This window comes from Numida meleagris, chromosome 4, assembly GCF_002078875.1.
Source record: "Numida meleagris isolate 19003 breed g44 Domestic line chromosome 4, NumMel1.0, whole genome shotgun sequence".
Lineage (NCBI taxonomy): Eukaryota > Metazoa > Chordata > Aves > Galliformes > Numididae > Numida > Numida meleagris.
In genome coordinates this window covers 32654601-32726689 of record NC_034412.1, presented here as the reverse complement: position 1 = coordinate 32726689, position 72089 = coordinate 32654601, and the positions used below count along the sequence as shown (strand labels likewise).

The 72089-nt window shown below is 39.2% G+C and overlaps 2 long non-coding RNA genes across 7 annotated transcripts in view; one reads left to right on the top strand and one right to left on the bottom strand.

Annotated features, from left to right (window-relative positions):
• LOC110397708 overlaps positions 1 to 25161 on the top strand; it is a 55214-nt gene extending 30053 nt beyond the window's left edge. Inside the window, exons 3-8 of one of the 2 annotated variants that reach the window (XR_002437937.1) lie at positions 1555 to 1671; positions 3404 to 3456; positions 15934 to 16076; positions 18263 to 18431; positions 18852 to 19025; positions 23514 to 25161. This is a non-coding gene — a long non-coding RNA (uncharacterized LOC110397708). The remainder of the gene's footprint in view (positions 1 to 1554; positions 1672 to 3403; positions 3457 to 15933; positions 16077 to 18262; positions 18432 to 18851; positions 19026 to 23513) is intronic. The other variant, XR_002437936.1, reaches the window with a different exon arrangement.
• LOC110397707 lies at positions 41767 to 68289 on the bottom strand. Of its 5 annotated transcripts, none has more exons than XR_002437933.1 (7): positions 67934 to 68289; positions 67724 to 67817; positions 66042 to 66187; positions 62840 to 62962; positions 56691 to 56888; positions 43316 to 46095; positions 41767 to 42766 (listed from the first exon to the last, which is right to left on the bottom strand). It is a non-coding gene; the product is annotated as an uncharacterized LOC110397707 (long non-coding RNA). The 5 variants fall into 5 exon arrangements; XR_002437932.1 differs by lacking the exon at positions 66042 to 66187 and having other exon boundaries at positions 43316 to 44125; positions 46029 to 46095; positions 67934 to 68279; XR_002437935.1 differs by lacking the exon at positions 66042 to 66187 and having other exon boundaries at positions 43316 to 43441; positions 46029 to 46095; positions 67934 to 68266.

Below are 72089 nucleotides of genomic sequence, written 5' to 3'. Positions count from 1 at the left end.
AAAAAATGAAGTAAAAGTTTTAATGTTCATGCTAATGAAACAAGTTTATTATTTCTTCCCATAAGAACTCCAAGTTATTTATGTGGTATTCAAGTAAATTGCCTTTGAAGGTTGAAAGCGACAGTGGGGTTTGTCTAAATGAGGTTCCGGAGTTCCAGAGAGTCTGGAAATAAGATGTAGTGTTCAGTTGTATGGATGCAATTTTACTGCATTAAATTAACATTTTTCTGTATTCATATTAATGTAAGAAAAATATCATTCTTGAAATGTTATCAATCCTAGTTCTTTTAAGCTAGCTGTTTAATTCTCTGACTCCTCATTCCTGTTTCTTATATTGTCAGTTCCAGTTCTGTGGAGTTGTGTGTAAGTTTTAAGAGACTTGGTTAAGGTTGCTATGTCCTAATTCGCAGAAACAGCTGTGCATAATAAGTGTCCAATATTGATAAACTTTTAAGTTATTGTATTAGTGTATTATCAGTATGCATTATACTACTTACATTATTACTGTAGATATTAAGTGAGTGCTAAATAGTGAGATTTGTGAGTTAGAAGGCCAGAAATTCAAATCTGACACTGGGACATCATATTTGCATAAACATCGAGTGCTGAAAAAAGGTGAAAATAAGCGGAGTACTAAGGGCTAAATTTAATTGCTTTTCAGGTATTGTTGTGAATTTAATTCATTTCTAGAATTAAAGTCACACAACTTTTAACTACATTACACTCAAATCTTTGGATGTTTAACTGTGTCTCTGGCAGTTCCTTCACTGAAGCCAAAAAATAACCCTACAGCATTATAGAGAGCATTTTAAACAATCTTTGTCCTAGCATTTAGGCACAATAATACACAGCTTTAAAAGCATATAATTATGCTACTTTTGCTGAATTACATAGTGAGCAATGAGTTTTTTTTTTTCAAACATAACACATGAAATTGGATGCTACAAGTGAAAAAATGAAAATATTTAGAGTCATAACAAAGTCAGTCTTCCTCTGCTAATCCACAAAATGTATGGCTTGAGATACTCATTTTAGAAATCAGTTTTAGAATCCCGGGCTTCATGTTTCCCGCAAACCAAAGCCAGCATTATGACCATAGTTCAATGAATTGCCTCTAATTCAAATTTTCTGTGTCCAGATTACCAAAATGGGGATGGTAAAATTGGTACACAGGCTTGATCGGGACAGAAGCCGGTGAAACCACTGACAAATATGAAAATGTCTGCAGATAGATCAGCCTCAAACTCATAGTTGATGCAGATGATAGATACAAATTCTTTGTTATGCCGGATATAAGGAAAATATTATTTTACTGTAGGAGAGTGATACAGTCCTCCAAAAGCTGTGGAGACCACATTGCTGAAGACAGTTTGGGATTTTGTATCCCTGGAGTTTTCCAATTCTGAGCTAGCTGGAGCTACAGTTGACCTGACCTACTGTTCCTTCCAACCTCTCTATCATTCTTTGAAATCTACATTAGACTGAACATGATTTTACTGCAGCACGTCTTGGCTATGATCCTAAATCTCACATGTAGCTCTTCTTATCATGTAGATAACCCTTCCCAATGCCAATGACTGCAGAAGAAACTCATGTCCCCAGGCAATTCCTCAGATGACTGCTTCCAACAGAAGACAAAGAAGAGGATGAAAAGAATCAAGTCAAGTTTTGGTAAGTGGAGATCTAAAATGTACAGCATTGATCTGTTTATCCCACCTTGCCAAGAGTTACTTTGAAGTGCTAAAGTTAAGCAACCAGCCAGCCTGTCCTCTCTTCTGGATGATGACAGAATGACATCCAGGAGCATTACGAGATCTGTCCGCTTTTAAAATCACTTTTTGCAAATCTTGAAGAAGAGGAAAATTAGCTCTTATTAAAGTTCAGATTATTAAAAAAAAAAGGACTATTTGCAAGCAGCTACTGATTGTCAGTGTTGACCACACAGTACAGTGAGCTCTTTGATAATTACGGCACAGTGTTTTCCTTTCTATTTGATATAACTTTAAAGCAAATTAACCCGAGTGATAAATTTTGTATTTTTAATGGACCATGTTGTCAGAGATACCTGCAAGTAAGAGTCACTTGCTGGTGAGATTATGAAGTTATGGAACAGTCGTATGCTAATACATACAACACAATACAATAGCTAAATCACCAATTTCATAATGAGTCAAGAGCTCTGAAGCATGGGTCAGACTGAGGAAGATCATCCTTCAACTTCATCTCTGCAATGTTGCCCAGCAGTGAGGCTCTGAACTTTCTTATAGATATTGAATTTTAAAGAAATAAACTTTTGTTGTTGTTGCTGAGAAAAAATGAAAATAATGTTGCGAAATCAGTGAGGTTGGATTAAGAAAATAAAAAGGAGTAACACTGATTTGTTCATTAATTATCAGAAGGAAACAAGATTTTCATGCCCATTTTACAGTAAGACAGTAAGAGCCTGCTAAAACCTTCAGACAAAGCACACAAATTCTGGATTTGCAATTCCATGATATACGTGATAAGACTCTGCCCACATTATTTTGTTGCCAGCTATACAGATCTCTGCATTTTACATCTCCAAGATTCTGTCAATCCACAGAACAACTATTTTAAAAAGTGCTTGGTTGCAAGCTCTGCTGTAGATTTAACCTCTGTAGTTTAGATGGACAAAAAGTCCGACTCTCACAGCCAAAACAAAACATGGGAATATTTTAGCCCTTTACAGAAAGCACTAAACCATTTTACTAAAATTGATACTACAGAGGATACGGTTTCAAGTTTTTGTTTTTTTCTCTCTTCCCTCCCCCATTCCCCTGAGAGTACTATACTGAATAGTTTACTGTCTTGCTGTAGTACAATACTGTAATAGTAAGTAATATGTCAAAGCTATGTTTGGAACATAGTAACGCCGGGATTTTATATCAGACCACAGGTTTCAGACTAATCAATGTATATTTATAGTGACTTAATTACAGTGATGAGGTATGTTTCTGCTGCCATGAGGAAAACTGAAAGGAAATATATAGTTTCAATTATATATAGCACAACTCAGTGCAGTTTTGCAAAGTTTGCTATTAAGAAAAAACATTTTACCTCAGTGAAAATGGATTTTTCAATAAGAGGCTTTGGAGACATACTGTGCATTACAACAGGCGTAGAAACCAAACCTGTTGAAGCAAGCAGCGAGGCTTTAACTGACTGATATCGGGTTGAAACTCACTTGGACTCGGGCAAATCTTTCTGATATGCTGAGTCTCATGCCAGACCTGAAAAAAAGAGATAGTAAAGTTCTAGTTTCAGACTGTAATATTGATACCGCTTCTGAAATACGTTAGGGTTGTTTTTTGAAGTTGAAAATTCAACAATTCTCACACTTGAGAAGTGTCTTCGTTGTTTTCTTTTCTTAATTTGTTAACAGCAGACCACAGCAAGAGAGCCAAGAAAACTAAAAGAATGTTGTCGTTCACTCAGGTAATAGTAACTTTGAGGTCCGTAACTTTTCTTTTTGATAAGTTGTATTTTGGTAGCAGAGAAAGCGTACAGACTCAGATATTCATGTCATTCAGCTGCCTTTATCTATTTAGAAGCGAATGGAACTGATAACAGAAAGATAAAGGTGTGCTTTTAATTCTTCTTGATGGTTATTCCCTAAGAAATGAGTTTCAAATTTTCCTTGCTGTCTTAATTTGTCACTTGTGTCTGTTATCCAGTTCTGTGTTAGGAATTTTGGCTTGTGCATGACGCAGATTAGAGACCTGTAGAAAGAATCCTCTTAAGAACAGAATAAAAAAAAAGAAACAGCAACAAATGCTTCCTACGTTTTCTATAGCACAGTTACTCTATACAACACTGCACTGAACAGTGAGCACAAGGCAGGTGAGTCAAGTATTCATCTCCTTCTTGATACCACTTTTCTTATGTGGCCAGAAAGAGAAATCTATACTCAAATGACAGTGGCAAAGAACGCTTCCCTTCACTATGAGAGATACAGTTTCAAAGCAGTCTACCTGATTGATGGGTAGCAGGGACCTGAACATCATTTTCCAATATCCCTAAGGAGTGATTTGCACAATAGTGGGTATCCTGGAGGGTTTCTCTAACATTTTTAAAATTAAGTTTTATTAATTGATTATAAAATCTGACAAGATTATGTTGACCTTGGAGACTGCCTTTCTATGTTAAATTTTTTATGGAAGTTCCCTCGTAGATAATTTCAGCAGAAGACAGTAAAGTGAGTATCTTTTGATGTAAATGATTATATATTCATTGAGCAAGAATTTGGGGAGAGACGCTTCAGAGAGCAGCCAATAAGGCACCTTAGCAAGAGTCAAGTACCATTACCAAATTGCCAATTTTTTAAAAAATCAATCCGTTTTTTTTTTTCTAAGACTGTTGAGATGGTTTTGTATTGTTCTTTTATTTATTTTCAGGGGGAGGGGGGTAAAAAACACACAACATAAATATGCTAGTAAGCTATCTTACTCACAGAACCTTTCACTTCTTTCTTCTTAAAGATATGCTCTTAAACCCGAGAACAGAACATAAAAAAATAATATCAAAAGACTATAAATCATAGCAATTTGAATTAACATAATGTTAAGAAATTCACTGAAACATGAACATCAATAAACTGTAGTAGTGAGCTAAACGTGTAAAGCAAACATTTTGCCTTGATGTGCAAATGTGACTGTCAAATTAAAAAATGATTGTCAAAGTTCTGACAAAAAAGGAGGCTCAGAATGAAACTGACTCTGAATCTGGCCTCCAAACATCTGCAGTGATTTTCTCTTCTTTTTGCTTCTCCTTTTCCCCTCTCTGATGCTGCAGCCATCCCAGAGTTTGAAAGAGAACCGTGCATTTTATCCATCCTCTTCCCATATTTCCAGCTTAGCAATCTTCTGTTATTTCAGTAACAGCTCTCATGCTAAAGGAAGAAACCATGTTCTCCCACTAAAACTGCTTGTCCCATTCCCTTTCTATTTATAAAGCTATCTGTTGGAAATGAGCTCTGAAATGTTCTGTTCCTTATATTTTAGAGTGAGGAAAAGAAATTTTACCCAGTTTTATGAAATGGTCCACTCTTGCAGACTTTTGAAATATTCCTAAAGTTTGTTTAAAAAAAAAAAAAGTTTTATTTTTTTTTTAAAAACCAAAGGTATTAATGGTATTAAGTGAAATTGAGTTGGATAATCAACATTATCACCTTTACGTTATAATAATAACTTGAAGTTTTATCTCTTTTCTCTTTAAACAAGAGAGGAACAAAACAGAATTGTTAATAAAAATCATGTAAGATTCTTCTTTTTCCTTCTGTTTTTCCTACCTTAATATCACATATGTATAACTCTGACAAAGCGCTGTTTTAAATATGTGAAAATATTACGCCTTACAGTTTCCACTTATCATGCAGGTAAGTAATGTAACAACGGTCCTACTTGCTTTCAAATTTGCAGTAGCTTATCATCACTTCTCTGTTCAGGATGCTGAAGGTTTTTTAGAAGGAGATGAATATTTAGTCCAGTAGTCGTACTGCTAGCCTGAAGCTTTGAAAACTCAGGTAATTCTTTACTTTGCTGAAGACTTGCCATGTTTTTTTCTTGTTGTTTTCATCATTTATATTTTTTATATGGGAGGAAAAAAAAACTCTAGTACCTGTCTAATTTGTTTCATATTTGATACTCCTAAAGCTTCAGAAATATACTCAGGAAAATTGTATGGTAGGCATAACATTATATGCAAGCACAGTGTTATATACAGATTTGAAATGTGTTCTTTAGGTGTCTTTTTTTTTTTTCCTTTAAGGTGTTGTGTCACTTCTCTATTTAGGATGCAGTGTGTTCTTGAAAAGAATACAAATGTTTGATCAAGTAGTTATAGTGCTAGCACAAAGCTTTGAAATGTCTGGTAATTCCATTGTTTGCTATAGACTTACTGCACAATCCTGGAGAAGTCATTTTATCTGTCTGTTGTGATGCCATATTTGTAAAATCAAAATAGTAGTGTTCCTCTCTGTCAGAGGGGTGTTGTAAGGGTTGCAGTTTTCACAGGGATGAAAATTGCATCAGTGTCTTAAGTACACGAAGAATGATAGATGATTTTTAATTAGCAAAGACATTTTGTGCATCCACAGAAAAAGAAGAGTGACTCTATCATTGCTGATTTTGTCAGCCTTGAATGGAGGCAGCACAAGTCCAGCTAACACTCTGGCACCTGAAAAATGAAAGGAGGAACGTGATTCATGGAAGCCCTAAAATGATGCATGCATATTGACGTACAATGCAAATCACGGGGCAGTAAATACTGGTGTTGCAAAAAGAACACCAGAACAAACAAACAATAGACCAATAACGTAGCTTCAATATTATGGAACCTTATCACAACTCTCTTTTCTCATGTTAATGCATTTTGCACACTGCAGAAATTATACTTCTGAGGAGAGCCACTTTTCTGTGTTCTCTAAAGATTATTCCTTTACTCAGTGTTGAATCATGCATATCCCTTCCTGAAATCATTTTAATCTTCCCTCTCAAGCTCAGCTGCATTGAAATGTATATTCTTTACAAATGCTGCCTTCGTGGAACAATTACTCCATTTTGATTAGAGAAGCGCTCATGAGATCTCCACAAACTAAAGTCCATTTTAAATAGAATTACTTTTGATGCAGACCTGTCTCTTCCTGGGAGATAAAGGTCTCCTGAGATTTCTGACATCTTTTACCGCTTATGAGCAGCTTATTTTTTGATTCTCAATCTGACTTCTGGACTGGGGTGGGGGGAGGATATTCCAAAGTGTTTTCATCTGCATTAAGGGTAGGGGAGTTAAGATTTACTCTGGGACTATTTCCCCTAATGAACACAATTAGAAATGTTGAATATGAATTCTGTTTGGGGAATATCATGAAATAAAGATAGTACATCAGTATGCAAGACCCTGTTGAATGAAAGGTCCTGCAATAAATATGGAAAAGGATTGGTTCAGGTAAGGCGCAGAAAGTAGAGGGAAATCTTCTGCCAGAATTTGCCTGATGATCAAGTTCACTTTCCCGGCATTGCAGGAAAATTCCTTGTGTTAATGTACCTGTCTAAATAACAAATAAGAACACAGTTTTGTTTAGTCTGTCTTTCTTCTTATATTTTTGGTAATAAGCGAGAAGCATGGGATTTATAAGATGAAATGAGAGGGAATCCTACTCTTTAGGAAAAAAAAAAGCAACACAAGGAGACAAGGATTGAACAATAGAGGAACAGCAGAAAGATGATATGGAGATTTTTACTGCTTCTGTGTTTCTTTATAGTCTCTCTCTGTTGAAAAAAAATTTGGAAAGACAATCCTCTTGGCATTGGGAAGGAAGGAATAAACCAAAAAAGGGCATGCTTTTTTAATGTATCCTTTAATTTTTCTCTTTGCTTATGTTGTCAGGTAGTATCCGGCAAGCTGACAGATCTGAAAGATACTGATAGAAGCAAAATAGATATCTGAATTAGAATTACATAAATGAAGTGTAATGTTATTTTATATGTTCTTGCAAAGAAAATGTGCTTTGGCTGCAGTGTTTGCTGTGATCAGTGACCTTTCTCTACCGTCCAGTCATAAAGCATTTGAAAGATAGGTTTCATTTGCAAGAATGTTCTCGTAGAAGCAAGGAAGTTGAGCATTTCTCCAAGCAAACAGTGTCTCAAATAAAAATCAATTACAAACAAATGCATGTGAAAAATCAAAACCAATTCACAAATAATTTACAGGCAGTCAAAACGACTAAATTCATGGAATAAACTGATCACTAGTGATAGCCTATTTCTAATTTGGAATGACACCAAATGTCAGCAATTTACTGAGAATTCAAATTTTGGTATAGAAACTCTTTTCACTTCATCCATCATAGTCTGACACTACTGGGTTGGAAGATAAAGGAACCAAAAGTAAATAAATTCTGCTGGTTGCCTAAGGCAAGATTTAGTTTGTTACTCAGCTTGTCGCAGTATGCTTCACTTTTAATGAACTTTTTAATGAAATTCACTTATTTGAATGATCTGTTTAAAGTATTATTCTGTGAAAGAATAAAACATGTTTGTATGCCTATACGTTCAAAAAGAATGAGACTGCCATAGTTGTTGAGATCTTCCAATATATTAGTGGAACAGACTGCCCAGGGAAGTGGAGAAGTCACTGACCCTGGGAATTTTTCAAGAAATGCGCGGATGTGGCACTGAGGGACACGGGTTAGTGGGCATGTGGTGGTGATGGGTTGATGGATGGACTAGATGATCTTAAAGGTCTTTTGCAACCTTAAAGATTCTGTATTGCTAATTCAGAGGCTAAGGTAGCTCTTGGCATACAATTAGTATTCTCCTGATTATCAGTAAATGAAACCAAATTAACTACTGTGCAAAGACTAAACTAAATAAAAATTGCCTTTTTTTTTTTTTTAAAGGTAGCAGTGGGGACAAGAATAAGTTAATACATCACTGTGCGAAAGAAAGAGTGGAAAAACAGCGCAGAGCACTCGTGACACAGGGAGAACAAATGGAGCGTGAGGTTTCAGGGATATCTCTACCTCCTGTCAATAACCCCATCACTCCTCCTTGGTTAAGTGCTAAGATAAGATTAGGTAATAAATCTGTGGAGAATATTTTTGCCAGTGAAGTTGGGAAAGGTGGCAACAAGCAACCTTCAAAAAAAAATTGCTTCCATTTGTTCAGTCATCCTGATGGTGGCACTCTTCACTTTTAGATCCAGTCACACCTGCCACAGAAAGAGCAATAAATACAGTTGATTTAATGTTCAGGAATAGATAATTCAAAGACAACCTTCCCCCATTTTTTACATGCTTGACTCAAGAAACAGCTGTATAAATGTGCTACTTTAAAAATAATGAATTTTAATAATGACAGAAGGAAATCATGTCATTCCAATCTCAAACATTCTCTAGTCTTCTCTTTCTCTATATTTTTCTCCTCCCACTGTGCATGGCTTAGAGGACTGTTTTTCCTACTCTATGCTTTTATTTGATCCGTTCCTTCTCTTTTTTTATCAGGATAAAACGTTTCCGCAATATTCATGAATTCAGCAGCAGCGCAGGAGTGGGAGTAGGGTGTTGTTTTGGCACTGTTCCTCCTGCTGAGCCCCCTGCTCAAATAGAGAGTATAATCACATTTTAGAATTTAATGGGCTCTAAGTTGTAGAGGTTCTTTCAGTTTTTGTTGTTGTTAGTTCTTGTGGGTGGAACATGCTGGTAATTTTACTGTACTTCATACCTATGCCTCAAAGCAAAAATGTTCTGAACATGATAGGATTTTTTCTGATTCTTGCATTTCTGCATTGCTACCTTCCCATGTTGGGTCAAAACTACTTTTAATATATATACGGGTCTGGAAGTAATGTCAAAACTCTGGGATCAGTTTGAAGGACAGCCCCAAATTACTGTCAGAAGATTAGAAATTGCATGTTTCTATGTACATGTTCCCATTTACATGTTGGAAATGACTGTGTTGAAATTTGCATATATATTGGAAATTCTCAGATAAATTAATCCTGTTCTCGGACAGCAGTTCAGTTCATCCCTCTACAAACCCTCGTGCAGATCACCCAAACAATTTGTCTTGTCAAGTGATTCAGACTAAAGAGATACACAACCAACCCAAATACAAACTAAAGGTGTGTTTTATCCTACAATAAAACTGGTAAGTCCTCCTCTTTTCTTGCCCTTCAATTCCCTCCCATAGTCTTAAAAAAAACGGGGGGGAAAGCAGAGTAGTTGTTAGCCTAATTGACAACAGGGAACTACTGAAAAGATGTTGCCTCTATATGATAGCGGCATTCAACAGCCTCCCTCAGATTTAGATAACAATTGCGATAGCTGCGCAAACAAGCAGGGAAAAAACAACGTTTGGTCCAGCATATTTTGAGTCTTAGAAGGTGCAAAAGACGGATTGGTGAGAAATACAGAAACAATGTTGAAATGCGTAAGGGAAGAACTGAAATAACCATCAGTTATGTGATGTTAGGATTTTTTTTTTTTCATTTAAAGCTAGAAAGAGGGCAATGGGGAGTTTAATTAGGAAAAAAAAAAGAGAAATAAGAAAGGCAATTAATGTTACAGTCCATCACTGCCCTCAACGTAGTTAACAAGTAGCATTTTGTAGGCTGTAAAGCAGAGGTAATTTTTGAGGAAGTATTTGAAAGATATATCATGTCTATAAATCACATCGGGAAAACAAAAAATAAACCACATTTTTTAAGTCATATTCTACAAAAATAATATAGCCAAAGGAAAGTGCCAGAGATATTTATCAGTTTGGACAGTATTATATTTGTGAATAATATTACCAGTAAATTTGGTATCAGCTGTCTTAAGAAATATATGATAAAATCTGGTGATAGGCAAAGGAAGCTGACTATTAGCAAGGGCAGGTAAATATCATCTTACAATGTTTTTTGAAGATGAGCCACTTGCACGGGAACAAAACAAGGCAATTACGCAAGACGTTTTTAAGAAAAAATAAAAACAGTTTGCTAGATTAAGACTTACAGAAAAGTTAACTTCATAAATACTAAGGGAAATGAGAACATATAGTTTTATTGGGAAGCAGCCATTAAAGCGAGAGACGTAAAATCTGGTTTGGAGAAAGGAACACATAAGGGACAAATTCAGGACAAGGTTAGATGTCATAGCTGAGAAGGTAAAATGAAGAAAAGAGACTGAATGGTGGACTGAGTGACTGTCTACATTTTCATGAACATCAGAGAATGCTCTTAGGCATTGGGTTAGGGACAGAAAGAACTGATACTGCTGAAGTCTGAATAAAAACATGAAAACGTGAGGTTTAAAGCTGAAGGAAGGCTATGAAACTGGAAAGTATGTTAATAAGCATGAAGCGTTGTCCTTTCCCTGTGTGGCAAAGCATGATAGAATAGGTGAAAAACCCAGAGAGAATTATTCAAATTCTCTCGTAAACTGGAGGACAGGACTGTTTGTTTAATTCTTCACATGCATATATAACACACACACACACACACATATATACACATATATAGACATCCAGTTTTACAGCAGGAAGTTTATTTAGGCTCTGCCTTCAAGTCTCAAAGGTAAGCACCTGTGTGAAAAGCATTCACTAGATCGTGATAGAATCGTTTGAGTTGGAAGGGACCTTTAAAGGTCATGTAAGTCATCTCCCCTGCAACGCACAGGGACACCTGCAGCTAGATCAGGTCACTCAGAGCCCCATCCAGAGTGACCTCAAATATCTCCAGAGATGGAGCATCCACCACCTCTCTGGGCCATATGCTCCAGCACTTCAATGCCCTTATCGTAAAAAAAATCTTTTCCTTATATCCAATCTAAACCCTCTATTTCTGTTTGAAACCATTTCCCCTCATCCTACCACAACAGAGCCTGTTAAAGTGTGTGTCTTCTGCTTTCTTACAGCCTCCCTTTACATGCTGAAAGGCCACTGTCAAGTTTCCCCACAGCCTTCTCTTCTCCAGGCTAAACAGCCCCAGCTCTCTCAGCCTGTCCTCCTGGGGGAGGTGTTCCATCCCTCAGATCATTTTAGTGGGCTTCCTCTAGACATGCTCCAACAGGTCCTGTACTGAAGACTCCACATCTGGAAGCAGTTCTCTAGGTGAGGCCTCACCGGTGCAGAGTACAGAGGCAGGATCACCTCCCTCGACCTGCTGATCAACCTTCTTTTGGTGTGGCCGGGGATACAGGTGGCCTTACTGGGCTGTGAGGGCACACTGCTGGCTCGTGTCCCGATTGTGATCCACCAGTACCCCCAAAGTCCTTTTCAGGGGGGATATGCTCTCTCCTTTAATCCTCTGGTTTGTATTGATAGTGGGAGTTGTCATGACCCAGGTGCAAGGACTTGCACTTGGATTTGCTGAACCTCATGACATTCACCTGGGTCCCCCACTGGAGCCTGTCTAGGTCTCTCTGAATGGCATCCCCTCCTCTCAGCAATGCACATCTTGTTTCTGGAAATAATCAATGCTTTTAAAGACACAAAATGCAGCTTCTGGACTGATATCTGATGATGCTCAGTGGGTCTTATGTAAAGATAAATTCTATCCCGGTAGTTAAAAGACTTGGTCTAATGTGTCAGATTCATTGTTTAAGTTTTCCTTGCAATAATTTTCATTGCTTTTCACGCACTGAAATAATGTATGTTAATAACACTGTGTATGGTTAGTAGTTTCCCATCTAAAGTTTATTTTAACAAATGAGGATTACTTTTGCTGTCCTTGATGTGTCTTAGAACAACACAGTGACCTTCTTTAAAGTAATTCCTATTCAGCGTTCTAAATAGATGTTTTAAATAGATGTACTGAGAGCAGCCATTTCCTTATACCCAGAAACTAATAACACTGCTGCCATCCTCTGCTTTTCATTTATGTACGCTCATCTTACATTCCTGCACATCTCTCTCTGCATCTGCCTGTGCACAGTTTTGAAAAATAAGTTGGGGAAGTCTGTAGCCAGTATCGAGTATTACTGCATTGCCAAGAAGCAGGTAACAATGTTTGCATGTGGCCAGTTGCAGGAATGATGTAACTGTCTAGATGGCTGATAAAATGTAAGGCAGCTAGAGATTGTTTTTGTGTTCCCTTGATGATATCCAGCTGCACTATTTGCAAAACTCCTACTGTGTTTGCATTTGTGTGTGTGTGTGTATGCACAGCTGGTTAGTGAAGAATGCAGGCTGCTATATATTTAAAAACAGTAATCTAATCTCACTTCAGAAGGTGTTTCTTCCTCTTGTTAAAGAAGGATGCAGTTCACCGGTCTTGGCAGAGCTGTTGCCAGATACCCTAGAATGGCATAACCGAATTATGAGAAAACAGAACTGAGATCTAGAGCCGAGAAGCACGATATAGCATGTACAGTACCTGTCTCTGCCATGCTCTGGTGAATATTCCGAGTCCCTCATTTGCCTGAGGAATATAATTATACGCATTCTCCCTCTATTTATCTCAAAAGCTGAAGGAACTGCTGACAAGTAATGCCTTATCATAAAAAAAAATGATGAAGAGTATCTCACTTTTGGCTGAAATATATCCTCATGAAAACTATCCAGCCTTGATCTCTGCAAAAGATTACCAGTGACAGATTTCTAGCATCAGTACATCTTAGAGTACGCAAAAGATGTAATTTTTGTGGAAGAATTGGAAGATTGATCTTTTTTCTTTTTTTTATTAATCAGAGTTCAGAAGCAGGTGGAAACATTCATTGTCGATACACAGTTACTCACCTTTCCAGTAGATGGTAGTACAGATGTGCTTAAAAGTATTCAATTTGGGACTGAGAAAAACAGTATGTAGACATTTTCATGTACTGAACAGGGAGGAATTTTTAGCTGTATCAGTTTTTAAAATTAAGTCATGTGAAACTGGCACGGGGGAAAAAAAAAAAGAACATTGAGACTGTTCTTATTCCAGACACTGATCTTTAGCAAACAGCTACAATTCTTGTTTTGATAGAACTCTTGGTTGAAATGCAAATATTCATAACTGAAGGACAGGGATCTCTATAAACCATTGACACTCATAATGATTTACTGTTACAAAATCTGACTAGTGGTACATTATAGTCCCACTGAACGCTAAAGCCTATGGCTGTTTTGGACTGTATTAAAAGCTGCATGTATTCACTTTTTAATTTTTTTTTTTCTTTTTTAACTGGGCTTGACTTAACAGCATTGGAAGAGACAGGGATAAAAAACCTTTTTGTGACCAGCTGTACGAATTTTCCTTCACAGATTTGTCACACTTGCGTATGCTGATTTTATCAGCACTAACTGAACAGTCACATGATAACAAATGCTGCTCATTTATGTTCTAAATATGCTAGGGAAATATAAGATGCATAAGTTGGAGATATTTGAAGAATTGAATGTAAATAATGCAAGTTTTCTGCAAGTTTTTCAATTTTTTTTTTACCGTATTATGCTCATTTAAAAAATATATAAACAGAAGAGTGACCAAAGGAAAAAAAAAGGAATGGATTGGAGTTTATAGGATAACCAAAGTTCAGAATGTACTGAAGGTTTTTTAATTATGACATAAATGTTAGAAAAAATCAAATGTCAAAGAATGTCTGCTACTTAGCACATAAATTTCTAAATATTTCCAGTTGGGGAATATTAACATATGGTCTGTTAATAACTACAGAATGTTTTCATAAATCACATCTACACATAACTTCCTTGGGAGGTTTTTAGCCACAGTTACTGCTACTAGCTCATTTCAGAGCTGCGTACACGTGTAATGCTATACGTGCTCCATTTAAAGCAAATCTCCCTAATCTTTCTAAACGCTGGTATTACCGGTGATGATTCATGTTAGTCAGTAACGCAGTCATATCACCCTTGAAGCCCTACGGCATTATTATAAAACCCTAATTAAGAACATATTTATAAATATAAGACTTGTAGGACAGATACAAAGGAATGTAAAAACATTAATTTTCTGTTTTATCAGTCTTGTCTAATATATTATAATGATTACCACTAAGGCGAGTCTTATGCAGGATTTACACCTGAGGGAAAAGCAGGTGGTTCATTTTAAATGCCGCGCTCAAGAAAAAATCAAGAGTGGTAGCAAGGCAGAAGGGGAATAATTATGTGGAAGACTAAGGATGCTGCTCCCCTAATCTGTTTCCAGCAAAAATAGTAGAGATACGGCAACAAGAGCTTCTACCTTCTGGATTATGTCAAAAGAGAAATTGTCTTGACAAATGAGGAAGATTTTAAATGGGAGTTTTCTCTGACCTACAATACAAGAAAAGGTTATGCTAATATGTTAAGGCACAGGCCTTTACTAATGGCTGAGCTGTAGACAAGGCAGTATAGCTCAAAATGAGAATCAGTTTTTTGTACTTCTTTGTCCCCGAGTGACTGAGAAATGCTCATTATCCTGTCCTAGGTTATGCTATTATGAATGTTCTTATCTTATTATAAATGTTCTCTGATACAACTGTTTCAAACAGTGATCTCAGAGAGGAAAGTACAAACTTAGCATCTAGCACAAAAAGGACAAACTACTTCTGTTTTAAAGTTAAGGACCGCAATTGTCTCGAGCGATTCTCCGTTCTTATGAGCAGTCATCTCTTTATGTAACCATATTTATATCTGTTTCACTCCCAAATACGCTTTACTTCTGATCTAAGCCAAATTTTGACCTAAATTATTCTACGTGCACTTTTTTCCAATAATGGTGGACAAAATCTATTCTATTTTTTAAAGCACCTCGAAGCCCACTTCTCTTTTCACCGGACGAATCATTCAAAGGAGTCTCGGTCACCTCAGGGAAGCTTGTCAAACTCGTCACAAGGAGCCCTTACAAAGCCTAAAGGATATGCATCACAATGTAAAAAATTTGTCACAAGAAATCGTTATTACATTTTAGGAGTCTTATTACAACAGTTGGAAATGATTAGACCATATATAAAAGGCAAAGAAAAGAAAAAAAGCAGTTCACTGACTGATAGAAATAACAATAGTAAGTCCTATATATTTGCTTTTTGTCTCGTTGTTGTTGATGTGTCTGGTGTGACAGAAAATGAAATCTTCCCTGAATATTTTCCTGTTGCAAATGTTCTTTTAGGAGGCCTCACAGGCTGGCTTCTCTGTGTCCGGTGTTGTGTTTATGCATGATGGTATGCAGTTTCACTCCGTAGATGGTCTGTGGCTACAAAATTCTAACTGCTGTAATTGCTTCTGAGACTTCAACCTTCTACCAAATCTGGCTGTAGTGTACCATGTAGAAATTTTCTGAAGTTGTAGAATGTAGGGGGCGCATGGGCAGGTGCAGAGAGGCATTTAGAAAGGTACTTGATGGCGATCTGATGACAACTTCAGGGAACAAGGCTGAAAAAAGGTACTGACATTGAACCTTCTCTGTTTTGATTTCCATCCTGAGTGTTTCTTCTCTCGTTTATTTTCATTTCAGACTGGAAATCAGTGCGAATGTGACTGCATAGAGGAGCACATACAGCTCTCACCTGGCAGCAGGATGGAAAGAACGTTTTGGCGCAAGGGGCAAACCAAGACTCACATTCGCATGCCCAGAAACCTTGCTCTCTTGGCAGTACAGTAAGTAGTCCCAGCCTTGACAGGAACACAAGCAGGTAGACCAGCCTCCAGGCTAGTGTTTTGGGCATGCTGAGGAAAGATGGGACTTGAAATTTTCACCATGAGGCAGGAACAGCACTCTGGTCCTTAACTGCTCAGCTAATATGTAAAAAGTGCATTCATTTCATATCCTGCAGGCAACCTTACTCAGTATGCTGACTGTTTTGAATCTGCAGCAGACATGCTTAAATGTCCCTTCGCTCTGTTGGTTTCCTTTTGGGCTGTTTTGTTATTACTGTTTTTTAATTGTATCTAAGCCTAAGATAAATGTGATGCCTGCTCGCAGGGCATTTTGGGGCACCGGGCAGCAATCTCAAAACCCATCATGACAGACCAACAGAAGTAAAGCTCATCAGCTCTGCCATAATAAGCTGAGACAAAGTGCCGGGCTGACAGTTCTGATTCTTTCTAGACAAACCCGTAGCTGTGCACGCACGAAAGGTCTCACTGCATGGCATCACAGGAAAGATACTCATACTAGTATTCATAACCTAGCATTTCTAGGAGAAATTCACAGACTTACCTTGCTTGGCACTGTTGTGACTGATAAGTACAGCTCTCGCTAGCAGAGGAAGGTGTGAGTACCACCATTGCCAGTGGAGGCTTCTGTGTCATCCTTCAGACTCATGTGCGATCCAGCTAAACTTTAGCCAACCATCTGAAGTGAAACAGATTCCAAATACCATTTGAAATATTACTTGGAAACAATTTTTAATGGAATAGAGTTAACGAAGAGGCTTGCTAAATTCTAGTCGCTGACAATGACCTGACAACACGCGCAAATTTTACTTTGCAAGCTTTCAGAGAGAAACTTTGAAGAGAGCTAGGTTCTGTAGAAATTATCAGTGTAAATTAGTTCTACCTAATAGACACTACAATTATCTTCTGATATAATTAAAGGCCTATTTTGCAACTCTGCAAGTTTTTTTTGTTCTTCAGGAACAGCTGCATTGGCTAGCAATTGCTAATACAATACGACAGCTAGTACAACCAATCTGTCACAAAGACAATATTTTTTAAAGTGTTTATGCATAACAAACCACTGCTCTGCTCCATCTTTTGTACAACTTTGAAATGAAAACCACTGCCCTAAGTTATTTTCTTAAATGACATCTTTTATTATCTGTGCTGAATGCCAAATTTCTTTTTTTGTGATAGCTATTTATCATAGGAAAAGCAAAACAGAAACATACTTCAATGTGGGAGTTTTATTTTTTATAGCAGGAGGCTTTAGTTGGAGATAGGATTGATATATCAAATTCTTATCCCGTGATAACACATGCATTTCAATATTTACCTTCATTTTTGTCCTCTACAGTTAATGCAATATTTCCCTAACATAAGCTGTTAAATGTATTTTCTCCTTTTTTATTCTTATTAAAATTGTGATTTGAAGATACATTCCTAAAGCTGTGAATAGTTATTAACATTTCTTTAAAGGCTTCAATATTTGAATGGCCAACTTCCAGCCTGAGTAATTACATTCTGCCTACTTAAATTCCCCACACAGTTTCAATTAGATAAGTTATTCTTCTACTCTTTATGTCCTAAAACTGTTCTGCAGCATTGCTGCCACTATTAAACAGCTGCTGAATTTCGCCCCAGAGGTGATGGCACTGATCCCTGCACGCCAAACGCAATATACAAAACAAACTGAGTTTTTTGCTGGATTATGACTGTTAAAGTGTTATGATGGCTAAGAATTATTTTTGAACACCCACGTTTATGCTCAATTTAAAGGCAACGATAACCTTCTCCACGGTGTCCTACTAAAACCGCTCTAGACCAAATGGAAGGATTCATCTTCCATAGGCGCTCAAAGCATTTCTGGAGACTATTCTCAAGAATACCATCCTTAAATAGTAGGCATATTGCCATCTAGGAATCACCCCTCCAAAAGAACCGTGGGCAGGATTTCGGAGATACTTCTCAGGTACTTACAGACTCAGAAAGGGAGTAAATAGCTACGGTAGGCACGCCACAGAGGACCTTTCCCCCTGTGCTTTTGGAAATGCTGCTAGGGCCTTTAAAAGGAAACACAAACCCATATTTCCAAGAGTTTCCTACTATACTATGAGCTCAGCCTGAAAATGTACGGTTGTGGGTAAATTCACTCTACCAAGGAAATCCTCTTCTTTGTTCTGCAGTTAAACTGGAGAGATTATGATTCTTGAAGAGATGGGAAAGAAAGGCTCTGAAGCAGTGAAGGACACCGCCTGCATCATTGAGAACGGCTACAGCGTGGGCCCGGGCCAGGTGCGCATCAGGCATGAACAAGGAACCCTTCCAGACTGGGATGGTTACCGTAACTTTGAGGTAATCCAACACTGCCAGAGGCTGCGTGGGCAATCCCTGCGTAACTGCGCATAAGTAATTATGCTGAGTTCCAGAAAAAAGTTGCAGATTCAGGCCTTTGCAAATGAAATCCTCCCTCTTTTCTTCTGAAAAGATTTCTACAGATAAATCTTCAAATATGCCTAGCACTGACAAACATGCAAGGTTTAGTGGCATCACCTATAACAGTTTTTGCACTTTGAGTTGTCTGCACTTGTCTTTTTTTGCCTATTCTGTATTCTGTTTTTCCCCTTCTAATCTTCAATCTTCATCCAGACACTTTTTCTATCTGTGAATCCTTCTTCCCTGCAGTCCAATCTTTTTTCTTATATTCCATTTCAGATAGCCAATCTTCTCTCTTGCTTATTCATCGTCATTCTGTCCATTGACGTTCTTTTTCAGCCCCACACCCAGGACTGGGGGAAAAATGCTGCCTACCCATCTCTCTTCTTGTGTGGAGCAGCGCTTCAGGATACGGGGCTGAGATCAAACACTACTTGCCGCCATCTACTCATGCTGAGAGAAGCGAGGGAAGGACCTGCTAAACCGTTCTTCGCAACGCCATCTAAAATACAGGTGCAGAGAACAGTATTGCAGAAAGCGTCTAGTCTGTAGCATTGTAGCGCGACACGTTAACCTGGAACAAATTGGGTCACTTGCGTAACAACACGGCAGGTTATGAATCAGTGCAATATTCAGCTTGTGTTGTAAACATAGAATGACACTGGTAGTGTATTAGGACTATGCCAAGTTTCAAAGGCCAATTTTTTAAATGAAGCTATAATCGGAATTTACCTGGATTCCTCTAGAAATCAAGGTTACCGGAATATTGCAGTAGTTCCTTTCCAACATCTGAATAATTTTTTTTTATTTATTTAAAATAAAACATGCTAAATTTTACAAGTTTCCCTGACAAAAACTCATTTTCAGAGCGCCACTGCTCTTGCTAAAAAAAAGAATATTTTTTGTCCATAGGAAACAAAACACAAATAGTAAATGTCCACACTAAAATATGCTCATCATTTTTGCATATTGACCTTCCAAGTACCACAGGAACCGTTGTGTAGGTTAGCCGCGTGATAGAAAGTAACGCCTTCGTAGTCAGATAGACTTTCTTACAGATGGTATCTGCTCCAGATGAATTTGAAAAGGAAATCCTCCCAAAGCAGGGTATTGAAACTATGCAGACATTTTACAGCTCCTCCGAGTCTTCTCTGTACTTGAGTTTAATTATATATAAAACTGTAAACAGTTACTTTCAGTATAGTTTCTAAGCAGTAGAAGAACTGAAATAATTATAAGGTCAGGATTTAACAGAAAACAGCTTTAACGTTACAAAAGACTCAGACTTAAAACCTGTACTTCTTTCTTGTATTCGGATAGACACTCAAACGCATTAGTTATTACTGAACACTGAACAATTATATTTGCCTTTTGTATTCAATTTGATTTTAAAAAATGATAATACTTGAGCACATTTACCATATGTTACTTAAGAAGCCATTATCCACTGTTTGAAATAATAGAGAAGACTCTAGATCTCTATGTATAATTAGCGAATGTAATCTGCATTTTTCTAAAAGCCTACAAAAGAAACCCTTACCAGTCGGTGACTAAAGGGAACAATATTCTCCTCCTGATGGCAAGAAAGTTTTAGTTTTTAATTAAACTGCTTCAGAATTTGATATAATTTATCTATTTCCTCATATTTTAATGATATTATTCTCTAAATGTCTCAAATATATAGGAACACGTGTATTATTTTTAATATTATATTTCCACCATATGTCCTTTGATAAGAGTAGCGTGCACACGAGCACAGAATTGAACATTACAAGAAAGTAAAGCTACAAAGTCCAACATTCTCAGTTTTATTTACGGTATGGAAGGTTACACTAACTCAGTACTTGCCCCTGTATTGGGGCAAAAATCCAATTAATTGCAAGTACAATTAATTGGATTTTAAATTCAGATTTCTTTATGCACTGAGATATTGTTGCCTTGAAAATGAGAAATCTGCAATTACCGACAAAGTGTTCTGTTGTTAAACAAATATAATTTACATTTTTTCAATTTATTGGTTCTAGCTTTACAAAGAATATTAAGAAAGACTGTGGTTGAAAGGGCCTTAAGTATTTCCTGAATAGGGCATTAGCGCTGTTACTCCAGGCATGGAGGAAACCGTGCTCACAATTGTTCAGTGCCTTGTTCCCTGTAGCTTTCTACTGTGGCATTTTCTTTGCCACCTATTTTATTTGGTTGTTTTGTTGGAGAGGTTGTAGTTCTTTTTTTTTTTTTTTTCTTTTTGGAAGATCACTGCAACATTAACAGAAAAATAGATTTCACCTCATTTTCCTCATCAGACATGAACTCATTTCAGCAAGTGGCATGCAGTAACGAGACACATATGATGCAATTTTATGGTGCGCCAAATCAAACACTTCCTTTAGACAGATATGTTGGGCGTACCCTTTTCCAGCTAGAATTTGTTTGTCAGGGAATATTTGCGTATACACACACAGATAGATACTTACATCCCACCAATTCTCCCTTGTAAGTACATCTGAGAAAAGTTAAATATGAGGATCTAACTCCAAAATGGTTGAATAAACCTCAGACTTGGATCTCGGCTGCCATTCTTACTGTGATAACAAACCTTGGCTTGCGCTTCATACCCTCGATAGAACAGATGCTTGCTTATTTTCATCAAGCTTCATTTTAGACTCACTCTCCAAACAAGGCCGTGGCTTATTTGCTGCGACAGAAAATACCGTAAGGCAATTACAGATCAGTGGGCCTATGTGCTTAGTGATCTTTTTTTGCGGTCGTATTCAGTAGTAACCAGCAAGAAATATTTGTGGTCTCTGAAACAGTCATTACTTAGGCGGCTGAAATGAAACATGATGATCAGCTTAGTTTCAGCATTTTGCCCTGGTCCTTTCCTTCTAGACACTAAGAAATCTCTTCTGAATTTGTTCTTACCTTAGTGTGATGGAGTTCTCAGGTCCGTACGGAAAGGCTCTAAAGCAATAGGATAGGATAAACGCAAAAATGATTATAGCAAGAGCCAAGCGCAGGCTACAAATTGGAGACCTAAGCTTCTTTAAATTATAGGGTTTCTAGCTGGCAGTTCTCCAGTACCAAACAGTTATGTCCGCGTTTAGCATTTTGCTTACAGTCTTTTCATAATTAAGTTATATTGTTGCCATCTCATGTGAATTGTCCATATAAGAAAGAATCCATTCAAATGTGTTGTATATCTGTAGATGAATTTCAAAACCAGTTAAGATAATCATGCCACATTAAATAGCGTAAGGTGACAGAAGGTTCGAGTGGGAGGCTTTGGCAGTTTTAGCACACATCCTTAAATCAACGGCATAAATTTTAATGTTGTAATTGTATTACACCAAATGGATGTCTTAATGGGATGCTGCTTCCAGACTATTTACTGGGAACGTATGAGAAAACTCAAGTAATATAAATATATTCATATTTTTTGTAACCTCTTTGTTTTTTAAATCTTCTGCAAACAAGCCAGCACAAACAAATCTTTGTTTTTATAATCGACTTCATTTCTAAAACCCCTACTGGGTTAGAGTTTCCAATTAAAATATGATTCTTTACGCATGTTTCAAAGCAAATGTTTATTCTGACATTGCAGTATTTTTCCTGAAACATATAGCTCTGGCACTGCAAGAAAATTCAAAGCTTTTATTTCCAAATTCTGGTTTAAAGCTCATTTCTTTTAATGCTGGAAGGATTCACAGACAAATGACATTTAACATATGGAGATAGGGAGATCAGCGGTTTTTTGACGCTGTTTGGTGATTAGACTACTTAGATTAATTAGATTAGGAAGTTGTGAAAAGTCAAATGCCCTTACTTTTACAGAGCACTACAAGAAATGCCAAGCCCACCTCTTTATTTAGTCTTGGCACCGGTACCATTCGATAAGACAAAAGCTATGTCTACCAGGGCAGACGAGGAAGGCACACTAGTAAAACAAAAGTGAGAATTTAATATTCTCACAGTATGTGCTTTGTGGGGTTACCTCATACTCACTCTGTGGACTGAGAAAATGCGGATGGCCAAAGCGTAGGAGGCAGCCTCCGCGAATATGCATCTTCCAGTTTTGTTTCACCCAAAAGGAGCTACTTCTTGAGCTCCGAGTCTGTTCCGCAGAGTGAACCGAAGTAGCGCAAGCAGTGCTGGGACGGAATTGTTCTGAGATGGCAGATTGTCCACTGCAGTTTTCGCCGTGGTAGAGTAGCATTCGTTTCTTACGGAGTTCAGAATCTGGAAAAAATGCATTAGTTAATGTGAGAACAAATTGTTCCTGGCAGGATTCCTACTGGACAAAATGTTGCAGGTCCTGGGAATAATTTTCACTAGAGTTGTGAACGTTCGATGAGGAGAATTTATTTTTATACCAAAGCTTCAGATTCAGTGACTTCTGATATAATACATAAAAGCATAGAGAAATATTCAAAATAAGTTGGTTATATCAATCTTATACCGGATAAACTTGAAAAGATAGGTAATTGCTATTTCATTCTAGCATCTTTGTAAGCATCTATTGTAACCGTTGCCCCAGATTACTCAGCTTTATGCTTAATTTTCCAGGTATATATAGCCTATATTAGACTGAGTTAATACAGAGTGAGACTAATTCGGATCACTATGGAAATTAAGATCACAGTCCGATAAACGCCAGAATGACACTGTGCTTCAGTAGTCCTTGTCAGAGCAACGGTGAAAATTAACGCTACTTCTGGATAGCGCTATTTTCTTTGAACCGTTTTAATGGAAAACATTTGATCTAGAATTGTTTGCAGTTGAAAAAAAAAAAAAAAAGGAGGTTCCATGGTAGAAGATCTACATATTTTTAAACCAGCAATTATGGTATATCCCCAGCAATCTGGAATGTTTCTGAACTGTGCAGCACATCCCCAAATTGCTTATGTAATGAGAGCACATGAAAATGTTATTGTCGTTGTTTCTAGTTGTCTTCCATTTCCCACTGGAGAACTTTTGTCAGCTTAATATATTTTTGTTTGTTTTCAGCTCTCACTTTATTTGCTTTGGTTCCGGAGGGAAAATCGGCTAAGGATGCCTTTTGTTAGGCTATGCAGGCTTCTGCCGTTTAGCGAGACCAGTCCAGCTGCTCGGCACGTGGACCCGGAGCCAGATCAGGGTTCACCATTTCACTGAGATTTATTTTGAGGGAGGGAGCCATGCGGCACAGCTGCATGGGGCAGCGTCATGTACACTGTCAGTAGGCTACTATTCATTATTGTGAATGGTCACTTCACGTCTTACGATTGGACTCCTTGGCAACTGGTTCATTTTTTTCCTAATCAAATGAAAAGATGCAACGTACATCTGAAGATCTGCTTGCTTGAGGACCAGCTAACCAACCATCGTTTTCAAGAGCTGAGAGCAGAAGCAACCGAGGGGCTAGGGAGAACAATAACATAATTTTACCTGCCTATTTTTAGTCTGAAGCTAGTCGGGTCGGTGATCAATATCAACAGTCACATTACTTAACAGGATACAAAAGGACAGTCACAACACCATCCCCTGCCACATGCCCTGCCTGTTGTTTTATAGACACTTTGTGCCCTGCTGGCAGCCTGTGCCAGCTGCCGACCGACTAAAACAGCGCTCCGACAGTTTTCCTGCCTAATCCGTAAGCGGTGCAGAGTCGCTTCATTCTCGGCAGCACCACCACTGTAGCCGGGGACGAGTGAGGACGGCTGCAGCTTCTCCGTCATCCGCTGCTGCCGAGAAGGTGCCTTGGGAACCTAGGCAGTCTCTTAGAAAAAGGAGCAGTTCTCAGGATGCTCTGATTCACAAGGGAGTGGGCTGGCACGTCAAGCGAGAAATGGGAAATAAGGGAGGTTTTCCTCAAAAGCTGGTACAAAGAATTTTGATGATAGTGCCCAGATGAAAGCACATAAATAATTTAAATACGATAAATGTCATAACAACAGAAAGCATTGTTGTAAGACCAGATCATCTTACTAATTTGTTGTGGAATCCCCAAGGGTAAGCAGGCATTTCAGTTCTCTGCTTTCTGTTTTGTTTGAATGATATCGACCTGAAAATCTAGGCTGTGGTGCTCAAAATACAGACTTGACGGAAGAACATCAATCTGTGTGTATACAAATAAGAAATGGATTTGCCAATGCGATTTATTATCTTTGGTATAATTATTTAATTTTCAACAAAACCTTTCAACAAAACAAGCGTGTTTTGCTGTTTAATGTGTGTGTGTGTGTGTGTGTGTGTGTGTGTGTCTATATACACATATATTTCAAAACTGCTGAGTCTACGTAAGGGAAATAAATTATGAGGTAACAAAATTCAGACTCTGAACCTAGTCATGAAAAGTAGATTTTGAGGATAATCTTTTTACAGGATGTAAGAAGGTGTAGGCCAAATCAGACAACTTGGATCACCAATTTGTTCTCTGTTTGTACAAAAAAGGCCTAGCCCACGGTTAGTCCCGAGCATTACTGCAATACAAGCAAATGAAGGCAATACAAAGTTATTATCATATTGAAACTAACCTGAACCATTCATATCCACAGTTGAAACACAGAAAAAAATACAGGTATGTTTAGGGGGAAAACACATTCATAAACGTGATGGATGTACGTGCCCGTTCTCTTTCTCCCACAAATTCAAAGACACGGCGTTACCACAGATGTGTGCCTCGAGGGAGGGAAAGAGTTTGCCTTCACTTTCCAGTAGTCAATTTAAAGGCCATCAACAAAGGAGCTGTATTTCAAAGGCTATAGGCATCGTGTCATAAAACTGCTAGCCAAAAAATAATAATAATAAAAAAATAATAAAGATTGAACTGATAAATGCTTGTTAACTGTCCTTCTTAACAGCTTTTATTTACAAAATTGATTCCTGCAGGCAGTGATAAATTTTGTCCATTTTATCAGGGATATTCTACTAGCACTCTTCCTTGCTAAATAGAATGTAGCCATGCAAATTTCTTAATTCTCCCATGACAAGAATCAATTGGCATTTGCATTTTTCGGTTTAGTATGAAATTTCAGCTGAGAAGTCTGTACGATATTAAGGTGAAACTGAGCAAAATGTACTTTTATAACTAGTTCTCCCTGTGTTCGCGGTGTTGAAAAACAAAGTTATTTGTTCTTTCTTCTCGGCCCTTGATGAGAAGAAACCGCTTTTATATTGTTTCTCAGATTTATGAGATGAAGAGTTACTATGGAGTATTATTGAATACAATATTAACTGCACAAAGAGTGTGAAGGACTTTAAAAGCACTCAGAAATACTGACACTTCAGTCACGCAACTATACTTAGGCCTGGCAGTTTCTCCCTCTTTATTCACTCCTGTATAGCTCTTCTCTCTCAGTATTTCAGCATTTCTGGATTTCAGTATTTTCTTCAGAATACCGCTAAGGGCTTCTTCATTCTTCTCCCATTTGTCTGAGATTCTTTTTCTGAGCAAAATTAAGCTATTTGTAGTATTTTTTCAGAGTCCTTCTTTGTTAATTTTTAATTTTTTTTTTAACTCCCTCTCCTCCTATTTCTTGTCATAATGGTTTAAATAAATTGAAAGCGGGGGGAAAAAAAGAAAGAAGAAACAAGGTTCATAACTTTCAGCTGAAGCTGAAGGGAAACAGAGAGAGAGCGCTGCAGATGAGACGTCAATTGTTAAAATTACTTTGTCTCCGTGATCAGACGGGCCTTGGATTTATTGAACTACAGGGCACTCTACAAGGTCTATTTAGTTTCTCACATTTGTTTCATGGCACTGAGTTGAAGGAACTGAATGATTTGAGCGCGGTTATTGATTAATAGTGTTTATTGCATATATGGTTCCAGGCACTTAGGGAAAAGTATGGGTCTGTTTAAAAGAAAGTAAATACATAAATAAGATGGCTGGCTGGACTCCCTCCTTCTTTCTCCCTCTTTCTCTACCACCGTTTGTGTATGCATTAGCATAGCTACGAAAAGCCACCTGAACAATTCATAACAATAGCAGGCAGTTAGGGAAAAGCATAGGCATATTTAAAACTAAAATATATACATAAATAAGATAGTGAGGCAAGCTATACGCGTATGTCAGCAGAGATATGAAAGCTGTTTGATGAAATCTATCAGGAGTAAGTACGCTACAGGACAACTGCGTGAACACACAAAATATTTCCTTCCCTGAGCATTACTCTGCAAGAGTCTGACTGGGCAATACGAAGCAAATATTCCGCTTCACTGAGAATGCGAGAGCTTTAAGCGGAGTACCAGTTACTATTTTGATCCAGTTTGTCTTTTCAGAGTAATAGCTACCTTGCGATTTAAAAAAAAGCCCTCAACATTTAGAATTTCAAAGCCGCACTTAACAGTACGGAACTCAATCACATCATTATCATGTTTTTTGTCAGACTGATGTCAAGAGAAAAATGTTTTACTTGAACCCTCTTTTCTGAAGCAATCAAGATCACCACTATAAACAATAGTCTCTGATCTGGCTGCTACAGTTTCTTATTAAAAACACTTTTCTACCACTTGAGAAGCAGGTTTTAGCTCAACTGCAGAAAGGCTGCCAACGTAGACTGAGTGCCCAGAAGGAGTCAGTCTGCCACAGCGCCTGATTCTCAGCTTGCGCAAATCCTAAGTTCTCCGTAGCATCTTTACATAGATGAACCCTTCCTAGTCCCTGACACAGAGATTCTGAGTCAAAGATGTTTCTCATGTTGTAATGAAGTGGTTTCATACTTTAAAGTGTCAAGATGCATTACTACAAAACAAGGGAAGAATGCTTTGATCTCAAAGTTACGTCTACACAGTACACTGAAAGTGTGATTTTTTGATACAGGAACTCATTTGAGTTTGAATTTAGCTAGTGTGGATAGCGTTAAGAGGCTGTGCATCTGTGTATAAACTTTTATATACCCTGTAAGGACTCGTCCTTGCAGTTTTAAATGATAAGGAGCCACTCTTTGTCAAGGGATTACTGGCAGAATGTACTCAATTTATAGTTTGCAATTCAAAGGTTCCAAGTGTAACGTGAGCACATGACAATACATTTTCATTTCATTTTATGCCAATCTTTATCAATAAGATATTAGTTTTTAATATTAATGTGTTCCAGTCAGAAGTCATGCCTTATGACATTCTGTTATGCCTGCTAAATCATAAATTCAGACTAAAAATTACATTTTCAGAGAATATTAACATTTTCTCATTTCTCATTTTCGTTTGCCATACTTCTGGCACTAGAATACAGACTGTAAGATTTTCAGTCAGTTGATCCACTGTCTTCCTCCTTGTCTCTTCTTTGATTTTACAGCTGCTTATAATTACTTGGGACCTTTTGTTTTTAAGTTTGTGCAGGCCTGATACTAGACAAGCTATCTCACTTCATTCCAGCTTGCTTTTTTTTTTTGGATAAAGAAGAAAATAATAAAAGTCTCTTCATCTTAGAAAAAAGATTCCAAGCGTCAAGCGGCAAACATTCGGTGACTGATGCATTAAGATACTTCAACTGCTATTACTACAAGTCATAGTTGTAGAAATCAGTAACAGTTGTACATTTTGGTAGGATGCTGCTTCTGTGATGTAACCAAATAAAAAAAGAAAAAATAATGACCCAAAGCAACTTTTCCTTAGACAAAACTGGAATATATTTAGGAAATTTAAGAATAAATTTGGAGGAAATTGTTTCCTGTTTGTGACAAGTCTGAGATTTACTCCCGTTATGAATCAAAATGGAAACATTTTTACATGCCATCTTTTTGGGTAAGAGGGAAGATCAAAATTCTGAGGAGGGCTCTTAATCCTCACTCTAAGTGCATCCTGCGTGACATGAACAGCGGTCCGATGCGGGTGCTGCAGGAGTTGTAGGCTCCGCTGGTTTGACGGTGAGGAAACAAGACGACTTTTTTCCTTTTTATTTTGTTCTGATTCATAGACTGCTAAGTCCAACAGAACTCTAATTATGTTAAGTGGAATTTGTAGTTGACAGAGACCTTCCTTGCAGGGAAGACGAGTTTGACAAAGGCAAGAGAATCTTAGCTAATGAAGAGTACTAGATCCACCTTTGAGGAATGTTAAGTAAGCGCTTTGCTTGTTATGATACCTCTTTTATATGTAAAATAATTGTAGAAATGTCAACATTTCATTCTTAGACATCTTGCTAAATTCTGCAGAGGGTTATCAAATTACCGTTAGGTTTTTCTTTTCCATAACTGTATTTATTCTTACAGCGCGTTCTTGTGGCAAAGCTCTGTGGACCAATCCCGGGAAAGGCATGCTCGATGCTTGCTTAACACAGATTAATCAGAGTAGTCTTCATATTGACAATCGCAGTATGGTACAAATTTCTTCCTTGCAAATGAGGGCTGTGCAGGTGTATCTAATTATTACAGAGTTGCTTGGAGTATACAAAAGTGCAGGTGAGAGCTGGGACTGTAAAACTGTTCTTTTGTTACCTCAGGTAGCTCAAAATATGCATATAATTGCTGTCTTTTGTACTGTTTGAAAGCTAATACTAGGATGTCGCTAGTACAACGTGACATTCTTTAAAATCTACTGAGAAATAGCAAAATGCTCGAGCGTTAGTCGGTTGCCTGGGTGTTGAGCTCGTTTCCTAGATCACAAGCTAACTTCATACTCACTGAGCAATCTACTAGCGCCAAATTACGACATTATTCCTCAGTGTGGAATAGGTGCCGATAGGAGAGTAAGATGCTCCTGAGAGAATATATTCAACATTTTCTGAAATTCTACTTCGAAATAGTACAGCTAGCTTTAAGATTCATTCTTTTCATGCCAAAAGCTGCTTCATTGTTTTAGAAGATCTCGTGATTTGCAGCATTCTTACATACTTGAGAGTACAAACGTGCAATCTCTGTACTACTGGGAAATATATTATGGCTTACCAAGATTTTTCAGAGAGTGAAGTCTTTGGTTTGTTTGGTTTTCAGTACCAGTTGGACATCTTCTATGTGCACAGAAATTAAAGTTGTTCTGGCAATACGGAGTTTCACAGGCTGTTCAAAGCCAGAAAACCGTTTATTTTCCAATAATTCAAAGCTTTACAGGAGAAGCCAATCAGAGAAATATTTCTTTGAAAACTATCTAGTTTATCTAATTTAAAGTTTTTGCTACCTCTTTTCTGAATCGTGTCCTACATGAAAGATTCAATTATTTATTATAAGGCACTGGTAAAATAGCATTAATTAGCAAAGATGAAAAAGACCGACTCAGTGGGAGCTGCTGTAACGGAGCTCTTATTTCTAATGCCTGAGGTGACCACTCATTTACAGCTTTTGATAGCTTGCACGCGTGGTTCACAGATTAAATTGGTCTTGGGGAAAAAAAGATTGTACACCTCATTCGCTATGGTTAATGAAGAAGGTCTATGTTTCGCTGTTGTTTTTTTTTTGTTGTTGTTGTTGTTGTTTTAGTTCGGTCAATTTAGTTTTAAGAAAATAGTTTAATGTGACGCCATTAGAAATTAAAATATGCAACGACAGAAACTATGAAATTGCAACTGCAAGATTTGTCCTCCGTTCGGCCCAAATGTCCGTATCTAACCCAAGGGATCGGAGCTCTAAAAATAATCATGGTTATGGTTTTTTTTCTTTTTTCATTCTGTAATGATCACAATTAGATTGCTTTTTCTCTCTTACAAATATCATCAAGATTATAAAAAACTTTTTTAAAAATAACATCCCAAGACTTTCACTGTTTTGTTTGTTTCAGTGAAAAGAAGAGGAAAAATTGCCATGCGATAATTCGGTTACGTTAATAACAGGAATCGTACAAGAAAAGTGAAATAAAAATTTCTTTCAATTGCAACGCTTCAAAATTAACTTTATATTTTGCTCATGTGTTTATTGTTTAATCATGGCTAGACCTACACAGCATTATGAAATTATTTCCTTAATAAAATGAATGATTTTAATTAAGTAGTTTTACAAGAAGGGCTAATAGCACAGCAGCTAGAGGTCTATTCAAAATATTTTTTTCCTTTTTTCATTCTATTCAAACTCCCTTGAACCTATCACTTGTTTCCTAAAAGTTAACACGTAAGATAACGATTTTTTCTGATTTTCCTAACTGTATTTAAGAGAGATGTTGTCTGTATGTGAAGGATTCTCTCTCCCTTTTTTGTCTTCCTTCCTTCCATTACCTTCAAACTCACCCATTCATTCTCCGAAAATATTTTTAAATATTCATTTTTTGTTCATCTGTTTTTGACAATTAACACAGCTCGGTCAAAGGAATCATATCAAATGTTTTAATTGATTGATATGGGAAGACTGAATTTGAAGTCCCTGAGACACGCTGCACATCAGACCCTTCAAACAGAAGCAGAAATCTCGACTGTTATGATTTTTATTCCGTGCTTTGGGTCACTGGCTTTGTGTTCAGCTAGTAGATATGACTTGAACATGTTTTTCAATGATATCTGAAAATAAAAATCTTCAGCTAAGCGTCTTTTCTATCCCCACTAACCCAGAGTCTCGACCGTCCGTTTTCCCTTGATGCATTCGGTTGATTTCACTTATGCCTGCATTTCACAACTGTAAAAAATAACAATTCCTCAAATCTAAAAGCAGATGAATTCGCATGAAAAATTCATCGCTTTCTTAATTCCCTCTGCTTAGATCTTTCAAGCCTCTTCCTCAATTGATCTTCCTCAATTAACACCTTTCCGCTTACCCTATTTTCCTTGTTTACTTGTTCATTTTGTTGTTGTTTTCTTTATTAACAAGATATTAATTGGCAGTCTCTGTGATGTTTCTTATGTTTAAGCATTCTTCATCTCTTGACTAGCACTGCCAAACATAAAATGAAAACAATGAACAAAGTCACGGTGAGAGTTAAAAGATCTAAAACATAATGAAGTTCAGAATCAGCGGCAACAGATAGACAACTCACACGATTCTTCTGTCGCGAGTACTTCATTATCACCGTGTTTCTAGTCAGAACAAAGGTGAGAAAGGAGAGAAAGGAAGGTTTAACAAATTTAGAATGTCGCGTGAAAATAAACGAGATGCTCACGGTCCATCCCAAGTAGCTACAGGCATTGGGACGGATTGCTCAAATATCTCAATATCCGTATCATTCCATTATACGGATAGAAAGGTAAACTTACCAGCGTTAGTATTGGAGGCGCATTTCCTCATACTCACCTGGAACCTCAGGCATTTGAACAGAAGCTCTGTGACTCGATTGGACTATTTCAGTGATAGAAAGAGATCTCGCTTTGCAACATGCTGTAGAATACCTGCTTTAGTGGGGGGGGGGTTGGACTAGATGACCTCCAGAGGTCCCTTCCAATGCCTACGATTCTCTGATATCAGATCAGTTATCAATTCATTCTTCAGAAATGTATGGATTTTTGTTATCCTTGAGAATGTTTTAGATATTTAGCATTACTGAAAGTATACAGTTTTTTTTTACAAAGCCTGATTCTCTCCATTATTTTTTTGAAGCACCTGGGATTAGTTTATTCCCTTCTAATACCTTCTGATGTATCAGAGGGCTGAAGAGACCTGCCGGGAGAAGATGTCCATTTCTTACGTAAATGAGCTTGGATGTCCTAAATTTTGCACATTACCATGCGCCGACATCTGTGAACATTTTTCCTCTCCTCTGTTTATAAACCAAATAAAGCAGATGCTACCATCTACCTGTGAGAAGTCTTTGTTTTTACCGGGCAGGAGAAGGACCAGCAGGCACTTTTTAAGGAATGTTCTCCGATATTTCTTTCAGCAAACATCAGTGCCAACTTTAAATAGTAGACATTGACTTGCAAATACAATCACAGAGGAGAGGAAATAATCCGCTTCCGTTGAGGTAGCACGCTTGCACACCGACACTTTTTCTCTTTTGACTTTCTGGTAACAACACAAGAAACATGGACATTTGCTTTTAGGGAACAAGTCCAGGTAGATTTGCCCCGGAAGCAGACCTAACCGATCCCAAGGAAATGGGAGTCCTTATCATGTAACTTCCCTAGCGAACGGGAGATGGAGGTGAAACGTAGAAAGATGGATTTCTTAAAGATAAAATTTAATTAAAAGTTCAGAATATGAAACATAAGAAATAATAAAATAAAGAAATGTCTTCTGGTGCAGGTAGCTATGTGAACACAAGATTAATTTTAATAAGATGAATAAGCCTCCACTGATATGAATACTGAGGTCAGAGTCGAGCCCGAGCATTTGAATATTGTCTGTGTTTCAGATTATTCTTATCAGAGATAAGAAACAGACATCTTTTTCTGCATTAGCCACACAGCAGTTTGAAAGTTATTTAGTGAACAGAAAGAAACAAGAAAGGGAAGATGCGAGTTTGCGTTTCGTAAAGCTGAGGAGGTGTTTCTCCCTCTGTTTAATATCTGTTTCACTCAAGAAGACATCGGAGTACCGGAAGACACCGAAAAAGAAGTCAGCTCATGCAAAAGTCGATGTCAAGTAAAACTGAAACGCAAGGCGTATTTTGCAGATTCTTCTGCGAACGGTAGTTAAAGATTTACATAAAATTAAATTAACCTTTAAAATTAGGACCGACAGGTCACTCTAGCCTGTTCTGAATTACTGAGCTAATGACAATCTTATCCCAGAATGTCCTCTAACGCTGCTAGATTCCATCTGTCTCAAGCACGTGTGAAGCAAAGACGCATCACCGAATTCCTCCGTACGGAGCAAATGGGCGCCTGCCGAAGTTCACTGACGCTTATGGAGATCAAACAGCAGACGCGAGCGCAGCGAGGGGGCAGGCGGCACGCTCCAGCACTGGCGACGGTGCAGATTTTTATCAGCGTGGTGCACAAGCTCTCGTTCACGCTTGTCAAAAATGCATAGCTACCCACGATGTCTACGTTGCAAACTAGTGTTTAGTAGCTGAGATTTTGCTCTATTGGATAGTGTTCTTGTGCTCTGCGTAACTGTTGTAGTTTCCAGGGAAATACATAGGAGGCATTTCTTTTGGAGGAACCCCCATCTATGCCTCCAACCTATATTAATTCTGTAGGTGCATAGCTCTGAAGTAATTAAGTTTCATGCACCGGAAACACACAGCACCGAGCACAGCGGAGCCACGCAGGGCTCTGCCGTGGGACCGCTCTAGGATTACTGGTTCTCAATATTTTGGGCCACGATTCAGAAGTCAGCACAAAGTCAGCACTGCCGAAATTTACAGCCGATGCAACAACTGGTTGAGCGGTCAATAATTATAGTCAGGCCTCACATTCATCTGGAACGATCCGGATTACGCCAGCTGCGTTTATGTGACTTGCTGGTTTTGGCTCAGCTCTGATGCAGCCAGATGCAAACCAGCCCTGATTCAAAAGGCACGCGGACACAGTCAGCCTCGCAGTGCGGGTGAACTCTCAGCAGTGTTTATTAGCTTATCGAGCACACCGTCCCGCTACTCACAAACACACAGCTTCCATTCTGCTGCTGTCTGAGATGAGTAGAAAGCACTCGCACCCTCCTTAGAAATCCCTTCATCCTTGATGGTCTGGGTTTATTCCAATAAAGTAAGTTTTAAAAGAAGAAACTGAAATGTTCTTCTTCTAATGAAAAGAAATCTGAGTCCTACCCATATGCATCAAGGACTAGAGAAAAAAGTCTACTGTGGCTTTTTTATTGAATAAACAAACTCAGGTTTGAAAAAAGGAAATTGAAATAAAGTTTCTACATAGAGGCTGACAAGATGAGATAATTTTTCTGTGATGGAGACAAGAAACACAAAAGCTGAGGAAAGTTTAAGGTATGTAAGGATGGGTTATCGGAAACAGTAAGAATATCGCGAGTCGGAAGGGATCAGCAAGTCTACCCCCAGCTCCGCGCGGAAGCGCCCTATATCCTTCGCCCTCCCTCGGTCTCCAGCTCCAGATTTCATCCTTAACCCCGCACCCTTCGTCCCAACTCTGCTGCCACGTCCCTCACGGCAAAGTGACAGGCACAACCGTCTAGGCTTGCAGATGCACGGGGAGATCCTTGCTCTGGTGAGCGAGGCCCTACAGTTCAGCGATAGCCATCAGCACCCTGGGCCGACCGCAACGAGGCCCACTGCGCTAATGAAACGACAGCTCCTAGCTGCCGCAGGGCCAACCGCCAGGGCACAGGCGCGCCTCGTAGGGAGCCCGGGGCGGGGCCCGCCCCAAAGCCTCTTAAACCCCTCCGGAGGCTACAGGGAGCCGTGTGGGAGCTCCTATGGTTCTTTGTTTTTGGCAGGAGGCTGCTGGGCTTTCTGTTCGGTTTTTATGGGGGCCTGTTGTAGGATTTCTTCTGGGCTCTTTGTGGTTCTGTTGTCTTATTCTCATTTTATTTTTTATGTTTATTTCAGGAGTTGGTACAGGACTACTGCTGGATTTTCTGAGGCTAAGCACAATCTGGAGGCCTGCAGGTGTTGCAGTCCCTTCTGCTCATACTGATGGGAGGGTGATCAGGATGAGGCAGTGCCTTTTTGCCTGGCCCCTGTGCCGCTGTGGGTTAAATGCAATGCAAGAGGCTGTAGTTGTGGGTTCTTTTTGTTGTTTTTCATTGATTAAGCTTGTGGTTTTTCACTCAAAATTTCTAGGTTTTGTTGTCTGTTGTAGTGCGAGACCTGCAGCGGAGTCTGTTGCAGAAAGGATAAGCCCAAACCTGCAAGCGGTTCTAGCACCGGTGAGACTATGGAGGCTGTGAAGGCTGTGGGCTCAGGGCTGTGTGCTCTCCCAGTCGGTGTGGGGGCTGCTGCCAGGGGATGCTATGCACTTGGAACTCCTGGGGGTTCCCTACCTGTGGTTGGAAGCTGCTAGGCTCACACCTTGCTTTTCTGATACCTACAAGGGCATGTTGTTGCTGGCCCCCATCCTTGCATTTTTGGGGGTCAGCTGTCACAGAGTTTCTCCATGTGTTTTTTTTGTTTGTTTGTTTGTTTTAAGCTAAAGCAGGTGGCTGCTTCTGTGCTTACAGCCTGCCTGCTCTGGAGCTAATGTGGGGCTGCTGCTGGGCTCACTTTGCTTTTACTAAAGACCATGTGGTAATCCAGCATTCCTGCTCCCACGTGCTTTCTTGGGAAGGAGGCTGAGGGGGTTCATGGATGCTTTTGGCCTCTACTACTCCCAGCGATGGAGGTGACTGGGATGGGGCTGTGCCCTGTACTCCAGCCCTGTCTCTGCTGGGAGTGTGAAGCAACGCAAGGGCTGCTTAAAACAAGTTTAATATTCATTTTTTTTCCTTGTTATCTATCTTCTCTTGCAGGGTGAGGGCTGTGGTGGTGCCTCACAGTGAGGATCAGCCCAGAGTTGAGAACAATTCAGGCAGTGGTGAAACTACGGAGGCTGCGAGTGCCGGGGGCCCAGGAATGTGCACTCCCTTTCCCAGCGTGGGGGATGCCATGCGCTTGGTGGCTCCCACCTTCCTCTTTCAGGGATTAGTGGAGGGGTTCCCCTGCTTATTAGGGTCATCATGGTGCTGTGGGTTGGCTCCCACTGATCTTCCAACCCCAGGTTGGGTGGGGCTGAGGCTCCTAAATCATAGACAGTGGGGTCAAGTGCACCCTCAGTGTTTTTGCAGATGACACTGAGCAGTGGCAGTGTTGATTAAACCCCGGGCATGGGATGCCTTCCAGAGAGCCCTAGATAGGCTTGGGTGGTGGGCCTGGGAGAACCTCATGAGGTTCATCTAGACCAAGTGTGAGGTCTCATACCTGGGTCAAGGTGACCATTGCTACCCCTAACACTGGGGGATCAAAGGATGGAGGTACTGGTGGATGGGGAGCTGGACATTAGCCAGCAGTGTGCCTTAGCAGCCCAGAAAGTCAACTGTGTCCTGAGTTGTATTAATGGAAGTGTGGACAGCAGATGGAGGAAGGTGACCCTGCCCCTCTGCTCTGTGCTAGCGAGGCCACGCTTGGAGTTTCATGTCCAGATGTGGAGTCCTCATCACAGGTGAACTGCAGACCTGTTTGAGTGCATTCAGAGGAAGGCCCCAAAAGTGATCCAGGGGATGGAACGCCTCTCCTATGAGGACAGGCTGAGAGAACTGGGGCCATTCAGCCTGTGGAAGGCTCTGGGGAGACCTGATAGCTGCCTTTCAGTAAGTAGAGGAGGAAGCTATAAGGAACAAGGGCAGACTTTTTAGTAGACTCTGTAGTGATGTGGGGGAGTGGCTGTGTTTGGTGTTTCAGTGGGTGAGTTTGTTAGGGTTTTTCCCATTTTGTTATGGGGCTGTTTCCTGGGTTCTGCAACATCTCTAAAGAGATTTTTTTTTTGGTGGGAGGGTGGGTTTGGCAACTGTCTTGAGGGGGACTGGACTGGTGCTCCCCTGGGGGAACCTGCCTGCTGCCCCCCCTCCCCATGTGTGTGTGTGTGTTGGGGGGGGGGGGGGAGCCCACCAGCTATGGGGAATGACAGAGTTAAGGTGCTTTCTTGGAACAAGTAAGGCCTTCTGGAAAGCTTAGTTGCTTAGTCTAGGGCTTGAGGGAGGACTGCAGGGAGCAACTTCAGTCAGCCCAGGGAGATTACGTGGGAAACTAATCTTTGGAGGTGCAGGTAAATCTGAAATGCTCCTACAGCCTGCATTTGAGCATACGTCCCAGGTTCACAATGGATACTTTGACAGCATCTACAGCCTAGATGGACTTGGATCTTTAGAAAACAGGATGAGGAAAATAAGTATATATGTCAGTCTACTGAAGCCATTGATGTGGGAAAAGATCTGTGTTCTGGGGATTTGACTGCAGTAATCTTCTCCACCTGCAAGAACTAGGAGATGATGTGACTCTCTTGAGGAGGTAGGAGAGGTCAACTGTCAAACTTAGGGGGGGAAAAAAGTACTTGGAGCTCAGCTTACCAGCTCCAGTTGTATTTCTAGATTGGAGCTACACTGTTATCAGAATTGCTGCATCACACTGTAACAGTGGCTGCAACTGTTGTTGGTAAACAACATGCTATCTATCTTTATTTGCTCATGTACTTGAAGATGCCAAAATTTTATCTTAAATGCTATTACTTCTCGTAGGGGCTCCCTGTTCAAGTACAAGAGTTTAAGCCTCTGCTACAGCTGCTGCCAATAGCCTCGGAAAGCTAGACTTTAGCTGCAGAAATATGCACAAGAGAATGCTTGAATCCTAGCTGAACAGGAAAGCACCAGGCCGTGGGGACCTTACCTTAAAAAATGGTTACTGGGAGGTGCGGGGCTCCACTTTGGCATCTTGCTGTCTTCAGCTTCCTGGTAAAGTGTGTGTGTTATAGATGGCAGAAACTCAAGTAGCGCTTTAGAGAAGGAGGAAGCTGTCTGCTCTACCGCTTACAGCTCTTCTTGTTTTAACCAAATACTCAAAGCCCAGCTAAATCAGGGTAACAGAAAAATACAAAATACAAATGCTTCTATGACACCCTACCTGCTCTAAAGAGCTCTATGCCAAATTTAAATAAATGTAGTCAGCTGTAGGTGCCTTCGTAAATAGTCAGGAGGAATAGCTCTGAAACAAAATAGAGGCTTGCTGCTGGAACTGTTGTATGTTGCTTAGCTTCTTGTGGAATTACCAGTAAACTTGACTTGATTTGTGGATGACAGTCACGAGACATTAACCAGTTGCTTTAAAATTCACAGGGAAGAAAAACTGATCTTGCTAAGAAAGGTAACTTGGATAAATGTAATTGTGTGACTGTAAACCTAAATGGATTTCTAGGAATCAAGTGAAAAGATTTTTCTTTAGCATAAGACGAGTCTAAGTGCCTGGTATACACACAAAAAAAACTGCCATTCACCCTCTCAGAAAGTTAACTCTTGAAGTCGCTGTGCTTCAGGCACCATTAAACTCTGACAAGAAAGGAAATAGTCATATTTTGAAATGGTTCCTGTTATACAGAAGTTTGTAGTAATAGTAACGCATGCTAAGAAAAATATTGAGATTTATGAGAATAAATATTGAGGGAGGCAGTACATCTGTACAGTTAGCTAGTCACTTGATGATGTTCTTTCCTAGGCTAGCGCTTTGCATGTTTGGAGTTCTTTCTACCTTGCTGGCAACTTCTGCAGTAGATTCTTCCCCAATGGTATTTGAAAGCAGTTTCTCTACCCAAGAGAAGGGCAGATGCTACATACTAATTTCGCTACATCCTGTGACCAGAAATGGCATTCAAAAAAACAGTTTTTCCTTATCCATTTTGAATCATAGTATCAATACTCATGTTCAGTCGCCTTTGACATTTTATGCTACAGTTTTCTTCTTTCCCAAATGCCTCTCAATCTATTAATATTCTAGAGAATATAAAACTAGTTAAATCAGGAAAAGGGTTGAACAGCTAGAGGGTAAAGCTACCATTGAAAAGAAACTAAGAGACAAGCTGGAAGAACCTCATGAAGTTCAATAAGGTAAAGGCTCTGCTTTTTCCTTTAGATATAGTATTCTCACCTACCTGCACTGTCTGGTTGCATGTGGGGGAAGAAAGCTGTGGTCAGGTGAGACTGAAATTTCAACTGGATGAGGCCCTGAGCAACCTCGTTTGCTGCTTGAGCGGAATTGGATTTCCTTTGAGCAGGATGATGGATCAGGTAACTTCAGAATCCTCTTATGGGGAGGAAAAAAAAATTCTATGACAACTACAGTGGAGTTTCTTTCAGTGGTGTAGGTAAAAATGCGACAGTGGTGCTCAACATTTAGGTAAGTGTACAAATGAGGCTTATGTTCTCCCCATTACATACCCATAAAAAAAACCAAAAAGGTAATTTACGCTGTAGAAGGAAGTTGTCATCTATCCATTTTATTAGTTTCTGATCTCCTAAAACTACCCCTGCCAAGAGCATCCTCCGTCTATAATTAGCTCTCTAAGGCCAAGAGACAATGCAGCAGGTTGTTCTTTCTCAACTGTAAGTTTTATCACTGCTGCTTCCAGAGATTGCTTCTAAAAGCGGACGGCTTGTGATGTGCTTCAACCTGTCTGGCTCCTGACAGTTCTTCCTACACAAACCTGAGTTATCCAAGAATGCTCTGCTTATAGCTGTCATGGCTAACTCTCGCTCCCCAGCCTTCGCTTCTAAAGAAAAGTCCCTGGGGAATCACAGAAGAGCGACAACATTAGCCGGAAACTAAGTCCACCTCTCGGCGGAAGAAGTGAAAACAGAAAAAAAACTCTTCTTGTCACAACTTCGAATTTGCTATGACTGTTTTTCCAGTTCCTTATGAATGACAATACCACTGCAAACATTAGACTATGTCTGTATGTTTCTTTCAGGAGAATGCAGGTAAAAGGTTGGACAGGGCTCTGAGCAGACCGTTCCAGCTGTAGTGGGCCCCGATCATTGCAGGGAAGTGGGAGCAGATAGCCACCTCAACAAATTCCGTAATTCTATGACAAGTCAGACATTTAAGAAAGATTGAATCTCATGGCTAATTTCTTGAGTAGCTATCAACAATCACATAAATTGAGTGATTTCTTTCTTTATTAAAATACAATAATAGTGGTTATAGTAGTGCTAATAATAATTAGTACTATGAATTCTGTTACATTCTTCTGTTGAGCTATAGGTGCTATGTTGTTTGGGTGCCTTTGCTGTATAAAATCAAGGTGCAAGAGGAGGAAATATTGAATTTGTCAAGAACACTTCTTGCATTGTCGTAAACTTATGGACTGACCAATCAGAAAATGCACAATGACTGTGCTTTAAAACAGTCAGATCATTAGACCTTTAGAATCATTCTTCTGCCCTATAAAAGTTTCTACTACCATCATAATACAGATATGTCAGAGTTATGTGTTTTTAGTTTCTGTTTTGTTTTAGGAATATAATGTTAAAGAACTTAAATTTGGTTTTCAAAGAGCAGTTATACTAGGATTGTTGGTTACTATTTTAAGACAAAACATTCGAACTTGTGTTTCAATATTTTCCAATTGCTGGAACCATATGAATTACAGGTACTTCCTGTCAGTTTTCTTACAGTTTTTTCCTTTTTTTTTTTTTAAGTATTCCAACTTCTCTTAGGCTAAAGGTTTTTAGATCACACTGCTTTTCTCAAGTTTCTGATGTCAAGATTCTCCACTATCACACTACCACATTAAATTTGTCATTTGCTTTCAAAATAGCGGCTTGGCATTTCTTCAGAGTTTTCCTGCCAGTACATTAATTAGGAAAGTGTTCCTTCTAACTATGTATTTAAATTATGTGTTTAATTAGACATTATTGCTAAATAAGGATTGAATCCTCATAACAGAATATGAGACTCTCCCCTGTTGTAGTCTAGTAGACTCAGATGAAAACGTCAGTGAGAAGATGTCTTTGGATCCTGGCAATGCTAGATGCCAGCTGATCCAAGGGCTACAGGCCAGATCAGCCCAAAAGGGTTGTCTTAGTCATTTTGCAAACAACAGAGATTGAGATTTTTTTTTTCATAAAAGGCATTTGACTCTAGGGAGAAAGTGTTTTTTATCAGATACCATGTAAGTTCTGTGCTGCCACGCTTGCTCCAAAGGTACTTTTTCTGCACTGCCATTGTGATGAAAATGCCTTTGCTGCAACGGGAACATCAGTGTAATCCACTAGTAGATTCACCTACTTCCACACTAACCATTCCCTATTTTTAAGAGTAGCTTCCAACTCTACTGAAGTAAATACCCTTCTGCAATGAGATGGAGGCATACCAGTTGTAGTTTAACCCTACTAGTGCCTAAGCACGGCCTAGACCTTTGCTCTTTTCCTCATATTCCTAGCGGGATGGGGGAAAGCACTGCAAGAAAACAAACTAGAACACGAGGGTTGAGATAAAACTATTTACAAAGAGAAAGTAAATGTTCATAGTTAAAACAATATATCTTTATATATACAGATATATAGAACAAGTGAAGCGCAAGTAATTGCTTACCAGCCCCAACCAATGCTCAGCTAGGTCCACAGCAAGCTGAGGAGAGTGAGATGATGAACACCTACCCTTATAAAATTCTTTCCGCATGATGTCCTGTGGTATGGAATACCATTTGGCCAGTTTTATTCAGCTATCCCCATTCCATTCCCTCCCAGCTCCTTGGACCCTTTGCTGAGAATGGCCTTGGCTTTGTACAACACTGCCCAGGAGCAACTATAAATATTGGTGTGTTAGTAACATTGTTTTTCTCCTAGGAAAAAAAAAAAAAAACTACAGCATCAGAAGAGACACTCAAAAAATAATTCCACCCCAGCTGAAACTACAGCAATACCTTTTGATTATTTAGAATTAAAACCAATTAGCTCTGTAGGCAAGATAATTAATATATATCTCCAATGTTCTTACTTGACAGAAGTTGTTCCACAAGTATTACTTTTTAAAAAATGAAGCCACAGGAAAAAACAAAGGTGAACAATCATTATAATTTAAAACAGCACCAGAAAGTTTATCTACATTACACATTCAGCAATTTACAGAAAAATCTGGCTGGGATAAAGTAAGAACCACTTCTACAGAACAAAGACCAAACCTCTGACTTCGTATATCACAGAATCATAAAATGGCTTGGGTTGGAGGGGACCTCAAAGATTGTCAAGTTCCACGCTGAAGAGTGCATCCTGAGATCATCTTCCACATTGTAGGCTACGATCTTATCTTTAACATTAAGAGATCATTTAAAGGATTCATTACTTCAGTGCAGCAGACTGCAAACCTAAACTCTCCATTCATAGCTGTTCACTTACTTAACATGTCTGGTTTTCTCAAATTTGTGCGTTAGATACAATGGAGAAGTAAAATTACTCCACCAATGGAAAACAAGCTGACAGTGCAACATTTCTTGCCAAGAAGAAACCAGCTATGGAAAAATATATCAGAATCAGAAGTTTGAATCTATACTTGGGACTTCTGTAAATATAAGGATTAGAGAAGTAAAGAGAAAGATCGAACATGAATTTGTGCATATTTACCCAAAGTGATGGATATGCAAGTCATTGTGGAATTATTTCGGGGGGATTTTTGTGGAGTTTTTTTTCTTCTTTTTTGTCCTTGCACTTTCAGGAAAAAGCAAGAGACATTTATTTTTTCTTGGGAGGAAAATATAATCAGTTCCATCCACCTGTGACCTTTCACTAGCTTACCGTCCATGAAATTTATATATAACTACCTAAAGAACTTGATAAACATCCAGTTGTATCCAATACTGGGAACACTATGCATGTCATCTTCATGCCAACAAAGTGCCAATTCGGTACAGAGAAGTTACTTGCAGTGCTCCATATTCCCATGGTGGAAACATAATAGCGGGGCTTTATTTTAAATTGCAGCTTCTTCAAAACAAAAAGCATCATTAAAGTACTTAGTGAACCAGAGAGTTCTATAATCAAGGGCTCCCTTAGAATCTGCAAATGGAAAATAAGAAAACAATGTAAGTACTCGATGTTAGTATTCAGAATAAATCACCTCACAGGTTCACAGTCATTATTTGATCTACGTAATTATACCTAACATTTCAATTAAAGAATAATTAAATAAGAAAATGATCCAAATCTAATTTCATAAGAAGAATCAGCTACAGTTAGAAAATATTTTTGCACATCCATCTTAAATGTATGACAATGGAAATATGACTTCATCTAAAAATAACACAATTTTGCCTAAAAATAGGAATCTAATGTATGCTTCCATTATTTTATCTTGTATTTTTAGACAATAAGACAGAGATAAATTAGTAGTTGAAGTTAACATGCTCTGGTTCTCAGAGTATTTGGAGGGTAAGTAGTTGATGCTGCTGAAAAAAAAAATACTATTTTGGCTTTTTTTTTTTTTTTAAACTGTATCAGTGCCCCAGTCCAGTTTACTACTAAGCTGTGGAAAGAGCTGTACCAGCAAAGCAGCAAGGGGGGGCAAGAAGCAGTAGTTAGAGATAAGGACATTTGAGACAGTATTACCTTCAAAGAAACGCGTGCGGAACTTTCTTCAGGGGAAACAGTAAGTCCTCAGAAATAGTCCGTGCTTCTGATCTACATTAGACAGCTGTTAAAAAGTTCCAATGCGTAGGCTGCACTATGATCCTTCTGCCAATAGAAGCGCTTTGGCTGTGACCACTTCCACCCTTAATCTGATCCCTAAAGAACAATCCTTAGAAGACATGTAAAGCACTTTCTCTATTCTGAACAGGCTTTAATGCTATCCCTTGGAGCTGATTGAGTTTATTTTGTCATCTCTTTACAGCAGCTGAGCAACAGAAAACATACTGCGCTGCAGTCCAGAGTCAGCATCTCCCTTTGAACTAATTGAAACATTATAAAAATTACATAGTTGCTCCAAAAGTAGTGCTTCCTAGGTATTTCTGTGAAAACTCCAACAGATGAAAGAGCACAATAACATTATTTGATAGAATTCTCAGACACAAAACACTAGTTTTCAACACAGTCACCACAATTAGCTATGCACTTTCACCAGCAATGAAAGAGAGATGACCCACCATCACCACTGCTGAAACACACCGCCCACCGCCTCACTGCACTGACGTCCACTGCTCCATCTCAGTGTTCAGCAAGTATTGAAGAATATCAGTGGGTGCCATTGTTCTCCACATTGAGGAATTCCATGACACCTCTTGGTTTCACACACACTTTCATGTCAGACGCCATTTTGTCAGATTGCCCCTCTGCTGACAGCTCTCTCATGGCAACAGCATGTAATGGAATATTGCCAAGAAGGTTCAGCCTCTACTGCCATACCACCAACATCCACCTCTGACGTTGTGGGCCAAAAACAGTAAAATAGAAGGCATTACTTTTGGAGCTGCTGTGTGTTTGCGTCACAGACACCCATTCCTTTCAAAAATGAAAGGTTATGATGTTGTCAATGACATTTGATTAAGTATTTGTTATTCAACTTTATTTTTCAATAATGGATGGACTTGTTAGTTTCTACTTCTCAGCGATAACCTCAAGAACTCAACACTAGAAAGTCTCCAATTACCCTTTATCAGATTTATAAATGTTTTAATGATCTAATCAAAGTAAAGAAACAATGGAATATGATTTAGGTAAGTGTTAGAAAAAGACCCAGTGAACAGCAAGTCTATCTTTGCACAACCTATTTTTGAGTAATTTTGAATAACAATGAATTCCTAAATTTCAGTCTGTTTGAGACTAATTCACGAGCAGAATAAGAGCAAATATTCTCAAATATAATATTATTTTGTTTCCCCTTTCTAAAAAATGTTCAAAATTTTTAGAAAACATATCCTCATCTGAGCATGAACTCCTCTTTGAAGAGAATTTGACAGAACCTGGATGACCTTTTTTTTCCCCCCTGCAAAAACCAATCTTTCTTACAGAAACCGGGACAACTGAAAACAAAAGACTGAGGGAGAGGAAGACATATGCTAAGAATTTTTTAAAAGGAAATTTAACTTGTGCCTCGTAAAGATGAACATAATACTGGAGGATGTAATTCAGTTACTACTTACTTCAAGATAATGTATGTTTCCATCGATTTTACTTGCACTTCAGTTTTTTTTTTTTTTTTTAAATGGTAATTGCCCACTTATCCCATTCTCATCAGCTTATCAGGACATACTACATTTATAATTGACCAACAGTAACTACTATGTCCCGTTTTGTTAGTAAAATGCTCTTTAGAACAATATTTAACTTGCTGTGATAACATTTCTTTTTCTTGGCTACCAAGTTGATATAACTTTATTATTATTATTCTCCCCGTATAAGGCAGCGAAGGCAAAGCTCCTAAGAAGGTTACGTATAACACCTCATATCTACCATAAAAGGGCTCAGTTGAAGCTTATGTTATTGTTAAATGCCCCCTACAAGGAATCTGTAACAAAATTTCATTTATGATTTGGAAAGATTTCCACTACAAGACACACTACAGAAAAGAAGGTGATTTTCACCATATAATATGCTCACAAACTTATTTTGGGCTAGCTTGCAGATTACACCATCTTTAATGATATCCCGGGGAAAATTTCCTATCAGCGTTACAGACTCCTTTCATAATGCCAAGGTGACAATTACTGTGAATCAGCAGCGTCTTCAGGTCCCTAGAAATACTAAGGGATGTCAGTCATGCGGGAAGCTGCACTGGACAAAAACAGATGGGTAGACCCCTGTGGCCGCTGTTCTTAGCATACAAACCATGACGCTGCTGCTGCTGCTGCTGCAGTACGAGCAGAGAAGTACGAGCGGCAATAACTTGCAATATTCTTGAGGAAGATGCTTATGGAAGGAAGCTGTCCCGCCTGCCTCAGAGGAGAATGTGGAAAGGGAGGTGGCAATGTCACGTGCAGAACCAGTGAATGACACATTTTGACATCCAGTTCTGACATGCACCTTTTTTTTAAACCATGGTTACGACATAAATTCAGCATTGCATAGTCCTCAGATTTGTTAAATCTACATGTAACGAGAAACTAATTAGTTCCAACCACATCTTACTGTAATTTAGTTTTGTGAGATATGCACGTAACCTGTAAGCAAAGTAAAGCCTTGTTACAAAAACAAGAAACTGGAATTCACACAGTGCTGGCTCAGCTAGCTGAAGTTTGGGTAGTTTGTCTGTTTAAGCTCTCACTGTACAGTTTAAGGTCCGCACTCACGTTAATTATTTCAGAGTTTTTAAAAAAGCACTCACTCTTGTATCCTCCCACAGCGCGGTGCCATTTATGCAAGCTCATGAACCCACACCATGTGAGTTCATCCTGTTGAGAAAAAAAAGAAGCGGTCAATAGAAATTTGGGAGTCCACAAAGCATAAATTAAAAGCTACAGAACTATAAATTCATGTCATTCTTTTTTCCTCCCCAATCAATTATTATTAACAATATAAAACAGTAGGAGTGAAATATTTATCTCAGTCTTATTGTGTTTGAGTAAAAAAAAAAATACATTCAGAGGCTGTTTTCCAGTGAAGATGGTATTTCTATGAAAAGGAAAGAGACAAGGACGTTTCTTTCTTACTGAATTTTCTACAAATATGTGAATCACAACAGAAAATACAGCCTAAGAAATACCTTCAGCACAAGGTTGAAAAGATTTAAATCCCGTGATGTAGCATAATAAATAAAATCTTTTTCCAGAAAAAAAACAAAAAACAAACAAAAAAAAACCCTGTTCTGAATGACCTTTGTCAAATCAGAATGTTTTCCACTCACAATAAAATACTGGAATTGTCTCTGAGAGGCCACACCTTGCATAAGCAGTGACCTTCAGTTCTCTTCCATCAGTCTGGGAAGCACAGGCATTCTGCTGAACACATCAATACCTTTTTCTGTTGTTCTGAAATGACTCCTTGTTTTCTCAAGCAAGATTTGAAGTTAATGCGCAGTAGTTCTTAATACTTACAAACCCCATGAATACACCCGGCCCTTATGCTTCAAATGTCACACCTATTTCATTTTTTTAACTTTTTTTTTTAAAAAAGAGAGACATTTTGAAAACAAAAATAATGTGGTACCTTTTGACCTCCTGTGTGATGCTTGCACAGCTCAAATTCCAGCACCATACAAAGGTTATTTCTGTCTATTTATATATCAGTTTTACCATGTAAAGGCAGCTGCTTATTTTTAAGTTATATGCAATCTTTGGAATCTATCCAAAGTGTAATTGTTACAACTGATTGTGTGCTAACAGGACTGTTGTATCATATTTTACTTATGTCCTTGGTCTTGAACACTTGCCACCGCATTTGAACAACTCGGCATTTTCTATTTTTCTATAAAGGCACAAGAACTTCAAGCCTGGTTCTGAAAGAAAGTAAGTCCAGGATACTTCTAGTAACTAGTACGGAATTAACCTGTAATATTTAATAAAGCTTGTATAGCTAAATATTGTCTTGAACAGGAAACACCTGGTTAGAGTAGACTGAAGCTTTTCAAAAAAATCTCGGGGAAATTGTACATGCCCAAGAGAGTGCTTAAAATTGTTTTTTTTTAATTGACACTTTACACACCAATTATTAAAAACTAAGTAGGATTCAAACTAGAAATGATGAAATAGAAAGATGGAGAAGCAACTTCAAGCAAAAGGGGTAGAAAACCACAATAAATACAGTGACGTTTCCAAATGTGGTGGCATATTTAAATGAATAAAGTAGACTAAATTATCCCTGTCTGGACATTTTACATTTATGCAAGGAAACCCAAAACCATTGAGGAACTGCAACTTAAAGTATACTAGAGCATCTAATGTAGTTGGTTTAGAAGATAATCACTAGAAGTGGAAAACATTTCTAGCATTCCTGAGCTGATTTTAAGTTGTTGCAGAACCTCCTATGAAATTCAACACCAATTTAAGAAGTGGGCATTATTCAAATCACTTGACTTTTTTCTTAAAAAAAAAAATAGATAAGTTACCGGGGTTTACTAATACACAGTGAATGAAGCATCTGTGATCTCGAAGAACACGGGTCTGGCAAAGAGTGGGGTCAGGACCCTGAACTTTGGGAGAGCGAACGTCAGGCAGTTTAAGGAATTGTTGGACTAGATCTCCTGGGAATCTGTCCTAAGAGAGATAAAGGAGTGGAAGAAAGCTGGCTACTCTTTAAGGATGCCCTTCTGAGAGTGCAAGAGCTCTCCGTCCCTCAGAATAAGGAAGCAGGGGGGGGGGGGGGTTGTGGGGCATGGCTTGGCAAGGACCTGCTGGTCAAGATGAGTGAAAAGAAGGGATTGTACCAGCTGTGGAAGCAAGGGCGTGTCTCCTGGGAAGAACAGAGGGATACTGTCTGGACTTGCAGAACAGGGATTAGGAAAGCCGAGGCGCAGATGGAACTGAACTTGGTGAGGGATGTTAAAAAAAAAAAACTGAACATGAGCCAGCAGTGTGCGCTTGCAGCCTGGAAGGCCAACTGTGTCCTAGGCTCCATCAGAAGAGGGGCAGCCAGCAGGGACAGGGAAGGGATTGTCCCTCTCTGCTCTGCCCTCATGAGGCCCCATCTGGAGAACTGCGTCCAGGTCTGGAGCTCCCAAAACATGAAAGATGTGGAGCTGCCAGAGAGGGACCAGAGGAAGGCCACTGTTTACCTATATATATACATAGACTTACTGACTGCACTCCCCCAGCATCAAATTCCCTTGTGGTTCACACTGAACATCCCCATTCTTCTGCATCACCCACCAAGTGGACCCAGGTCCCTGGGCAAAAAAAGTGCCACGGAGAGGTTTGCCCTTCCCAGAAGCTGGAAAGACCCAAACCGCTTTTCCCAACATGCTCTTTACATGTACTACAGGGACCTTATCTCCCTCTACGTTATGTAGAGAGCTGGATTGAGCAGGACCATCACGATTGATTGATCCTCGAGTATTGACCAACCAGGTGGCTTCTGCCAAATGCTTCTTCCAATGCTTAAATGTTCCACCACCCATTGCTTTCAACATGGTTTTCAAAAATCCATTGTATTGTTCAATTTTACCAGAAGCTGGTGCATGATAGGGGATATGATAAAGCCACTCAATACCATGATCTTTGGCCCAAGTAGTTACAAGAGAATTTTTGAAATGAGTCCCATTATCTGACTCAATTCTTTCTGGAGTGCCATGTCGCCACAGGACTTGTTACTCGAGGCCTAATATGGTGTTTCGGGCAGTAGCATGGGGTACTGCATATGTTTCAAGCCACCCAGTGGTTGCCTCCATCATGGTGAGCACATAACGCTTACCATTGCGGCTTCATGGCAAGGTGATATAATCAACCTGCCACGCCTCCCCATATTTATAATTTTGCCATCACCCTTTCCCCCAAAGAGGTTTCATCCTCTTTGCTTGTTTAATTGAGGCACATGTTTCACAGTCATGAATAACCTGTGCAATAATGTCCATAGTTAAGTCCACCCCTCGATCTCTAGCCCACTTGTATGTTGCACCTCTTCCTTGATGGCCCGAGGTCTCATGGGCCCAGCGAGCTAGAAATAACTCACTCTTGTGTTGCCAGTCCAAGTCCATTTGAGCCACCTTAATTTTGGAGGCTTGGTCTGCCTGCTGGTTATTTTGTTGTTCTTCAGTAGCCGGACTCTTGGGCACATGAGCATCTACATGACACACCTTTACAACCATATTCTTAATTCGGGCAGCAATGTCTTTCCACAGTTCAGCAGCCCAAATAGGTTTACCCCTTCGTTGCCAGTTATTTTGTTCCCACTGCTGTAACCACCCCCATAAAGCATTTGCCACCATCCATGAGTCAGTGTAGAGATAAAGCACTGGCCACCTCTCCCGTTCAGCAACATCTAGGGCCAGCTGGACAGCCTTTACCCCTGCAAATTGGCTTGATTCCCCTTTTCCTTCCATGGCCTCTGCAACCTGTCGTGTAGGGCTCCACACCGCGGATTTCCATCTGCGATGCTTCCCTACAATACAGCAGGATCCATCTGTGAACAGGGCATATTTCTTTTCATTTTCTGGTAATTCACTGTATGGTGGGGCCTCTTTGGCACATGATACCTCCTCTGCTGGTGATGTTCCAAACTTTTTACCTTCAGGCCAGTCCATGATCACCTCTAAGATTCCTGGACGATTGAGGTTCCCCATCTGAGCTCGTTGCGTAATCAATGCAACCCACTTACTCCAAGTGGCATCAGTAGCATGATGGTGGAGGGAACCTTTCCCTTAAACATCCAGTTGAGCACTGGCAGTCGAGGTGCTAGGAGGAGCTGCGTCTCAGTTCTGATTACTTCGGAAGCAGCTCGAACCCCCTCATACGTGGCTAAGATCTCCTTCTCAGTTGGAGTGTAGTGCTCCTCAGACCCCTTGTAGGCTCGACTCCAGAATCCCAGGGGTCGACCTCGGATCTCTCCTGAGGCTCTTTGCCACAAACTCCAAGTGGGACCTTTCTCTCCAGCAGCAGTGTAGAGGATGTTCTTAACATCCTGTCCTGTCCGTACTGGCCCCAAGGCCACGGCACGGGCTATCTCCTGTTTAATCTGCTCAAAAGCCTGCTGCTGTTCAGGACCCCATGTAAAGTGATTCTTCTTCCGCATCACCTGATAAAGGGGGCTCACAATGAGGCTATAGTTTGGAACGTGCATTCTCCAAAAGCCCACTACACCCAGAAAAGATTGCGTCTCTTTCTTATTAGTGGGCGGAGACATGGCAGTGATTTTGTCGACCACACCCGTTGGGATGTGGCGACGTCCATCTTGTCACTTAATACCTAGGAACTGAATTCCCTGTGCAGGCCCTTTCACTTTGCTTCGCTTAATAGCAAAACCAGCTCGCAGGAGGATCTGGATTATTTGCTCTCCTTACTTGAAAACTTCCTTTGCTGTATCGCCCCACACAACAATGTCATCAATGTATTGTAGGTGCTCAGGAGCACCGCCCCGTTCCAGTGCAGTTTGGATCAGCCCACGGCAAATGGTTGGGCTGTGTTTCCACCCCTGGGGCAAACGGTTCCAGGTATACTGAACGCCCCTCCAGGTGAAAGCAAACTGTGGTCCGCATTCTGTGGCCAACGGAATGGAAAAGAAGGCATTAGCAATGTCAGTGGTGGCATACCACTTGCCTGCTTTTGACTCCAGTTCATACTGGAGTTCTAGCATGTCCAGCACAGCAGCACTCAGTGGGGGTGTGACTTCATTCAGGCCACGGTAGTCTACCGTCAGCCTCCATTCTCCACTGGCTTTACGCACTGGCCATATGGGGCTGTTAAAAGGTGAGTGAGTTTTGCTGATCACTCCCTGGCTCTCTAGTTGACGAATCAACTTATGAATGGGGAGCAAGGAATCCCTGTTGGTGCGGTACTGCCGCCTGTGCACCGTTTTTGTGGCAATTGGTACCTGTTGCTCTTTTACTTTTAGCAGCCCCACCACAGAGGGATCTTCTGACAGGCCAGGCAAAACTGACAGCTGCTTAACATTGTCTGTGTCTACAGCAGCTATTCCAAAGGCCCATCGATACCCTTTGGGATCCGTGAAATATCCCCTCCTGAGGTAATCAATACCGAGTATACACAGAGCCCCTGGACCAGTCACAATAGGATGTTTTTGCCAGTCTTTACCAGTGAGGCTTATTTCGGCCTCCAACACAGTCAACTCTTGGGAACCCCCAGTCACCCCAGAAATGTAAACTGAGTCTGTCCCTTGGTGACTCGAGGGCATTAGAGTGCACTGTGCACTAGTGTCCACCAGTGCCTCATATTGCTGTGGTTCTGATGTGCCAGGCCATCGAATCCACACAGTCCAATACACTCTATTATCCCTTTCCCCCCCTGGCTGGGGGCAGGGCCCCTCTACTTGTTACCTCCCTTGTTCTTCTGATCAGGGCCCTTACGGCTTTTACCACGTCCCCCAGCAACAGAAGCGGAGGATTTCACCTTGATGGTTGATTTGGCTAACAGTTCTGTTGCCCGTGCTTGTAGTGCAGGAGCGGGTTTTTTGTGCCACTTCTTCATGTCTTCTCCATGGTCACGTAGAAAACGCCACAAGGCAACGCGTGACATAGTCTCACTGTTGTCACTTGCTCGAGCAGGAGAATGTTTTCTTCTTCTAATAGCTGAGACGTTGGATGATGCAAACTGGGAGGAAAACAAATTGCTTAGCCCCTCCCGTAGGGTGTCTCGATAATCCTGATTGTCATCAGGTTTATCGTCATGAGGCAAAGAAGTCAGTTCCTCTATTATATCATCGTGATCACTCTCAAATCTATCCAGTCTTTCAGTTACCTTTACAATGGCTGAAGCATAAACTTGCAGAGGGGTTAAATGTAGCTCAAAGTCATGGAGCCTGGAAATCAGTTCACCCATAGGGGGTCTTCTTTCCCATTTGCCATACATGGCTGCTAATGTACCAGCGTACTTTTCTGGTGCAGTTCTTGTGAAGGTACGCCACATGTCTGGTGTACACCTGATTCTCTCAGGATCATGCTCCTGGTTTGGATCATCAGGAATGAACCCAGGGTCATGTAACATTTCCACCACAGTGCATTCTCTCAAATAATGGATGCCTTTTTCCATAGCAGTCCATTTGTTTGCCTCAGGCATCAGATCATTTTTGAAGGGGTATTTTTCCTTCACAGCTAATAGCATCCACTTCCAAAGGGTGAAGGACTCATCCTGGCATCTACTGATATCTCTGTCAATCGCTGAGTCTCTGGCAATACTTCCCAGCTGGCAGGCTTCTGTACTGTCTGGCAGTGCACTGTTGGCCCCACTGTCCCAGCATCTAAGTAGCCAGGTGACAATGCGTTCACCTGGGTGCCGTGTAAAGTCTTTTCTCAAGACTCGAAGTTCAGTCATTTTCAGAGGACGAGTAGTAAGGGTTTCAATGTCTCTTTCAGTTGTTGTTGCCCTGGTGGGCGTTGGTGACCGGGATCTCATTGAGGGCCCTTCCCCTGGACTTTGGGGTGGCTCCCCTGGACCTTCTCGCTTTGCTGTCTCCTGTTCCGGAGAAAGCGATATTCGTTTCAACTTCCGTCCTCGTACAGGGGCAACTGAAATCAGTTGTGGTGCCTCCTGTGGTCGATCAGGCTGGTTGTTTTCCATGCTCTGTCTCTCAAGCTCAGCTTGGACCAACTTTTCTGATATGGCATGAAAGTTGGATTGGAGGGCATGTAGTTTGGAATGAAGACTGTTAAGATTGGATTGCAGAGTGTCCCACTCATTTTGGAAGGTGTCTCGCTCAGATTGGAGACAGTCGAGCTTGGATTGCAGTGTCCCGCTCGGATTGGAGACAGTCAAGCTTGAATTGCAGAGTGTCCCGCTCATTTTGGAAGGTGTACCATTCCGATTGGAAGATGTTTTCCTGAGATCGGAGATTATTTCTTTCAGCTCGGAGATCTTCATTTTCAGCTTGGAGAATTTCTTTCTCAGCTTAGAGACACTCTTGGCAGGTTCAGAGATTCCTTTCTCTGGCTAAGAGATTCCCATTTTCAGCTCGGACCCGCTCCTAGAAACTCTGCATGTCGGCTTGTAGACTCTCTCGCTCATTCAGTACTTCCTGACGGAAACTCTCCTTTTCACTTTGAAAACTCTCCCTTTCCTTTTGGAAATTCTCTCTCTTGGTTTGGAGACCCTGTATTTCGGTTTGGAGACCCCATATTTCAGTTTGGAGACCCCGTATTTCCGTTTGGAGACCCCGTATTTCGGTTTGGAGACCCTGTCTCTCCCTCTCTGGGATAGTATTGAATAAGGCCCGATAAGCATGAGCTAGGCCCCAAATGATTTGTGCCTCCTCAGATTCGCCAGAGCTATCACAGCCCTGTCTCAAATATTCACTTAGGCTCTCAGGATCTTCCAGGTGTTCAGGAGTAAAGTTCCATGACACCGGAGATGCCCATCTCTTTAAGGTCTCTCCCAAGTTTCTCCACACTCCCTGCCACTCAGTATCCTCTGGCTTTGGAGAAGGCTTCCTCAAAAAACAGATACTGAGTGAAATGACTAGAATGATGAGTAGTGCATTCAAGGAGATTGACAACATGGTCAAATGGGCATTCAGAAAATGCATCAGGGATTCAAAGGAGAGACTGGGAGATGGTTTTAAAAATTGCAAGTTCTGTAATATTAGCAGCTTCCTCTAGAGCTGTATGCCACGTTGTATACAATGTATACAGATACCAAGGCATTTCCATCAATGTTTTCAATTGCTTACATATACAAAAAGCTCCATAGAGCAGCGTGGCAAGCTTAATAAAGGCCCAGTACGTTCTGAGCATTAAAAAAGAAACAATGATGGAATGCACTGCCTTAAAGGGCAGTTTTAAAAGAGAAATCAACATCTTTTTTTTTCTCTTCACAAAGACAGGCTAGCAGCAGCCAGAAAAAGTTTACAAAAAGTGTACAAAAAGTTTACAAAATATCCCAGAGCATTGGCAGTCCACCTGGACTTCTCAAGGTCACGTTTGCAGTTACAGCACCTGCAGTTTTGAGCTTTCCGAGACCAGAGAAAGATTTGTTCTAAGAGCCAAAAAGCAATCTTAGCTTCGTTCTAAAAGCTAAAAAAGCAGAATTTTGCCCTTAATTTTGCCTTAATTTTGCCTCAATTTTGCCCTTTGCATTCTCCACCAAAAAATGTCAACGGTTTACAGGCGTTTGGCCCGGTTCTGTGACGAAGGGGATAGGGGACCCACGGGCCCATGCCCCGGGAAAAGGGGAAAAGGGTAAGGAGATGGCCCTGAGAGCAAAGAACAGCAGCAACAATCTGAGGAGAAACAAACTAATTTACTAAATAAGATACCGGAATGCAAAACAACACACTATAATACAATATAATTACAATTTAAGCTGATAAATCCAATACAGAGAATGTCCCAAAATCAAGGTAGGCCTTACTCTACTACCGACGATAAGACGGCTGGAGAGCGAGGTGCTGCCAAGATGAGAGACGGCAGAAAAAAGGGACGAGGTCTCGTGATCTACAAGTTTTTATACTGCCAGCTTTTATCTTTTCCCTCTGGCTGGAAAATGGTAACAGAGGAGAAAAGTACCGTGGGGACTGTAGTAGTCTTTCTCTTCTGAGAACCAGGTACATTCACTACATGATGTTATGATGTGGAGTACCAATAACCAAAAATCATAAAACCATGACAGCCACAAAGATGAACACAGGGCTGGAGGACCTCCCCTATGAAGACAGGCTGAGGGTGCCAGGCTTGTTCAGCCAGGAGAGGAGAAAGCTGCCCAAAGAGATCATGGACACTCCAAGCCCTGGAGGTGCTCGAGACCAGGTTGGACAGGGCCCTAGGCAACCTGGTCTAGTACTAGTTCTGGAGGTCGTTGGCCCTGCCTATGGCAGAGGGGTTGGAACATGATGGTCCCCGGGGTCCCTTCCAACCCAAGCTGTTCTATGATTCTATGATCCTTACCTGTTTACACACTCTTAAACCTTGGGTTTTCTAAATGTATATGTGAGCAGATAAATGTAAAAAAATTGTCCCCTCCCCTTAAAACTCAGCTTGTTTATATCTGATTCATCATAAGGCTTTATGTTAATAAATGTTTGCTTAAGCGGGCAATGTAGCTGAATAGAAGCGGTTTTAACAGACCTAATATGAATAAACACCAATTTCCCCACTTGTTCAAATCAGGAACGTCTGACTAATGCAAAGCTGGAAAAATATGTGAATAGATAACTTCAAAAGAGTATTCATAAAAATTAGATTCAAAATACCCAGAAGAGCTTGTTTTTATGCTTGGGGTATCTACATTAGAAGTTACGCAACAGGAGGAGGCAGAATTGGGAAGCTGAGGGAAAAACTGCTGTTACAGGTGAAAATAAGCTATTTCTAGATCTACACTCAAATTCAAGCCATTTGGGGCCTAAATCCTTAGGCAATTTTCTAAACAGAAATTCATGTAATGCTGTTATTATTTTTCCCTCAAATGATTAAATAAGACCGTGGAAGACATTATACTTTTAAATACTCCTATCATTTACGGAAAAGATCAGATAATATTGAACTCCCTCAGATCTGATTCTTAGTTGCTGCAGAACAAGGTTTCTGGCCCCTTCACCACAGTGCTCACCGTACCCTTCCATTCGCAAAGACAGTACTGCCAGTAGCAATCAGTCTTAGCAATAGACAGATAACAATGGTTTAGTACAACCATCCTATCACCTAAGGGTCGCAGTAAGTACAAAGCGCAGTGCCGCTTTAGAAATTATGCCATTCCAACAGATGCGTTGTCAAGGAAAAATCATAATGCACTGGTAACTGAATAAGATATAAGCATAACATATTCAACAAAAACTTCATTATGGCAAGATAAAACACTGACATGGACTTAAAAGAAAGATGGATGGAAATTTTTAAAGCAGTCACTGCCAGAACAAGCTAAGCACGTCCACATAATTGTCACTGATGGCAAACACAGCCATGCTGAACCACACCCACATCAGAGATTCTCCAAACCAAGCACAATTAAAACAAGAGCAATACCATTTATTTCTGAACCAGCTCCACTTCAACCAATCCTGAAAATTAATCCTGGCCCTTCATAGATAAGCATATAGTTTCTTCAGCTGAAGGTAAAGAGCACTCTAAAAGCAATAGTAAACCCATCTGTTTCAGGGGTTTGCAAATGTTCCATGCTGTCTTAAACACATTTTTCAAAAAAGAATCCAAGTAAATGGCAGGATGAGTAATCCGTAAAAAAAAATAATAATTAAAATATCTTAACGAGAACATTCGTAACGTAGTCTCGTTTGTTCTTCAACTCGTCCTGGGTTAAAGAAGGCAGAGCAGCGCGAAGAAGTGAGAAAGAAACAAATCAAACAGGAAATAAAAGGATGTGACAGAGCAGTACAGTTCATTTGTTAATTGCATAGCAGCAAAGGTAGTAAATCTCATAATTATATATAATTGACTTACCAAAAAGTGAGAATTTAGGCCCAGAAGGATGCTAAGCTATTTACTCGTGACTTACAGATTTGTAAGACTTTCTCTGATATTCAGTGCCACTCACTTATCTTGTCACTAGAATTTAGAAGACATCCACTAACTGCAGTAGAGGTTACACAAGGGAATTTAAGGACGATGTTTGTGCAAAACAAAGGCTTAAGGTCCTTCCTGAAAAGAAACATTGTTTCAGTATGCAAGTACAAACATTTCGTAAGTATAGAGATACCGGTGTCAACTAAAAATCAAATTAGTTTAGTATGGTTTACAAACTAGTAGTATTTTGACTGGTCAGTTATAGATAGCCTGCATGAGCACAGGAGTGCAGGTACCTTATTGTTAATATACTTCATTTCCACGTCCTCTTCCCCGTTTTTCATAGCTGAGTTTCCCTAAAGACATGCACAAAATCCGTCCCACCTTCTCTTTATCCTCAACACTTTCGTTTGTGCCTTACCAAGTTTTGTTATGAAATCTTTACACCGTTACATTTTACCGTACTGCTTTAAGGTGGAGAGAATCTGTACTCAACATTCAAACTGAGGTCAAGCGGCAGAGGAATATATCGTGGCTGACAGTGCTCTCCGCTTCCTTCTCTTTAATTTCTTTTTCTCTTTTTTTTTTTTTAATGAGATATTTGGAGTTTGAGTACAGAAGAAATAGAAACTAAATACTGTACAATTTTTTCTAAGAATACTCAGTAACAAGGTACTCAGTATGAGAGTTAATTCCGTATATGCTATTATACACGCTAAGTTACAATCACTTTTCTTCCTGCGTTCATCACACTGTGTATATCGACACAGAACTTCATCTGCTACTTTATACCTGCTCCCCGAAAGAGCCTTCTGCATCTTTTTGGTCATTACACTCATCTTCGTTACGGTGAATAACCTAGCAAACTGTGTCACTTGACCATTTGTTGCCTTTCTCGCATCACCGATGAATACACCCCCGTGGAAGTCAGCGGTGATCTTCCAGCACAAAAACTGACCACTAACTCTTCCTTCCCATGCGATAAGCGTTTCTGTGCATGGCAAATGCATAGAGTGGAAATACTTAAGGAAGCCTCCCAACTTTTACAAAATTATTTCACCTAACTTATAATTATTTCCAATACATAAATGATATTTTAATGATATAAATATACTCCTAGGAAGAGACCCAGCAATTACTCTTTTGAAAACTAACAGTTTTTTTCCTATTAGAAGTAATTTAAGTTTGCCCTCTGCTGCACCTTGACATTTTTGCTCAGCTTTTAAAAAAAAAAAAAAAAAAAAAAAAAAAGCAAAAATAACAACAACAAGCAAAAAAAAAAAACAAAAACATTTTTGCTCAGTTTAAAAAAAAACAAAAACAACATACGTGAATCACTGGCTTTTTCAATACCAAACTGTCACGGACGCGTATATTTGAAAAGAAGCCGTTTCAGTACCATTACACTTACACATTCACCCTGAGACATGATTGTTCTAATACACAACTTTCATTCTGCTATTTAATGAGAGTTAAGTTTTTTTCTCCTTTCTGTAACTGTCATAGGATTTTCAGTACGCGCTGGATAACATAAGCCCTTTCCTGTTCCCATGGAAATCAATAGGAACACTTCATACCGATTAAACTCTATCAGAGAGAAAATGAGTCCTAAGTAATTAGGACCTTCTTTTGTTTGATCAGCGGTTCATTTCAAATCCAAAGAATTATTAGTCAGGAAAACACAGAGAGGTCTGGGATGAGCTAAAGTGTTTACACAACAGAAATAAAGGTCAAATGCCCTCTGCCCCACTTTGCAGGACCCACGCTACTCCTGTGCCTCCACAGTGCTGTGCTACACCGCAACTGCAGTAGCGTTGGCAACGCTGCAGGAAAACCAGCTGCCTCAAGCCCCACTGTGCTCCGCACCTCCAAAGCACAACCAAGGAGTCAACAGGAGACAGCGTAAGCACACACCATGTTTGCTCTCGCGCTGAATGTCACATAGTTCAAGAAATGGGAGAGCTGGGCAAATTTAAGCCATTGGGTTGTTTTTCTTAGCTTTTCATTAGAGCATCATTCACTATCACAACATCTAATTCAGTGTATGACGCTTCAGTGAGTACCGAAGCACTAATCTGAGATCCTGAGGAAAATAACAGAAATTCAGCCTCCATGCTCCTTTTCCTCAGGTTTCTGTATTGGGCTTCTGCACTTATCCCTATGGACTACTCCTAAGAGGTGAGATTCAAAGCAGTTTTAACTGAGTTCATTGTCAAAATGAAGCTACAGATCTGACATTTCAAATGGGTTGTCATAATCTCTTAGCAGACATAATAAAATATACTTAGTTGAAATAAAAATAGGGAGAAAGGTTCTTTATTATCCCTAGAATTTCTCAAGTTTTGAAAGACTTACAAAAGCTAAACTTCACATATGTTATTAATCATAACGCTGTACCTACAACTTTTTATTTAATAAAAAGAAGAGTTTGCCTGATTTCCTGTAACTGAAAGGTGCGGAAATTTCAGAATTGACCCAGTAGCAATACTGCGCATTAGGAGAGTGGATAGTTATGTAAGAGCACAATAGACTGGGCAAAATGAGAAGACTGACTCCTCAAAGAGACGTCATTCAAATACAAATCACTTCCAGTGCGTTTGGGAACAAAGAGACAACCATTGCAATAAGTGTTTTAGGATTATTGTAACTTCTCTGAATGGTCTAAGCTTTCAGATTCCAAAAACTATAATTAACAAATGCCAGAGGTCGTTGAAGCTTTTTAGAAACTCACAACTACACTGCCTTCTTGCCCAGAGTGAAAGATGCACTGCTACTAGTGAACTGTAAGTGCACCGCAGGTAACTGTGTATGTTTAGTAACTAGTCAGTTTTCGTAGCTTTCCATCTGTCTCTCAACTCCAAATAATGAACTCCAAATAATGAGCTTACCCAATATCATTCTCTAAAAATTACAAATAACCAGTTAGCAGAATCTTCTTTAACATTAGATTCCTTTATCATGAATCTTGTTCTAGACTTCAGCCAAAACATGTATTAAGGTATATCTCATAAAAAATTAAATACAATATTATGCACATGCTTTGCTGAAGTTATAAACTGAAAATTGGTTCACTGAAGTGCGTTTGACATTTGACTTAACACATACCTATAAAAGGGAGAAGGAAGCAGGCAGGTACCAACCTGGCACTCTACCTGACACCGTCAGAAGATTTAATTATCACTGACATAATTTTGCACACCTACTTAGTTTGCACTTACTCAGTTGTAATATTACCAACTTCACGAAGTTCAACAAGGCCAAGTACAAGGTCCCGCACCTGGGTTGGGGCCATCCCAAGCACAAGTACAGGCTGGGCAGAGAACGGCTTGAGAGCAGCCCCAAGGAGAAGGATTTGGGGGTGCCAGTTGAAAAACTCAACATGAGCAGGAAACATGCACTCACAGCCCAGAAGGCCAACCGTGTCCTGGGTTGCATCAAGAGAAGCGTTACCAGCAGGTCAAAGGAGACGATTCTGCCCCTCTACTCTGCTCCCATGAGACACCACCTGGAGTACTGCATTCAGCTCTGGGGCCCTCAACACATGAAGGACACCGAGCTGTTAGAGCAGGTCCAGAAGAGGACCATGAAGATGATCAGAGGACTGGAGCACCTCCCCTATGAGGAGGGGCTGAGAGACCTGGGGCCCTTCAGACCAGAGAAAAGAAGGCTCCAGGAGGACCTTATAGCAGCCTTCCAGTACCTGAAGGGGGCCCACAGGAAAGCTGGGGAGGGACTTTTTCTAAGGGCAGGTGGCACCAGGAGAAGGGGAAATGGCTTTAGACTGGAAGAGGGTAGATTTAGACTAAACATTAGGATGAAATTCTTTCTTTAAGAGTGGTGAGACACTGGAACAGGTTGCCAGAGAGGTTGTAGTCCCCTACCCTGGAGGTGTTCAAGGCCAGGCCGGATGGTGCTGCGAGCATCCCGGTCTAGTGGGAGGTGTCCATGCCTACAGCAGGGGAGTTGGAGCTCTATCATGTTAAAGGTCCCTTCCAACCCAACCCATTCTATGATTATGCTTATAGTGTTCTTAACAAAAAGTAGCACTAAATACTTTCTTTCCAAGTCTCTCAAGCAGAAAAAAAACTTGTGCTTCAGATTTCTAGAGACAGACTTCTAAGATCACCGTAACCCTTGGTAAACAGTACCTATGATTTGAAGAAATCCAGATTCTTGGTTCTTCTTAATAAAGAAATTGTGCTTAGGATCCCCAGAACTCACATTCAGAAATTAGCTATAACACAGAAGACGTACTGTAAAGCTCTACCATGAATTTTAAAAGAATATATATTGATAAAAATCTGTAAGAGTAAAATAATGATTCAAATGTCCTTGAAGAAGCATTAGATGGATATCAATTACTATAAATGATGCAAAACTAATTAAGTAAACTCTATAGAAAATGTGGCAAAACAGAAATAATTAACTATGAATAACCACTTCCCTTTTACACCCTCCTGATGCTCAATGTAGTAGCACACAGTCAATAATTATTCTAAGAGCACCTCTGCTTAACTACCTCACTTGTGCTTTCACCAATCTTGCCATCCAATCTTTCATCCCTCTTAGTTTTCTTTACAACAATTAATCAATCCTGGAAGTCAATACATGTCTATCATTGAGTTGTTGTTTTGCATTTGTTTGTTTTTTTTAATCAGATTCTTCTAGTCAGATTTCGTATTGAACAGGCCTAAAATAGCAGTGCATAATATCAAAGCAAGCACGATCATGTACACAACATTTTGAGTCTTCTTTGGTGTGTATTAAACCTACTGAACAGAGAAAAAAGAGAAGAGTGTAGTCTTAGAATGACTTCTCAATTTTTTAGTTATCATAATATTATTACAGTTTTAAGAGACAATACAACTGACTAGCAAGAAACAAAATAACTAGATATTATTGCCACCAATGTATTTCACAGATCTTTGCTATTCTTTTGGTTGTCAATACGTGGAAAACAAATTTCATTTTTATTCTGTTTTGATTCATTTTTAGCAAAAAAAAGCTACGAAAATTCACCTATTCACAAATTTTATAATACTGTATGGAAAGATACTTTCAAAACAGTTTTTTTTTTTTTTTAAAAACAAGGGAGAACAGAATACCAGAAAAACTGCCTGTATTTGACTACAATGAAGTACTATAATTCAATAATTATTGTACATATTGTATGAGTACATCAGATCTGATAATTAAAGATCGTATATACACATATTCTGAACCAATTAACACAACTAAGGATCCACTCTAAGAAGTGCTAATGAACTTTATGCTATTAGTAAGGGATAGGACAGTACAGCGGATTGAATATAATCTTAACAATTAGTTTCATCAAATGCCTATGTAAGAACATCTCTGGATTTGAATGATATTATGAACAAATACAGTGAGCATATATTTGTAATTATTTTGAAGCTAGCAATGTAGAGAAGCAAGAAAAATTCTGCTGTGATCTTACTATTGTAAACCCGTTTCCTATCATAATACTATCATAAAATAGAAACAGCAGTAAGTACAAACAAGTAAAGCAATGTGAATTGAACAGGTCAATGGAATTTTGTCAATAACTTCACTGAGACCAACTTCCACGAAAAGTTGCAATACTAAGTTGGAAAGTAACACAAAGATCTTCATATGACTCCTGTTGAGTTCCCGAAGTAAAATAACCACAGATTTTTCTGATTTTTAAGGAAACCATTCTTCAAATCAAACCTACAAACTACTGCACAAGAAGATTCCTATTGTCAAGAGCTTCATATTCAGAAGATGAGATGGATATCATCTACTTGACATTTCATTGGCAACTCAGAGTACGAGAAAAAAAAGAAATCCAGTCCCACAGTGCTTCACAGAAAAGCTTTGCATTTTTTTATCTTCATTTTTATTATTTTTGATTTAAACTAAGGTAAAGCCTGTAGGCATCTAACTTAGAAAAGGCATGCAAAGTTTCAGTACAACAACTATAAAGGAAGCATCTTTCAGTTTTGTTTTCTTTCTAGGTAAAGGTAGGTAAACGTCAAGAAATCTCTTTAATTTTATATTCTAAAAAAGAATGATTTATGAGGAAGAGAAATCAAATTACTTACCTATAATTGGAGGTTTTTGAAGGTAGTTCCCAGTCTCCCTAAAGGTAACGCTGAAAGATCTGTAACGATTCAACAGTTTGTACTACAAAGTTAGGAGGTAGGAACTTCATTCATTATTCAACTCTATTAAGGAAAAGAAAGATGAAGAAAATTAAACATAGGAAACATAGAAATGAAAATATTCACCTTTTTCTTACCTATCATCAATCCCCATAATTTTCAAATTAGAAAAATGTGTGAGCTAAGCACGAAGAAGAAAAACCATATTCTTAGAAGACAACTTGTTAAAATTACGATGCTATAGCTGTGAATTCTTGGTTTCTGTATGGTTTGACACGTAAATACTGGTATGTATCTGACCATTCACACATCTGAGCTTGAACAACTACCAGAACTACGAGGGCTGCTCAAGAAGTAATGCCTCCTATTATATTACATTGGCTCACGACATCAGAGGCAGATTTTGGTGGTGTAGCGCTAGAGGTTGAACCTTCCCGACAACAGTCCGTTACATTTGTGCTGCGCAAAAGATGGCAGCAGAGGGGCAGTCTGACAAAACAGTGACTGACATGGAAGTGCGGATGAAGCAAAAGTGTGTTCCATGCAGACAAATGGGCACTCACTGACATTCATCGACATTTGCTGAACATTGCTGGAGACCAAATAGTGGATGTGAGCCCAGCAAGAAGGCAAGTGGTGCATTTCAGCAGTGGTAACAGTGTCAGTGGGTCACCTCTTCCAGCGTAGATTTTTATGAGCGCAGCATGCAGGCTCTTGTTCATTGCAGGTGCAAATGCATAGCTAATAGTCGCAATTATGTTGAAAAAGTGTTTTATAGCTGAGCATTTTCTCTACCAAATAGTGCTTTTGTGCTCTTTGTATCTGTTGTAGTTCCCATGAAAATAAATAGGAGGCATTATTTTCGGAGCAACCTACATATGTTTGGGTTTAATGTTCTAACCAGCCCACTAGTGCAGATTAATGTTTCATGCTTTCAGCGGAACCAACTTCAGCTCGCATGATTTGGCAGGCTTCTCTTCACCTCAGTGGGGCAAAGTTTATTTGTTAAGTACAATCTCTTACATTTTAATGACACTGTTTAAAAGAGAAAAACATTGTGGGCACATAGCAAATGGAAAAGGATGTAAGTGTACACACGTAAACCTAGAAGAAAGGATCACAATCCACAATTGTAACTATCTGAATGCTTATTCAGATAGCAAACAGCTGAGAAAATTTAAAAGCAGAGGGATGACAGGAACACATTAACATCTCATATTTCTACTTTATAGAGTACAGACTTGGAATATAAAAAAAAGGACATAAGTATTTACTACACCAGTTTCAACCATTTCAAACATTTTACTGGAACTTTAAATTTCTGAAAAAACTTAAAATCATACCAAAAACCATGTAAAAATAAAAAAGAAGCAAACAAACCCTTTTCAGTCAAAACCTTTCAATCTTCCCAGAAAAAAAAAATAAAAGAATTAACGAATCCACTAAAAAAAAAGAAAAAAAAAAAGAATTTTATCATCTTTTCAAGGATACAGTATAATGCACTTCAAAAATACCATTTTCTCCATAATTATTCTTAAACCTCAGAAATTTTCTTACTAGAATTCGTTCTAGGAATCATCTCTTTAAGGCTCTCTATTAGTCTGCTAATTAACTATTTGAATTTTTTTCCTCGTACATTAAATTCAAAGCAAAAACTATGCAAACTAAAATCACCACAACAGAAGAAGTTATTAGGGATCTGAAAGGACTTTAGTTGAATGTTTCAGAGATTTTTGTGTAATCAGAAGGTGCTCTTTAAGGATATTCACACAAGCAAACTAAGATATGCCAAAGGGGAAGCCAGAAGTAGTGGCTAGTTTTCAATCTCTGAACTGTCCTTCTGGGAGATTTTCTGAGCTCTCCCAAGCTATACCAGCCATGAAGAGCAAGCTGCATCCCAGCTGAGAACCTTACATTAGCTTTCAGGACGCTAAGCCTACTCAAAAAAACATCCATGCAGAGACATTACTCAAGTATGGGTAGGAAAATTCTGGTCCAACATGGACAATAAAAAATGAAAGTTTTAGCTGGAGTCTGAGTGCTGTGAACAGAACATTCATTATAAGATTATGATTATATATGGGACATCACGCATTTTAGGTTCAACCCGAGTTCCTAACCAGCGTCCTTAATTCCTGGGCTTACATTAGAACTGACAGGAGGCAATAAAATTTGTATAATCTCTGGTCAGAAACTCCATGGAGAGTAACGTTACAGCTTTCAGAGATCACTTCTCAGGTACAATGACTCTGTATAAACCTCTCTTGTATACGCGCTCTTTCTTAACTTACATCTTTTGATCTTTAATGTGTCCAACATAATGCACCTGAGCATCTTGAATGATCAGTAATTTTAATTGATTATTGTAGACAGTTACAAAGGTATAACAATTGCACATCTCAAGAGAACATGATCTATATTTGTTTAGACATGTGGAATTAGATTATCTGAAAGTAACTGTTAAAAACAGTCTACTAAAACCATAAGATCAGTTCCTAAAAGTGATAGTTAAATCAACAACATGAAACCTATTATTCTGGTTGGCATAAGCCTTGAGTAGTCTGTCAGCAGAAGGTTATACTATGAAACACAACTAAAGATAAGATTGATTAATATCTAAATCTTAAACTGGAAAGGTATTTCTGATGATTATTGAAATATTGAACCGTTTCATTCGTCTCCAGTTTAGAGCACAGGAGTAGAAAAATCTCTTTTGCGATTGTGCTGTATTACTTCTAAATTTACCTTTATTATAACAATATACTTTTCCACTCTAAGAAGTGGTTTTGAATAGATAACCGATATTGCTTGAAAATACCAGTTTGAAATGTCTTGTAATGAGAACAGATGAATGCTTCCTAACATATTTCTGTATTTGTTTTACTGTATCTCCACATGAGCTTTCAATGCAAATTAAACCTGCAGAAGAATCATAATTGCTATTTTTACTTTTTATTTAAGATAGTTTTCTTCTAAAGTTTAAAGGAAAACAAGAGCAAGGCATGTTTCTTGCTTTTGTGTAAGGCTCTAGAATGATTGGGTTTATAATGGGTCCTGAATAAGAGCGAATCCATACAGGGTTACATCTGACAAACCCTTTATATGTTCCTATCTAAGATGTAACTGTGTGAAGCCAACGTACTTTTTGTAAAAAAGGAAAGTCATTTCATTGGTCCCCATGCAGACATCAGGGTGAGATGAACAGAGATCTAGTTTCAGATGTACCACTGAAGATACCGCACAACTTTAAATAGGTCAGTTAACTATTGTACAATTCAGTCTGCCTTTCTGTGAAAGGAGAACAAATAGGTAGACTTAAAAAAAAAACAAAACAACCCCAAAACATAACAAAACAGTAAAATAATTTTTATATTCTCATGGTTTTTCAAGGCCTGCACAATATGCTTCAGTTACCTTCATATTATGTGGCAAGTGCTACAGAACTACAACTCATATATGCTGATAATGGAGAAAATACTGCATTTCATTCTCTTTAGTATACATTTTTTATAATAATGTAACTTCAAAGATTTCACTCCAACGACACAGTACTCATGTACTCTGACAGGAGAATAGAACTTGTTGTATATCATTCCCACCCAGTACTTGTTCTTTGTATATTGTTTATTGGAGAATTGTTGAAACGATAAGGATGAAATCGTAATTCAGCATCATAATCAAGAATCAACTTTGCATAGGGAAGTTGTCTAATTTTATCCTTTAAAAATATACTTTAAACTTTTTTTTCTTGCACTAAATGAAAAGAACGGTATTTCAGAGATTCATGTTAGTATCTCAACTCTATCAGAGTAGTAAGTACTATACATTATGCAAGACTGGGGGAGAGAAGTAGAGCTACTGTGTTTCATAGTTTCTTGTTTTCCTGCACCCACTTACACCATACTGATAGCCAAACCTAGTAGATGAAGAATATAAAGTATCTCACACAAGTTCTGGCAGGCAGACAGCCCGTGAATTTCAGAGCTGTCAAGGCCACATGTTTCAATCAGTTTTGACATCTCTTGGCATTTCTCTTCAGATTCTACTTCTATAAATAACTCCCCTACTTAGGTGTTATTTCTGGTTCATTTCTCACCATATAGCAAGAATGCTTCTCACCTTTTACTGTGTCTTTTCCTTGTCTTCATTTTGGAAATGCATATAAACAAGAATTATAAATTACCTGAATTTTTTTTTAAAAAATCGAGTAGGTTTTGATGATAGTATGCATGTTGCATTTCAATTTGTAATTGAGATCTTGGAGGAATTACCCATAGCTCCTTTTCTTATTTGAGATAATTGGAGTTTCCTGACAGCATTTTGATTGAGTTGATAAATTAACAGTCATGGTCATAGCAGGAGAACCTAGGGAAGGAGTTACATCTCCTTTCCATACTTTCCCATCTCGGCTCAGAGAAGAGTGAGTTACGGTATTATATCCTTGCACACCCCTTCACTGCTGCTGGCACTCCCTTAGGCTGTAAGCACTGAAGAGAGAGTAGCTCATGATTTTCCTACACCAATCCTTTAAAAGACTATGTCTTTCCCAAAAGGAGGGGAGGCAGAAGTCACTTTGTGCCTTCAGGCCTGCTATTTCATCCCACCAGAGCTCTGTAAGGTTCTGAGGGCCTCTGGAGGCTCTTTAGGTACCTTCCTGTTTTCTTCTTTCTAAACTACAGCGAGATGATAGAACTTGATGATACTCTGAGAAGTGTTCTTTAACATATAGCTTCTTCTCAGGTGCACATCAAGCTATCACAAAACTTTTCTGCTTCTTTTCAGGAAATCGTCCTCATGAGGAAAGCATTTTAAATGTTTACTTACCAGTACAATTCTGCCGCGCATCAGAATGATAGCCTTTCCTTTCAATACCCAAAAAGTGTCCATGTGAAACCACTAAGTGACCATCCAGACAGATCTGAAATGAAGAAATGGAAATCTATTTAGTACTCTATAAGGAATAAACATCAGAAAAATAATTCAAGGCTTTTAATGCAGTTCTCTGCAATTAAAACTTTTCTGGTCAACTTGTACTTTGATTTCCTGTCTTCAGCAGCACACCGGATCACTGTTGATTCCCACTGTCCAGATAAATTTTACTGCTGCTCTGAAAGGAACGCCTCCTGTTTTATTACGTTGGTCTGTGAGGTCAGACACAGACATTGTTGGTATGTCAGTAGAGGCTGAACCTTCCCACCAATATCCTGTTACATTTTGTTGCCGTGTGACAGATGGCAGCAGAGGGGCAGTCTGACAAAATGGCATATGACATGGAAGCGTGTATGAAACGAGGGTGTGTCACTGAATTCCTCCGTGTAGGAGGAAAAAATGGCACCCACTGACATCCACTGACACTTCCTGAACATTGAGACCAAACCGTCAATGTGAGCACAACAAGACGGTGGGCGCGTTTCAGCAATGGCAACAGTGAGAATAGACAAGCCCCATTCCAGACATTCATACAGATTTTTTATGGGTGTGGCATGCAGACTCTTGCTTGCAGCTGGCAAAAATGGATAGCTAACGGCGGCGACTACGTCGAAAACTAGTGTTTTGTAGCTAAGAGTGTTGTTGTAATAGGCGGTTGCGAGGATACGAGGTGTAACGAGAAAGGCCCCCTCCCCGAAGGAATAGGGACAAGTTGACCAAAGAATGTACCCGTGACGCAGGGAAAATGGCAAACTAAGATGATCCGATAAGCTACCTTTTGATATGTCAGCAGATGGAAAATACTGCTTCATGCTTCACTGCTACATGCCTCAGCAAAAATATCCAATCAGCATTAAGGGAGTAAGCTTTAGATGGCAATAGTGGATAACAAGTATTATAAAAGTAGTGCTATACCTTTGAATAAAAAAAGCTTTTCTTGCTGCTATTGTGTGTGTGTCTGTGTGTGTGTGTGAGTATGCTTTCAAGTGGTGCCGAAACCCGGGAACGTGTATGTGTGTTTTCAAGTGGTGCCGAAACCCGGGAACGTGTGTGTGTGTGTTTTCAGAGTGTGCTCTTTCAAATAGTGCTATTGTGCTCTTTGCATCTGTTGTAGTTTCCATGGAAATTAATAGGAGGCAATACTTTCACTGCAACCTACATTGATTTTAAGTTGAACCAAATAGAAATTACGATAGGGAACCAATAATAGATCCATACAAGGATCCCTTTTTGACAAGTGCACTTCTGTATTTTCATTAGCAAGTCGGATTGCAATATAATTACCAGCACACCTGCCACACCTATAAAAGTTTTCAAGAATTAGAAACAAGCAAAAGAGCAACTCAAGAAAGATGCAATTGTCAATAAATAGGTTTTAACACAGAAACATCATGCAATATATATATGTGAGCAAAACACTCAAGCTATGACAAAAGACTCATTCTGAGAAAATAGGATTTATGAGTCATCAGCTACAAGCACTGCAGGATAAACTTGCCCCTGCTAAAGGTCCACTGCAATCTTTGGTAATACAAAAAGGGGAACTTATAGCTGAAGAATGCACACAGAGCGCTAGCAAGACTTGTATTAGAAATGTAGCATCTGTCTTGTTTTCAAACACACAAACAGTTCAAAGCGAGTGGGGAAAAACAAAAGGAATCCAACAAAGACCTCATTCTAATTCTAATGCAACATTTAAAGCAACTCAGCTTGTTCAGCCTGTGGAAGAGAAAGTGATCATTCTGTCACAGAAAAAGACATGGAAAAGAATTTGACAATAGAACAATAGCAACATATAGTAAGAGCTGCTCAGCCTAGCTGAGTAAAGCACAGAAACCTGTGATTGTTAGAAAATTACATCACACAATTCTTGCAAAGAACCTAGCAATTCTGGTTCAGCTAAGACACATCCTTAAAAGTTGATTTCACAGACCACAATTGTAATATCCCCAATAAAGGTGCCTCAGTAAGTAATCACAGCCTATGCTGCAAGCAAGTTCTATTTTTGATCTGAACTAGACTCAAGTTTTTTCCTAGAATTTCTTGCAAGTTAATATAGTAACTGAAAAATCATTAGAGACTTTTTTGAATTGGTACTAGAAACGTACACTTCCATCTTTCTTTACTTCCCTGCTGAAAAGCAGATATTTTTTTAACTTCAAATCACTCCTGCAGATCTTTCTAGAACCGTTTTAGAAAAATTCAATAAAACTTGACCCAATGATTGATAACGTTCTCATCAATATTACATGCAGTAGAACAGCAAATATCTGCTTTTACTACATATTCTCCTGAACTTTCATCCAGCAATCACGTATTACAGTTTTAAATAAGGATACCACTTTAAAACATGTGATGCTACAAATGTCCTCAGTAACTGTGGGTTATGGTCTTGTTTTAAGAATGTGGCACCACAGAGATATCAATTTATATGCATGTAACATATAATAACATATTAGCAAAATGCAAAATCTGATGACCCTGTAAAAGCTGTCTTACTGTCTTTGATATCAGTTTACCTCTGCAATATTACAGTTCTCTGCAAAATGTAGTACTTTGTTTTAATGCTGTGTTTTGGTGTAAGTATGCCAAATGCTGTCTTCATTTAAAAAAATACCATATTGGCCTATGACTTCAGTTAATAGATACAGATACTAGTGAGTAATGAGCCAAATTTTTAAAAACAATAACAAAACCAACCAAACAACAACAAAAACCAAGAAAAGAAATAAAAAAAGAAAAAAAAAAAAAAAAAACCACTGTAAGGAATTCTTCCAGCAGGTGATTTCAAATGTACTATCCATTTTAAATATTTACCACAATATACTACAAATATTTAACATGATCTGGGAGCAAAGAAAGGCACTCACTTCGAGCTGTAGAACATGTCCTTACTGATTCACATTCTACTCAAGCAATGGAGTGAGTCAGAGCTGGAAAAAAATTGAAAATACATACTGTTTAACATGAACTTCGAACTTTCAGCTGCCATGCGGATTTTCAGTTGTCTATCTCTTGTCTATTTAAGGAGTGCCAGAAGAGAGAGGTGGGATTATAGCAATCTGCAGAAACATTTCCTGCAATGTCAGATTACTGCCAATTGAATTAGCGGATCTCTTTATAACAAACACACCCAAATAAGGACTTTTTTTTCCTCCCACCTCACAATGTCTGGAATTTGTTTGGTTTGAAAATCTTTTCTTCCTCATCAGTTTGCATCTGTAGATTTTCACTGCTGGCAATTAGTGAGCAGAAGAGATCCCGCTGAGGAGAACAAGTTAGAAGGGGACTTAAGAATGACTGCGTCTGGGAAACAAGCAGCCAATATGGTGTCACAGACTTCAAAATTTCAATTAAGCACATTACAGAGATGAAGAGCCAGAGCAACTTCTCTTCTTAATTCCTTTTATCTGGGACTCCAATCTGCTCACAACAGTATTTAGTCCAAAACTTAGTCCACTTCAGTGGGTTTGGAAAGGAAATTGCTAAGATTCCAGTATTCATTGTACCCCCAGAAAAGAACAATTTGGATAACGTCTTGCTACTGTCTGGATAATAACCAAATAACGCTTTTCACATCCAAACTATTTCAGTCTGGCATCTCCCAGGAAGCCCTGATATCTCCAGATGAAAACTAGAACATTTACACAGGAGGAAAGCTCTTCCTGCTGCCCAGCTTTCATCCGTTAGACGAAGAAACCAAAGACATTTTTAGTGAATTCAGTAAATCACAATACTCAGTCTTATGTGCCATACTTACGATGAGGAAAATTATTTTTCAGCTATGGATCAGCTTGAGATCTTTCCCTAAGGTCATAAAAGCTGCATAAACACAAGGCATAAGAGGAAAAATGTTCCCCAAGTGCAACCGTATTATAGCTGTCTTGCAAAAAGTGTATTTTTGAACTTCCAAGATTCATCTTAGTATCCCCGTTCATGAAGCCTGCATGGTATTTTAATGGTGTGAATAAATGACAATGACTAGGTAAATTATCTTTAAAACACCGTCAGAACACTGTTAAATAAAAGATGTCTTTTCAAACAGAATGTAAAATGTCACATAACGCATTATCATTAACTGTTTTTTGAGGGAAAGTAAAACCAAAGATGCAAAATTATCTCTAGCAATATTAACTTTTCACAAACAAAATCTGAAAATACTGAGAACATTTCAAAAACCAATTAATTTCAGTTTCGGCATCAAAAAACTGAACATACTTTTTGAAGTTGCCTGGTTCCTTTTGGTTTGGCTCTAAACTAT